Source organism: Pan troglodytes, chromosome 2, assembly GCF_028858775.2.
Source record: "Pan troglodytes isolate AG18354 chromosome 2, NHGRI_mPanTro3-v2.0_pri, whole genome shotgun sequence".
Lineage (NCBI taxonomy): Eukaryota > Metazoa > Chordata > Mammalia > Primates > Hominidae > Pan > Pan troglodytes.
In genome coordinates, this window is record NC_086015.1 from 183389675 (window position 1) to 183461763 (window position 72089).

Consider the following 72089-nt stretch of genomic DNA (forward strand, 5'->3'; position numbering starts at 1 on the left):
TTTCTTTTGTCTATAATAATCTATTGTCCTGGATACCAAAAATAGTACCGGGCAGGGATTATTTAAAGCTCTTTGGTAAAAGGCAGTAATGCAGACTGCTAAACTTATTAGAACAAAAGAGGTAAGCTTCAATCAAAGAGAACTTTGGAACTGTCTACAGTAGTGAAAACATGGACTAGTACCTCCAAAATTTTTGTTTTCATTTTTATTTTCTCAGAGCTAGAGAAGGCCCCAAGGAGTAGACAGGGTAGAAATTTGACTGGATAACAACTAATTGGTGAGCTTCTTTGGGGGAACCTACCTCAAAAACAAAACAAAACAAAAACAAACTCATAAGCAACCATTTTAGAACAGCAAGGTTTATTTAAGTTGGATTATGCTGGGGAACTGGGAAAGGCACTTCTTTTTGCTTGAATATTGCTGAGCAGGGGCCTCAATCCTTCTGGACAACACAACTTCTTTACTGCATCTTCAGAAGCTATGACACTCTTCAATCATCTTAAGGGGGTTTTAGCTTCCTGTGGCTGCTGTAAAAAATTACCACAAACTTGGTGGCTTAAAACAAAACAAATATATTCTCTTAGAATTCTGGAGGTCAGAAGTCTGGAATCAGATTTACTGGGCTAAGGTAAAGATATGGTGAGGTAGGTTCCTTCTAGAGGGTATAAAGGGAGAACATCCATTGCCTTACCTTTTCCAGCTTCTAGTGGCCACTAGCATTTCTTGGTCTGTGGCTCCTTCTTCCATCATCAAAGCGCATAAATCTCATGTCTGCTTTCATCATCATCCCATCATTTTCTTCTCTTCCATAGTAAAATCTCCCTCTGCCTCCCTTTATAAGGACATTTGTGATTACACTTAAGGCTCACTTGGATAACCCAGGATAATTTCCTCATCTCAAGGTGCTTAATCAGATGTGCAAAGTCATTTTTGCCCAGAAGGTAGCATTTATAGGTTCTGGAAATTAGGATGCAGATATCTTCAAGGGAGTAGGGCTGGTGGTTTGCATTATTCAGCCTATCGCAAATGGCTAGTGAGTAGAAGAGGAGTTAACCTTGTTTCGTGTAGAACTGAACATAACTACCCATGGCAGAGGGATTTTGGAAGTTGAAAGGAAGTGTTTTAGATTATCAACGCTTTCCAAAAGTAGAGAGGATTTTCTTGGGTCTGTGAGAAGATGTTAAACTGGAATTATAACTATGACCCCACAATACAACACTTGGGACATCTCAAAGTGAATTTCTAGGCAGAAACAAATTTTTGAAGGAAAATTACCCCACAAGGAGACTATAAGAAATCAAAATATTAAAGAAGGGGGAAGATTTATGAGAGATTTCCTTAAAGGGAACTTCTATCCTCTCTCTGCTTCAAAGGGAATATGGTAAAGCTGTTTCTCCTTCACTTCCAGCCTAGAGGGAGTGGGCTTGCAAAAGACCACTCTGAAAGTACAGAGGAGCCTTGAACTGGTGTGTGACACACAAGCAAGAGGCTGTGGCTCTCAGCCTTAGTGGAAGTGTGGAAAGAAATAGCCTGAGTCAGATGAAAATGCTCTTTCTCTAATGGTGGGTCCAAAGGTGCACAAAGCCCAGAAAACATACGTGGAATCTGCAGTAAGGTTCTGCTGAAGAGAGCTGCTGCTGGAAAGTGAGTGGAGTCTAGTAGAAGGTCTGAATAGAAAGGACTACTGGAAAATCAGAAACTGAGGTGAGAGCTAGAGCAACCAGCCAAAGTGTGGGGCTACTGACATCCTGGAAGTCATCGCAGATTGGCCTAGCAGGAGAGCCTTGGAAGAACCCACCTGCTCTGTCTACTTGGGAACCACCAGTTTTAATCATTAGCCAGAACCATGGACTGTGGAGCCAGCTTAAGGCAGCACTGTGACACATGAGTAGATCCAGATTTTTTGAGTTCTTAAGCTTGTAGAATTTGACAGGTTCTCTTTAATAAAAAGAATAAAGCATCACAGATAGAAAATTAGTGAGGAGGTCTTGGAAGGGGTTTTTGCAAGTGAAGCTGCAAAAGTTTGATTTAAATAGCTGTATGTTAAGTCCATAAACTAAGACCTTTTGGTTCCATTCCCCTCTTCTCTTCCTGTATGCCAACAGAAGGGTCTGAGAGTAAAGAAAGGAGCAGCTCACCCCAGTAAAGGGCTTTCCTGGAGTGGGGTACATTGGGATGGCATTCTTGCCTTTGTATAAAGATTGAAATGTTGATTAACATATTAAATTGTATATTTAATTACAGAACTGAAAATGTTCTTTAGTGACTTAAAAAAATACCATAGCATTGTGTATTACTTAACGAGTGCCCCCAAAGCATTGGTTCTGCCAGAGTTTCTATTTAGTGGCCAGAGAAAGCCCATCAAATACATTTTAAAGTGGCAATGGGAAGTGAAAAATGAAGTATTTTGATTACATTTAATGAGCAGTATTGTTCAACATCCTGGATACAGGTGGTGGTAAATTCTTCACCACTGGCATGTGCAAGCAGTTGGTGATAGCTTGTCGGGGTGTCATAGAAGAGATTTAAGCATCTGAATTGTAGTTCCACTAAGTGACTCTAAGATCACTCCTTGTTCTGATGGTTTCTGGCTCTATGCTACTTAACTTGCTAAGAAAGGCTTTCTGAAGAAAAGTTTTGATAGTGAGAATGAGAAGCAAGCAGAAGGGCAAGGAATTCCTGTAGTGGGTAGAGAGATGGTATTAAAACAGAGAGGAACAGATGCAGTAAATGCTCCAAACAAAGAGCATATACTCTTTTTGAGAAGAGGAAAATGTTGATCTCTTTTAACGAAAACCCTAATATAGAGTGAGAAAAATAGGCGAGATAGATTTAAAATTTTAAATATTACTGCCAACTTCCAGTTTTTGGTCTGACATGTAAGAATAATGAAAGTCACCACTCTATCTTAACTAGTAAAAAGCTAAATAAGCAGCTTTCCCTATGACCTCAGCTCTGTTAGGAATCTAAGAGCTACTGATGTTTCAGTTGGTTTAGCTTTTTACTAGAGAAGGTAAAATAATAACTTTCATTTTTATTATTTTTAATTGATCCAATAGATAATATTTTGTTCAAAATAATAATAGTAACTACATATGCTTACATATAAGTGAAATGAGTGACAGCTATAATACAAGAGACGGAAGAAAAGAATTAAGGTTATGTTGTTATAAGGTGCTCACGTTACTGGTGAAATGGCATAGTGTTATTTGAAAGCAGGCTTGAATTAGTTGTAAATGCATATGTCGAACTCAAGGGAAACCACTAAAAATGTATAAAAAATATAACTAATATGCTAAAAAAGAAGAGAAAATAAAATCATAAAAAAATACTCAATTAACCATCAAAAGGAAAAAGAGAAAAGTAGAAGACAAAAATAGGAACAAAGAATAAGGGCAATAGAATTGAATAATAATAAAGATAATAATGGCAAAAGAAAATGAAAACAACTTATCAAAATTTGTGAAATGCAGTAAAAACAGGGCATAGTGGAATATTTATAGTATTAGATGTGTATTTTAGAAAAGAAGAAATATTTAAAATCTATTTTTTCACCTTAGGAGTCTAGAAAAAGAAAAGCAAATTAGGTCCATAATAAGTAGAAAAGAAGAAATAATAAAAACAAAACAGAAATCAATAAAATTGGAAAGAGAAAATCAATAGAGAAAGCAAATAAAACCTAAAGATGGTTCTTTGAAAAGATCAATAAAATCAATAAGTATCTAGCTGGAGTTAGAAAAAGAGAGGATAGAAATTACTAATATCATAAATGAAAGAGGGGACATCACTACAGATCTTGTGGACATTAAAATGATAGTAAAGGAACACTATGAACAACTCTGTGCCCACAAATTTGATAAGCTACATGAAATGAACCAATTTATTGTAAGACACAATATGCCAAAACTCATGCAAGAATAGACAATATGAATAGGCCTATATCTATTAAAGAAATTGAATCAATAATAAATGTTATGGACTAAGTATTTATGTCCCCCAAAATGTATATGTTAAAATCCCAACCCCCAGTGTGTTGGTGTTAGGAGTTGGGGGCTTTGGGCAGTGATTAGGTCATGAGGATGGGGGCCTCAAGAATGGGATTAGTACCCTTATGAAAAAGAACCCAAAGTGCTCTCTTGCCCCTTTCTGCCATATGAGGTCACAGCAATGATGCAGCAAAATGCAATGTGAAAGGGCCTTTACTAGAACCTGACCATGCTGCAATCCTGATCTGGGACTTCCAGCCTCCAGACTGGGAGAAATACATTACTGTCAATTATAAGATACCCAGTCTATGGTAATTTGTCATTGTAACCTGAATTGACTAAGGAAATTAATAACCTTCTAAAACAGAAAGTACCAGGCTCAGATGGGTTCTGTGGTGAAACATTTTGCAAAGAAATTATACCATTCTCTTTGGTCTCTTTCAGAAGACAGAAGCAGAGGGAATACTTCCTAAGTCATTCTGTAAGGCCAGCATAATATACAAAGACATTATAAGAAAAGAAAGCTATAGACCAATATCTCTCATAAACATTGATGCAAAAGTCCTCAACAAAATATTCGCAAATAAAATCCAACAATGTATAAAAATAATTACATACCATGACCAAGTGGGATTTATCCCAGGTGCGCAATCTGGTTCAACATTTGAAAACCAAATAATGTAATCCATCACACCACCAGGCTAAAAAAGAAAACCCCACATGATCGTATAAAAAAGCATTTGACAAAAATCCAACACCCAGTTGTGATAAAAACTCACATTAAACTGGGACTAAACGGGAATTTACTCAACTTGATAAAGAACATCTGCAAAAAACCTACTTCTAACATTATACTTATTGGTGAGATATCAGAAGCTTTCCCACTAACCTAAGAAATGAGCAGGATGTCTCTTCTTACTACTGTTTTTTAACACCACACTGAAAGTCCTAACTAATACAATAAAACAAGAAAAGAAAAGAAAAATTTACACAAATTGGAAAGGAAAAAATAAAAGTACTTTTGTTTGCAGATAATAAAATTTAAAAAGTTGACCAAACAACCTCCTGGAACTAATAAACAATTATAGCAAGGTGACAGGATATAACGCTAATATAAAAAAGTAAATTTCTTTCCTATGTACCAACAATGAGCAAATGAAAATTGAAATTAAAACCAGTATCATTTACATTAGCCTTCCCAAAAATGAAATACTTAAGTATAAATATAACAAAATATACACAAAATCTATATGGGAAAAACTATAAAACTTTAATAAAAAATAAGAGAACTAAATAAATGGAGAGATATTCCATATTTATGGATAGGATGACTCAGTATTGTCAAGACGTCATTTCTTCTCACTTTGATTTATAGATTCAAAACAATCGCAGTCAAAATTCCAGCAAGTTATTTTGCGAATACCAAAAACTACTTCTAAAGTGTATACAGAGAGGCAAAAGACCCAGAATAGCTAATGCAATATTGAAGGAGAACAAAGTTGGAGGACATTATAATAGTAAGACAGTATAGTAAGTTTTGAAGTTGAACATTATCCATTATAGTAATGTCCATGTTCAAGACTTACTATAAAGTTATGGTAATTAAGACAGTGTTGTACTGGCAAAAGAGAGAGAGAGAGAGAGAGACAGACTGACTTAAATGGAACAGAAGAGAGCCCCAAAGTAGACTTACATAAATGTGGTCAACTGATTTTTGATAAAGGAATAAAGGATGTACAATGGAGAAAAGATAGTTTTTTCAACAAATGATGTTGGAACAGGTGAACATCCACAAACAAAAAATGAATTTAGGCATAGACCTTGCACTCTCCACAAAGTTTAACTCAGAATGGATCACAGACCTACATGTAAAATGCAAAAAGCATAAAAACTTAGAAAATAACATAGGAGAAATTTCTAAATGACCTTGGGCTTGGTGATGACTTTTTAGATACCATACCAAAGGCACCATTCATGAAAGAATTGATAAGCTGGACTTCGTTAAAATGAAAATTTTCTGCTCTGCAAAAGACATTCTTAAGAGAATGAGAAGACAAATCACAGAGTGGGAGAAAATATTTGTGACAACATATCTAATAAAAAACCACCATTCTAAATATAGAAGAACTTTTAAAACTCAACAAATTTATTTATGGTTTGCAATATTCTTTCCCAATGCATAGGCTGCCTTTTAATTTTGTTGATTGTTTCCATGGCTTTACAGAAGCTTTTGAGTTTAACAAAGTCCTACTTTTTTTTTTCCTTTTGTTACCTAAGTTCTTGTTGTAATATCCAAATGACATTGCCAGCTAAGGCCAATGTCAAAAAGCTTTTCCTTTGTGCTTTCTTCTATGAGTTTTATGGTTTCAGGTATTACATTTAGGTCTTCAATTTTGAGTTGAGTTTTGTGTAAGGTAAGGTTCTAATTTCCCTTTTTTTGTATGTGGATATTGAGTTTTCCAACATCACTTGTTGAGGAGGCTATCCTCTCTCCATTGTGTCTTTTTGGTACCCTTGTCAAAAATTAGTTGACTGTATATGTTTGTGTTTATTTCTGGGACTTATATTCTGTTCCATTGGCCTTTGTGTGTACTTTTATGCTAGTACCATACTGTTTTGATTACTACAGCTTTGAAATATAATTTGAAATCAAGATGTGTAATTATCTCCAACTTTATTTTTCTTTCTCTAGTGCTTTTGCTATTCAGGACCTTTCGTGGTTCTATAGAATTTTTAGAATTGTTTTTTCTATTTCTGTGAAAAATGCTATTGGAATTTTGATAGAGATTGTATTGAATCTGCATATTGCTTTGGGTAGTGTGGACATTTAAGCCATATTTATTCTTCCAATCCATAAAAATGAGTTATCTTTCCTTTTATCTGTGTCTTCCTCAATTTCCTTCATTAATGTTTTATAGTTTTCAATGTACAGATCTTTCACTTCCTTGGTTAAATTTATTCCTAAGTATTTTATTCTTTTTGATTAATGTACTTCAAGTACTATGCTTAATAGAAGTGCTGAGAGTGGACCTCTTTGCCTTTTACTGGATCTCAGAGGAAAAGCTTCCGGTTTTCACCCATTGATAATAGCTATGGGCTTTCATAAATGACCTTTATTATGTTATTGTGTCAAGGACATTTCCTTCTATACTTAAATTATTGAAAGTTTCCATCAACAATATATGTTGAGCATTTTTCTGCATCTATTGAGATGTTCATGTGGTTTTTATCTTTCACTCTGTTAACATGGCATATAGGATTGACTAATTTGCCTATATTTAAGCAACCTCGTACCCCAGGGATTAATCTAACTTGACCATGACGCATAATATTTCTTATATATTATTGAATTCGGTTTGCTAGTATTTTATATTATCAGGGAAGAGCAAATTAAAGCAACAATGAGTATCAGTAAACATGTATTAGAAGGAGAAAAATCCAGAACACTGACAATGCCAAATGCTGGTGAGGATGTGTTGTTCAAAGGACACCCTCATTCATTACTGGTGGGAATGCAAAATGGTACAGCTATTTTAGGAGACTCTTTAGCAGTGTCTTACAAAGCTAAACATACTTTTACCATATGATTCAGCAGTTGTGCTCCTTGTTATTTACCCAAAGGAACTGAAACTTGTGTCCACACAAAAACTGGCACATGGATGTTTTTAGCATCTTTATTCATGATTGCCAAAACTTGAACATAACCAAGAGGTCTTTCAGTAGTTGAATGGATAAGTATACCAAGTCCATCCAGGCAACGGAATATCATTCAATGCTAGAAAGAAATACATTATCAAGCCATGACTAGACATGGAGGAACCTTAAATGCATATTAATAAGTGAAAGAAGCCAACACGAAAAAGTGACATGCTGTACAATTCCAACTACATGACATGAAAAGGAAAACTTATGGAGATAGTAAAAAGATTAGTGATTTCCAGGGATTAGTGGGGTGGGAGGGATGAATAGGCAGAGCACCGGAGATTTTTAGGGTGGTGAAACAATTCTATTGAAAACAATCTACTATAATGATGGATCCATGTCATTATACATTTGTCCAAACCCATAGAATGTACAACATCGAGAGTGAACCGTAATGTAAACTGTGGATTTTGGGTGATAATGATGTGCCAATTTAGGTTAGTCAGTTGTAGCAAATGTACCACTCTGGTGGAGAATGTTAATAATGGGGGGCTGCACACATCTGGGGACAGAGAAAATCTCTGTACCTTCCATTCAATTTTGCTATGAATCTAAAACTGCTCTAGAGAATACCCTATTTAAACACACACACACACACACACACAAAACTGCCCACACTAAAACACTTACATGCCTTTGTAAGGGCCACTGTTCAAAATATATGCTAATGTGAAAGAATAAGTTGACAGCCAAAACTCATTTTTTAAAGCTGGTTTATCTCCAAACGCATGAGTGTTTTATTATTGTTATTACAAATGCCCTTTAATGTAGGCCTTCTCATTCATTATCTTAGAGGGTTCCAAAGTGAAATGAAAAACAACAGTTTCTTGACAAGCTTACAGACTTTAAAGCTGTTAGAGTGGGTGGAAGAAATGAGAATTGCAAAGCTTTATAGACATTGATAGGATCGCTTTATTCTGAAATGATGATATAAATAAGCCTTTTCAAAAACTTCATTGAGTTTAGCATGGAAATTACCTAGTCAATTTGGGGAACTTGATAACTTTTGGACCTTGGGCATAAATAATACATTGTCCAGCAAAACATTAGCCAAAACTTTTATTGGCAAGTTCACAAATTTCAAAAGCTTTACCATGGCAATTTCTAAAAAGGCAATCCTTAAGCTACCATGTTTGTATGTATATTATTGTCTGTTTTAAACTGAGAAAATACATTTTTTATCTTAAGTAGGAAGGGAACTCATGTTTAATGTTTACTATGTGCTAGGTACTTAACATGAACGATCTCATTTAATTCAAACAACAAATTCATGAGGTCAGTATTATTATCTTGGCTTTAGATAAAAGGAAGCAAAAGCACAGAGAAAAATAGAAGTGAATGCTTACATAATATTATGTTTCAGGCAATGTTTTAAATACTTCTTGCATACATTGACATTTAGTTCTTCATAACAGTCTTTAAAAGGCGGGTACTACTATCTCCATGTTGCAGATGAGAAAAGTGAAGCACGGAGAGATCAGAGATTTGTTCAAGGTAAGTGGCAGAAGCCGGAACTGAGATACAGGAAGTTGAGTCTGTACTCTGTAACCACTAAGCTACAGAACCTAAAGAGTGCAAAAGGCTTTACAGTAAGGACATGGCAGAGCCATTTTTTTGCTTGTCTTTCTAGCCCTTAAACTCTTTATCATCTTTTAGGTCCAAGATTCCACTAAAATGAGAGTCATTACTGTTAGGACGAATTGTTTCCCTGAACTGCCATGGCCATATTATTAGTAGCTCTACTTAGCAAGTATTTAATTCCAATGTGAGTGGTTACATGTAAGCTTTTTGAAGACAGAGGCTAATTTATTTCTTTGTATCTCTAAGCACCCAACTTTTGTACAGCTGTGGGTGCTCAGAAAAATTTTAAATGAACAGGAGGGATATTTCAGTGTTTTTTTAAACAAAAGGTTTTTGGTGGTGGTGGTGTTCTCTGCTATAGGGGCAAATATAACATGAATGAAAAGGTCTATAGCTGATGTTATTGGCATAGAAAACTAAGTAGTTTAAGCCTGAATTGATAACATTTAAAAGGAAAGAATGTCAACTGAATGATACATCATTTTAGCTAACAGAAATAATGTAATGTAAATGGATAGAAAATTTAGATTACAATAAATATTTAAAAATTACTGTCTTCTCTACATGAATATAACTTCTTCTAAGAGACTCATAAAGAATATTTCTTTGATACATGACAATGAGTGACAGAGACTGCATTATGTTCTTTGACACATGAGCCCCCCCGCTGGAACCCTGAGGCCAGTACTCACCGGATACTGAGAATATGTGGTTTCTGTTACCCATGAGATATTACTTCAGGTCTTTAAAGCTGAGAAGCAATAACCCTGTTCCCCAAGACAGACATCCTCCTTGTGTTCCAAGCAATGTGGCTCAAGTAGGTTGGCTCAGGCAGGTGTGTTGCCATGAAAGCATCACTGAACTCAGAGTTATATGATCTGAGTTTAAATCTCAGTCCTGACATTCCCTAGCTGTGTGCTCAGGTAGCTTCCTGAGTTTCAATTTCTTCATCTGTATAGTGAGTGTAATAACACTGGCATATTAGGTTGTTTGATGGTTTAAAATTCTGTTTGCAAAAGTCCCTGTTATACTGATTTTTTCAGCTAGTGTTTGAGCCATGTGAATTTCATTCCTTCGTGTGGGGATAATTCCAGTGGGTCTTGGCCACCTCTAACCTGTTTTGCCACTCTGGTTGCTGTTACCACTGTAGTTTCCTGAGGTCCTCTGTTCATTCAGGGCTGATTTCAACCCCAAAACCACTACAGGAACCTTGTACATTCCTGCACTCTGATCAGAACTCTTCTCAGCATTGCTGCTGCCACTGGCTCCCACTAAGCCCCCAACATGTGCTTTTCCTTGGGGCTTCCCTGAGGCCCCCTCCAGCTGCTCTCACCACCTCTGTGGAGACCTGCAAGCTCTGTCACCCTCTGGCAGGCTGAGACTTTACTTATCAGTCCCTGTTCAACATCAAACATTTACTGAGGGCCTACAAGTACTAGGTTAAACGATGAAGTTATAAGTCCTTGCCCTCAAGGAGCTTAGAATTCAGAAGGGAAAATAGACAGACTAACTATAACACTACAGTGAGAGATGAGTTAAGAAAGAGAAAAGCAGAGAGTAGGGACCAGGCAGAGCTCCTCTACAGACCTGCCTGCCCCCTTGTATTTCAGGTTTGCAATCCCCAAAGTCTTGAGTCCAAGACTCTGGATGCAGCAGAAAGTGACCACCAATCCCAAATGCTGACAATGAAAAGGTCTTAAGAAAGGTTTTTATACTTTTCCTGTAATGTGTCCTGCAGGCAGGGCAGGGCAGGGATACTCGTATTCTCTGATGCCATCAGTCCACTATGCTCCCTAACCCACATACTGGAGGCAACTGCCTATGTAATTTCCCTACATGGTGGCTTCTCTCCCTCTTATAGGGGCAGCCCCCCACTCCCTGCCATTCCTCTTAGACTCACCGTGACACAGACTCCAGAAAACATTGACCATGTTTGCATAAAACCTATGCAAAGCGCCTCATGGTTAAGTAAAAGTGATTCTTTTGACTGCAGAACCTTAGCTTTGGTTTACCTTTTTACCAGTACAAGTGGATGTGGGCTAATTTTCTCAACTCTTTTACCTACTTCCCTTGCAGCCAATGGAAGGCATTCATGAACATCTGACTAGATCAGAGTGTGAAGTCTTCTCAAGTCATCTGAGGATAACTGGCCCATAAGAGGATTGAACTCAGAACTTTGACTTCATTAGAGGTACATTCCAATCCCTGGCCTAAAACAAAGTGATCAGCTCAGAGGAGAGGTCTAATATGTGGATCCAGGGCCACAGCTCCTTCCACGATGTAGATTTTTTGAGCTAATTGTAAGAAATGTACTGTAAAGATGAGACTACATATTCTTGCCATAGTTTCCATCAGTTGACAAACAGAATGAAATCAATGCAGAAGTAGATAAAATGAAGACCATGAACAAGAAAAGGGATGATTAAGAGAAATAAATTCTTCTATACAAATATTTCAAAACTTGGCTCTTGAAGCATGAATTCTTGAGGGTAGGCAAGGTCCATTTACCTCTGTATTCTCAGAGAAACTAAGAGATAGTTTATTTGCACATTGTAAGAACTTAAGAAATGTGTGTTTAAAAAATCCAAAACATCTTGCTGAATATCCAGAATAATGAAGTTATGAGAAACAAATGAGTTGGAATAAGAGTTGCTTAATATTGAAAATCAAATACAGAACAAAATACAAATCCATCTTATAAAGTATATTATAAATGTACTAGATCAGGTTTAACCTATGTACAATTTAGAAACAAAATATGTGAATTAAGAGTTGGTGAAAAATAAAAATCTATAAATGCCTTCAAAGCTGTTGAAAATGTCTATTAGTTGAACTCTTACATAGTCTGTGACTATAAAGACAACACAAAAACTTAAAACAAGGGGTGGGGAAAGAGAGATTAAAACTTGCTGAAAATATTTACTATCTGTCTGTTATGAATTTATCTCTCCCAAAGAGATTTTATTTTCAGTTTTCCTATATCATCAGTATGGAATACATGAAAACTATGCTTTTAGACTAACAACTACCTTAAAAATTATTGTCATTGTTCACTAAACCATACATTTCTGGATTCTTAAAATACCTCTAGCTAATAGGACCATTCACAAAAATGTCATTTTGGTTCATTGAAATGAATTGCTTTCCTGTCCAAGAATTAAACAGTCATTTAAAAACAACACATTATTTCCTTGCAAAATAAAGCGCTAAGCTTAAGAAATAAAATACAGAAAAGTCAAATGAGAAAGTCCTTTGTAAGGGGCTACCTGCTGCTGCAACAGGGCACTTGCTTCTCTCTCCTACACTCTGCAGTGACTCTGGGGTCCCCAGAGTTTGGGCATAAATAATCCAAACTATACCCACAGTGCAGAGAGCCCAGTCAGCTTTCCTTCTCTCCCGCTGGCACTGGAAGGTAACTGACATGCCCTCTGGCTGCCTTCTAACCGTCTTAGTTAAGCCTAGGTTTCAATTAAGTTCAGTGCTCCAGCCCTATTCACTCCCTAGAACTAGCTGGAAGGAAGCTGCTACCAGTCAATGAGTAGATCCATTACTTCCCTAAGTGCTCAGCCCCAGAGAGAGAAATGCTGAATTTAGAAAAGATTGGGTGGACTTCGGACAATGTGTGGGAAGGAAGTACATTTCCTAGGCTGGACACACACCCCACAGAGCTTCTGGGGATGAAGAAAAGAGAAAATAGGGGTCTCTGAAGTATTTATTTTGGGAACTCAAGCATTAAATTTATTACTTAGTCACTTAGCAGTTGTTATTTTCCTTAACCTAGAATATTACCCTCAATGAGAGCTAAAACCAAAACCAATTTATCACAGGGATGGATTTGAAATAATGTGATACCTAACCTAATGTCACATGAAATTTCACAGTAATAACAAAAATGTAGGTACTGGTTTTCTTCAAATAAGAAACATTTTGAACATGTAAAAATAACCTCTGACCTATATATGACTTAACTTGCTTGTTCTCATTCACGCAATGCCCATATACTGATTGAACATTTATGGCAGCCCCATAGCACTGATAGATGCAGGAGGCAGATAACGGGAGGTCCTCAGATAATCTCCGACCCACCCCACAAGTGTTTACATCAAATGTTTCGTGCAGATGAGGGAACTTGCCCAGGGTCTTGTCTGTGCATGCCTGCAATGGACTGGGGATCTGCTTGCACACTGGGAGAATGGAGTTGGACCATGGTAAGTTCATGCCTTGTGCAGGGGGCAGGGAGCCTGGCTGCCTCAGCTCCTGAATTGGTGGTGGCCTGGAATTCAATCTCTGAGGTGGTAGCCTGTTAGCAAGACCCCCTCTCTCTTTGCTGAGAGTTTTCTTTTTTTCTCTCTTTTCCTTTTCACCCAATAAACTCTGTTCCCCTCACCTTTCAATGTGTCCACATGCCTAATTTTTTCTGGTTATGATACAAGAGCCCAGATTTAGCTGAACTAAGGAGCAAAAATTCTGCATCATTTTGGTGGACTGTATAGGGACATGAGGAAAGGTGAGTAAAATGCAGATCAATAGATCTTTTTCCCTCTTGTTTCTGAGGCTTTTTGTCCTCGGACTTCTTCTGAAGTCCTTCCTTCTTCTGAAGGAAGCTGTGCACCACCCCACCCCAATGGCCACAGACACACATTTGGGACAGATGGGTGAGTGATGGCTCCCTGATCCCACTTCCTTCCTGGCTGGGGTGCATGGCTGTGTCTGCTGCATGTGCATGTGGCATCTAATGGCCACGCAGGGTGGGAAGGAGCCACAGATGCTGCCTGGGCCCCAAGACAGCTGGGGGGACCCAGGCCCATGTGGCAGGATAGCCAGCATTCCCCACCACACATTCATGGAGGCTTCCCTTCCCTCAGCCAAGGGGTCCAGCTCCATCTGACAGCAATTAATTTTCTCTCCAGGTTGGAGGAACCCATTTGCATAAGAAAAAGAGGTTCTTCCCCCAGACATCTTTCTAACCCTGAACTTTCAGCTATTTTTTCCCTTTTCTCTACCCTGTCAGTAGTTAGCACAGCCCTACACTTTAAGCTTTTTTCTTTTCTCCACCAGGTCAGGCGTTAACTTTTAAGCAAGAGGTTTCTTTCCTTTTAGAAGATGTTTTACTAGGCCAGAACCCCAACTATCACTGTTTATATTCTCTGGAGAGTTTTAATTATGAAAAAGAATTTGTAAGGTTGTTCTTAAGCTGTAGCCAATCTGGTGTGCTTTGCATGTCTTTTTGTATGGTCAGCAAACTTTGCTGCAGGCCTCCATTTTGTTTTACGTCCTTGGAAGCATGATCTGTAACCACATGGCAGTGCTTTGTTTTAGCTTCTGCCATTTTACAATTGTGGATGGGTTGAATCCTGGCTTAGGGAATGAGTCCTTTCTGGTTTGATATCTGCATGACTTTTGCCATTTGTTAATTCTTTTCCCCTCCACAAACCACCTTGCATTTCTCTTTCTCTGAGTCTTTAGTAAAGTTTGAAAGCCAGAAATATTGGCCACTTGGCATGTCAAAAGTCAGGTAATAAGTGATTTAAAAGGATTTTCTTAAAGAGCACTCAGCTTAATTAAAAGTGGATATCCAAGTTGTAGGTATATTTAAAAGGCCTTTATGTTTTTCTCTTCTTGGATCTTGTTTTTCTGGAAAAGAGGTTTTTCATCACTCAACTGAATTATTTTTCTTCATTTTGCCTTGCCACTCTTAATGCAGGCATGAGAGGGGAGTGACCTCTGTTTTCCTTATGGAGCCCCAGGAATTGGAGTCTGATGAATCCCTCCCAAAATCTTTTTGTTTTCTGGCTGTACCTCTTTATTAGGCCTCCAAAACTGCATGCTTTCCTAGTCTTCCTTTTAATGGGCTCCACCCAGGGGCCAATAATCCAATTAGGAGATTGGCAAACAAAAAATCTTATAGCTACTGGATCCTTTTCTGCCTGTCTATGTAGTTATATATGTATTGTGTGTGTAATGTCTATAAAAAAAGAGCTCTAATTAATTAACTTAAAGAAGGATAAGTGCTCAAATATTTATCAAAGGAAATATAAAAGCTGTGGTGCCTTTTAGTTCATGTGACTTTAATCTTTGAGAAATAAAAACAGCCTTAAATAGTATTGGTAAAATGCAGATGTCATTAAAATAAAAATTGTTGCCTAGAGTTAAAGGATTGTTTTAAATTAGATAAGATAAAGTTCAAACAAGTTGTGGAAGGATTGTAAAAATTAATCATGCAGAAAAATTTCATATGTGAACATGTTGACTAAATTCAAAAGGGTATTATATGTTTTTTCTGCTAATTGAGCACTGAAATAAAAGCACAACAAGGTACTCTTAAGGAACTAATCTGCTCTTTAGCAAAATTTGTAAAGGGTTATAAAAGATTTTTCCTTTTTTAAAATTTCAGAGTCATCATTTTGGTAAAATAAATAACTTATGGTAATCTGGAATTCTATTTCATAACATCAAGTGTTTTAAACCTCTAATGTATTTAACAGGCATCCCCAAATCAAACTTCAGTTTCGAAATCATCTTTCCTGACACCTGGCTTTGGATGCTACAGAGGGCCCCCGAAGCATCCGGAAGAGAGGTAAATAGTATTATTTAACATGTTTAGGCAGATGGGATTGCCAAAATGATGTTTAATTGTCTTCATGTTATATTTTAGGGAATAATATTAATATATGTTTCAAAATTATATGGGATCTCTAACATTCTAATGTCTGAGTATACGCTATCAATCACAATTAAGGTTGTTATTTTAAACTATTGTAAACCATGGAGATAACCAAATTTCTTTGTCAGTCGTGTTTTTGACTGTAACTACCCTGGAGATTTTGTTATTCACAGACAATTGTTCTGATCCTCTTCAAAGGACGGTTTATAATCAGCTATAGAACTTTAACAGTGCTCTCAAATGTAGGTTTCTGATAAGTTTGGAGATTGTGACATTGGAATAATGGAAAAATGTACAGGACTCATGAAGAGCTAAAACGTTCACAAATATCAAGCAAAACAAGAATTAACTGAATGGACTGAACTAATAGAAAACTAAAGTAATCTATTTGACTTTTGCTTGGAACATTGCTGATCCTTGTTTGTTTTTCACATTCAAGGAATCTTATTTTGAGCTATTTACAGTATTTAGTAATTGAGTAAGGTATATGCCTGTGAATAAAATTTGGAGCATATTTGTCTCTCTCTCTCTCTCTGCCTGGCTTCTCCAGAATTTGGAAACTAGTTGTGAGTATTGTTAACTTATGGCACTATAGTTGTTTACATCAGTGTAATAAGAATCAATTTTCTTTTGCAACAGGATGCAATTGGAGAAAATGGTTGTTTTACCAAGGCTTTGACTGGAAGGGTATGCTTACCTTTAAGAGTCAAGCTCGACCTGCAGAGCCAATAAAAACCCCTTGGGAAAGCTAGCCTCATACCTGGTCTACACAGTCCCTGTACAGGTTTTCTAACCTGCAATGAGTAAAGAATGTCAGTTTCTAACAGGCCCAGGAACCCCATGCTCTTGGGACCTCAAGAGAGGAGTTTACCCAACTTACAGGTATTTGAGGGTAGAAACCCATGACTGGGCTTGGCTTTAGAAAGTTCTATCTGATATTTCTTGTGTAACAGAGTTCCATCAAAGCCAATCTAAAAGGTCTACATAGAAAAAAATATTCTTACTGTACTATATGTAAATAATCAGGCCAACTATAAGACTAAAGTATCCTATCTGAGATTCCTTGTGAAACAGAGTTCCATCAAAGCCAATCTAAAAGGCCTATGTAGAAATAATTATTCTTTTTCCTGTAATTTATGTAAATAATCAGGCCAAGTATAAGACTAAAGAATATTTTGCAAATGACTCAGTCCTATCATGATTTGTTTTTCACAAAAATGAGGACTGGAGAGAAATTATGTTTTAAAACTTATCATACATTTGTCATTAACTTCTAGACTTGGCCAGGCACGGTGGCTCATGCCTGTAAATAACCCCAACACTTATGGAGGCCAAGGCAGGCAGATCACCTGAGGTCAGGAGTTTGAGACCAGCCTGACAAACATGGAGAAACTCCTCCTCTACTAAAAATATAAAATTAGCCGGGTGTGGTGGCGCATGCCTGTAATCCCACCTACTTGGGAGGCTGAGGCAGGAGACTTGAACCCAGGAGGCAGTGGTTGCATTGAGCTGAGACTGTGCTATTGCACTCCAGCCTGGGCAACAAGAGCGAAACTCTTGTCTCAAAAAAAAAATTCTAGACTCATTTGTTGTTTTTAAGTTTTTGCCCACATTTTAGGCTAACTCTGCTTAATCCTGTTAACCAACCAGCAGTCTCCGACTGCAGCTCAGAATAAACAAAAGGGATGGGTAATGTAAAAATCTGGATCAATATTCTAGTTCTGAGCAATTATCCTGCAAATCCTGCCAGGTGATGGGAATAGATAGGGTTACCTGGAGGTTTCCTTTTTGGGGAAGTAAGACCAAAGGAGCTAACCAAACTCAAGCCACATATACCCAAATCTTGGCAAGCATTTCTATAGCCACCAGTTATCTGTGCATGTCACAAAACATCCTTTTCTCTCCTTTGTTGGAGGAAGACTCAATTCCATAGCTTCACCTTAGCATTTGGCTTATAATAAGAAGTCTCTGCAATCCCCCGAGACACATTTTTGATCCCAAACTCAATTCCAAGCTTTGGATCAAAGCCCTGGATCTGAGGAATCCAGAGACAGATGATAACAGAAGCCAAAAGGCACAGCACAGGTGAACATGACTAATTCCTGCCAATTAAGCCCAGCTTCCAATTTCATGGATAAAAGTCATGCTAGTATCCATGGCATAAATGAGGTCTAGGGAATTTGAAGGCTACTGACAGCAGGGAAGATAGGGTGTATGCGGGTAAGCAGATATTCCCACCCCCTGGATCCCTTGTTAACATGGGTGAAAGCTGCTTTGATGACACCCATGGGTGGCACCTTGTCATGGTCACCAGTACTTGGGGATATAAGAACAGAAGAAAGAAAGATGAATGCCTCATTTTCTCTCCCTCACATACCCCAGGTATTTCCTAGGAAGAGAAGGGAACCTAGGATGCCTTGCTCCCCTCTCTCTAGATGAGTAGCCATCCATCTTCAGCCTGTACCCCTTTCAAATGCATCCTGAATGCCTGGAACTCCTTTTGAGAAAAATGGCTTCTTTTTTTTTCTTTTTCCTCCTTTGTCCTCTCTTCACTGATTTGTAATTGTATCTCCATACTATGGGACACTCCCCTCGGATACATCTGCCAAACTGGGAAAAGTTAATTTCCCACATGTAGTAGTCTGTTTTCATGCTGCTGATAAAGACATACCTGAGACTGGAAATAAAAAGAGGTTTAACAGATTTACAGTTCCACATGGCTGGGGAAGCTTCACAGTCATGGCAGAAGGCAAGGATGAGCAAGTCACATCTTACATGGATGGCGGCAGGCAGAGAGAGCTTATGCAGGGAAACTCCCCCTTATAAAACTATCAGATCTTGTGAGACTTATTTACTATCATGAGAACAGCACAGAAAACACCTGCCTCCATGATGCAATTACCTCCCACCAGGTCCCTCCCACAACACATGGGAATTAAAGATGACATTTGGGTGGGGACCCAGCAAAACCATATCATTCTGTCCCTGGCCCCTCCCAAATCTCATGTCCTTACATTTCAAAATCAATCATGCCTTTCCAACAGTCCCCCAAAGCCTTAACTCATTTCAGCATTAACTCAAAAGTCCAAAGTCCAAAGTCTCATCTGAGACAAGGCAAGTCCTTTCTGCCTATGAGCCTGTAAAATCAAAAGCAAGTTAGTTACTTCCTGGAAACAATGGGGGTACAGGCATTGGGTAAATACAGCTGTTTCAAATGGTAGAAATTGGCTAAAACAAAGGGGCTACATGCCCCATGCAAGTCCAAAATCCAGCAGGACAGTCAAATATTAAAGCTCCAAAATGATCTCCTTTGACTCTATCTCTCACATCCAGGTCACGCTGATGCAAGAGGTGGGTTCCCATAGACTTGGGCAGCTCTGCCCCTGTCCTGTGGCTTTGCAGGGTATAGCTCCCTTCCTGGCTTCTTTCATGGGCTGGCATTGAGTGTCTGAAGCCTTTCTAGGTGCACGGTGCAAGCTGTTGGTGGATCTACCATTCTGGGGGTCTGAAAGATGGTGGCCCTCTTCTCACAGCTTCAGTAGGTAGTGCCCCAGTAAGGACTCTGTATGGGGATCTGACTTCACCTTTCTCTTCCACGCTGCCCTAGCAGAGGTTCTCCTGTAGGGCCCCACACCTGGAGCAAACTTCTGCCTGGGAATCTAGGTGTTTCCATACATCCTCTGAAATCTAGGTGGAGGTTCCCAAACCTCACTTCTTGACTTCAGTGCACCCTCAGGCTCAACACCACGTGGAAGCTTCCAAGGCTTGGGGCTTGCTTACACCCTCTGAAGCAACAGCCCAAGCTGTATGTTAGCCCCTTTTAGCCATGGCTGGAGCAGCTGGGACACAGTACACTAAGTCCCTAAATTGCACAGAGCAGGGGTGTCCTGGCCCTGGCCCAGGAAACCATTTTTTCCTCCTACACCTCTGGGCCTGTGATGGGAGGGGCTGCCACAGAGACCTCTGGCATGCTCTGGAGATATTTTCCCCATTGTCTCAGGGATTAACATTCATTTCCCCTTATTCAAATTTCTGCAGCTGGGTTGAATTTATCCTCAGAAAATGGGATTTTATTTTCTATGACATTGTCAGGCTGCAAAGTTTCTGAACTTTTATGCCCTGCTTCCCTTTTAAAACTGAATGCCTTTAACAGCACCTAAGTCACCTCTTGAATGCTTTGCTAGTTAGAAATTTCTTCTAACAGATACCCTAAATCATCTCTCTCAAGTTTAAAGTTTCACAAATCTCTAGGGAAGGGGCAAAATGCCACCAGTCTCTGTGCTAAAACATAACAAGAGTCACCTTTGCTCCAGTTCCCAACAAGTTCCGCATCTCCACTTGAGACCACCTCAGCCTGGATTTTATTGTTCATATCACTATCAGCATTTTAATCAAAGCCATTAAACAAGTCTCTAGGAAGTTCCAAACTTTCCCACATTTTCCTGTCTTCTTCTGAGACCTCCAAACTGTTCCAACCTCTGCCTGTTACCCAGTTCCAAAGTTGTTGCCACATTTTTGGATACTTTTTCAGCAATGGTACCAATTTAGTGTATTAGTCTGTTTTCACACTGCTGATAAAGACATACCCAAGACTGGGAAGAAAGAGACTTAATGGACTTATAGTTCCACATGGCTGGGAAAGCCTCACAATCATGGCAGAAGGCAAGGAGGAACAAGTCACATCTTACATGGATGGCAGCAGGCAGAGAGAGAGAGAGCTTGTGCAGGGAAACTCCCCTTATAAAAACCATCAGATCTCATGAGACTTATTTACTATCACAAGAACAGCATAGGAAAGACCTGTCCCCATGATTCAATTAACTCCCACTAGGTCCCTCCCACAACACATGGGAATTCAAGATGAGATTTGGGTGGGGACACAGCCAAACCATACCACCAAACTTTAAACTAGTTGGCTTAGGATTGGGCTTTGGGGAAGGGAACCCAGAAGCCTGACATGCCAGCAAAAGGGCAAAAGTGTTTTTTACCAGTTGGATTTTTGGTCTCCCTCTCCATGTCCAAACTAGTAAAAGACTTTGGGATTTTTGAGCTATCCTTACGCCCACCTTGTTTTGTTTTAACACATGTTTTCTAATAATCTGGTTTGTCTCTTTTGCCTTCAGGCCACCAAACTCCAAATGTTCATGCAACCAGAGCCTTAGACAACGGCCCCTTTTGCCAGGGAACCTTAGATGAACCTCAGAGGGAACCCTGACTGCTGTTTTCCCAAAACAGCACTCCCTATCAGCAGGAAGCTGTTAAGATCAGTCTTCCTCTTCATCCTTATTCTAATGGCAGTTAGATGTACTTCTTTAGAGGGGGGAATGATAGATGCAGGAGGCAGATTGGGGGGGGTCCCCAGAAGATCTCCAACCCACCCCACAAGTGCTTACATCAGATGATTTTGTGCAGATGAGGGAACTTGCCCAGGGTCTTGTCTGCACATGCCTGCAATGGACTGGGACCTGCCTGTGCACCAGGAAAATGTGGTAGAGCCATGGGAAGTTCACACCTTGTACAGTGCAGGAGGAGCCTGGCCTCTTAAGCTCCTGTGTGTTGGCTTGGAATTCAATCTGTGAGGTGGTAGCCTGTTAGCAAGACCCCCTCTCACTTTTCTGAGAGTGCTTTTTCTCTTTTTTCCTTTTTGTCCAATGAATTCCACTCTCCTCACTCTCCAGTGTTTCCATGTGCCTATTTTTTTCCTGGTTGTGGTACAAGAACCCGGATTTAACTGAACTAAGGAGCAAAAATTCTGCATTGGTACTAAGCTGAGAAAAATAATTCAGTGTAGAGAGACTTGCTACTCATAGTATCCAGACCAAAATATGGATATTACCTGGGAGCTTGTTAGAAATGCACAATCTTAGCTGCATCAGACTCACTGAATATGAACTTGTATTGAACAAAATCCACTGGTGATTTACACACACATTAGTGTTTTTGAAGCACCAGTGTAGAATGGTCTCCAAACTTTAAAAATCCCACATCTCTATCCATTAAAAGAGTAACATCCTTCACAATGTATGCATAATTTATAAATTATATATGTACTACTATAACATGGTGTATATTTTATAAAGAAAGCATTGGCTGGGTGCTTTGGCTCATGCCTATAATCCCAGCACTTTGGGAGGCTGAGGCAGGCAGATCACTTGAGGTCAGGAGTTTGAGATCAGCTTGGCCAACATGGTGAAACCCTGTCTCTACTAAAAATACAAAAATAATTAGCTGGGCCTAGTGGTGGGCACCTGCAATCTCAGCTACTCGGGAGGCTGAGGCAGGAGAACTGCTTGAACCCATGAGGCGGAGGTTACAGAGAGCTGGGATCGCGCCATTGCACTCTAGCCTGGGGGACAGGGCAAGACTCTGTCTCAAAACAAACAAACAAAAGAAAGCACTAAAATATAAAACAAGTTAAAATATAGACATTCTAGTAATTTCTTGCCATGCATCAGTGGATCATCTTAAGCACATCCATGACCACGAGGCTAGTGCACTGAGCCAAAGACATGAAACCCTGGGCTTCATTCCTGGCTCTGCCACCTCCTAGCTTTAGTTTCCACGAAGACTCTGGGTTGCAGAAAGAAGAGGTGATAGAGAAGGGGAGCTAGCAAGAAAAGAAGTCATGGCCAGGGAGAGAGAGAGGCTGATGACCATTAATTAAGTCCCAATTAAAAAAAGGCAACCACAGTTCAGTTATAGGAAGGTTAACAATTCAAGGGGAGTCGGCTTCCTCAGAAGTTGTGACTGGTAAATGGGCAATTCTCTAGGGAAGATATTGACTCAGTAATTACACAGGAAATAGAAAGTGAGTGAGAACTGGAAGCAGGTTCCTCATGGGAAGAAGGAAAAAATTGAAAGTTCGGAGATAGGGAGATCTGGGTTCAAATGATTGCTGTACTTCTTATAATCTGTGTAACTTTGGCAAGTTACTTAAATAAACTCTTAGAATCTCCATTTCCTGTCAGGGTTAATAAGAGGTGCCTTGGACTATGGAGAAGTTTCAACAACTTAAAGCCATCCCAAATGAACCCACCGTGGTTTGAGTTCAAAAGAATGGGCAAACCATTCCAAATAATAACAACCTGAGAAACCAGTTAGAATGGCGATCATTAAAAAGTCAGGAAACAACAGGTGCTGGAGAGGATGTGGAGAAATAGGAACACTTTTACACTGTTGGTGTGACTGTAAACTAGTTCAGCCATTGTGGAAGTCAGTGTGGCGATTCCTCAGGGATCTAGAAATAGAAATACCATTTGACACAGCCATCCCATTACTGGGTATATACCCAAAGGATTATAAATCATGCTGCTATAAAGACACATGCACATGTATGTTTATTGCAGCATTATTCACAATAGCAAAGACTTGGAACCAACCCAAATGTCCAACAATGATAGACTGGATTAAGAAAATGTGGCACATATACACCATAGAATACTATGCAGCCATAAAAATGATGAGTTCATGTGCTTTGTAGGGACGTGGATGAAGCTGGAAACCATCATTCTCAGCAAACTATCACAAGGACAAAAAACCAAATACCGCATGTTCTCACTCATAGGTGGGAAATGAACAATGAGAACACATGGACACAGGAAGGGGAACATCACACACTGAGGACTGTTGTGGGGTCGGGGGACGGGGGAGGGATAGCATTAGGAGATATACCTAATGCTAAATGACAAGTTAATGGGTGCAGCACACCAACATGGCACACATATACATATGTAACAAACCTGCACGTTGTGCACATGTACCCTAAAACTTAAAGTATAATAATAATAAAATTTAAAAAAAAATCTCAAGTTGTTTTTTTTTTTAAATAAATTCACAGGGTCAGTTGCCAAGAAAGCAGAATATAAAGGTAGCACCTCCCTAGCTGGGATTGGTGCTTTTGAGTTGCAAGGTGCTCAAAACCCATTCTCATGACATCTTGGTTTCCCCAGCCATCAGCTAATGAGCATGAACTCAAGTGCTGAGTGGTGGCTTCATGATCAAGAAGATGCTTTGCACTCCTGCTTCCGCATCCCCTTAGAAACGGGTATAGTGGAATAGATAAGTATGCCAGCTCTGGAGCCAGACAGATGTAGGCTTAACTGAATACATCTCAGCACCTGAGAATAAAATGCATTTTTTTCAGAGTTATAAATGAATTTGGCAGGTGGTTGGCTGACCTGAGGGCTAGTTTCTCCAGATGCTACTTTCCTGAGGTGAGAGAGCAGTTCCTGGTTGCCGAGACCTTAGGACAGGAGGAGAACGGGGCAGATTGCTTAGGGGGAGGGAGGAAGTGAAGGGTTGGGCTTAGATTTGAGAAATTTCAAACCCACAAGACCACCAAAATGCTTGAGGCATCAAGTGGCCCCTTGTGTTCTTTAGTCCCCTGTCAGGAGACCATTTTCCAAATCCCCCAGTTAACAGGGTAAAAGTGAATGCCCTACTGCCCAGCAGCTCTCCATTACCTGTGACAGAAGCCTTCAACCTACTGGGTGCTTATCACATTCTCTTGGGTAGAGGCTGACAATGACAGCATGTCACTTTAATTTTCCATGAAGCAAGATAGATTAGTGGTTTTCACTAGATTCTGGTTTCAGAAAGACATACATTTCAGTTGTGAATGCACAACTAAACTGGCTGTGTAATGTTGGTCAAAATAACCTGTCTGATCCTCAGTTTTTATTCTGCATAATGGAGAGCAATATAATAATAGTTAACCTTCATGGATGGGTTTCTATGTGCCAGACACAGTGTTATTTGCTGTATGTGAATTGTCTCCTTTTATGCTTCTGGCAAGTCTGGGTTCTGTACTATTATATCCTCATTTTTTACAGATTGGGAGACTACCTTAGATAAATTTTAAAACTTACTCAAGTTTACATCTACAAAGTGATGGAGTTGAGGTTCTGTCTCAGACACTAAAGCCTCATAAATAAGATGATAGCCCAAAGGACTTAGCACCTGCCTGGTGGAGAGTTAGTGCTACTGTAATGGTAGCCTCAATTTCCTCTTTAGTTATGAGGAGGAGAATGGTGAAGGCAAAGGACTTTGTAAACAATAAAGCACTAAGCCCAGGGGAAGGATTCCTTAATGCATACTGCACCTGTCCCTTGATCCTTAAGAACAGGGAGGGAGAAGTCAGTCGAGGGAAGCCAGCCAGCAAAAAGGTGGATGCTAATCTAGGCCTTGAAAGAGAAACAGAATTGGGTTTGTCAGAGCCATGTTTATTAAGTATACATGCACATAAGCTTCAGGGTTTATGCAAATTGTTGAATAATTTCATTATTTGCATAGAAGCTCTATGTTTCTTTACCATACTAAAGGTAAATTGCCAACAAGGTTCTGTTAGCATGAAGAGAATATTTTTCTATTAATGCCTAGTTTGAGTAAATCAGAGAATTGGAGTTGTTGATGTTCCTTGAATATGACAGAAAGTCTCTGTGTAGACAGCAAATATCAATGCCTTTTGAGGGAAGCATGATTATTAAGCTTTACTATAATTCAATTTCCACTTCAAAACAGAGGAAAGAAAAAATATTTTGTTTTATAGAAGTGAAAAAATATTTAAGACTAATTTGCTGTATTAATTAATCATTAATTCTTTTATTTATTCGAAAGGCATTTACTGATTAATTCTTTTATCTATTCAAAAGGCATTACCTGAAATGTGTCAGGCCCTGCGATAGCCTAGTAATAAATGGGTTTCTATTTTTTTAAAATTCTGCAGAAATTCCAACAAGAAGCATTATAAGAAACAAAGATATCAGGACTGTTAAAGCCTTAATCTGCCACAAAATAGGCTTAATGAGCTATTTCCAAGTTTGGTGTGAAGATTACAAATCAAATGCAATGCATTAGTTTGCTGGGTGAAATGCCTCCTCTGTGAAAACTTTAGGAGGTCACACTTCTCCACACTCCTCACAGTCAATGTGTGTGTGAGTGTCATGTGTGTTTGCTGCTGTTGCGTCTTATCAAGCACCACTCGCACATAGGATTCTAATATTTAAACAGCTGCTTTGAAGCAGCAAAGTTTTCTGACTTAAACTTCTAGAGTAGAAGACCTTTCCCCCTGGAGGACTTTCTCCATTTCCAACTTGATTTCCATTCATGCAGGGCAAATTCACTTTCCTCTGTCAGCTAACAGCTTAAGATACTTTTAGCAAATCTAGGATGTCGAAGTAACATAACTACTTTTCTCAAGTTACTTTACCAGTAGAGGCCATGGTTCTCCAGACATTTGCTTGTAAGGTTATTATTATTATTATTATTATTATTATTATTATTATTTTAGCAATCCTATGTCTTCTTCTGTTATGTGAAGCTAGTTGTCCCTGAAAGAACGTTCTGAGTTGAATTCAGACGCATGTGCTATTTTTACATCTGAAAGCATATACTTCAGAATATATTAAAACCAAGATTAAGTAAGTTGTTAGTAGCTGAACAATATGTACAATACATAAACTATAATGACATTTTGGTGGGGAAAAAAGAGAACAAAATAATAAAACATAAAGCCTCAGAAAGCAATACTATATATTTTCTTCTATGGGTGCCCATATCCACAGGACAAGTATGCAAGGTTACACACCAAACTGATTATAGTTTTATCTTGAGGGTGAGAAAGTTCAAAGAGGGCATTTAAATTGAGATGAGAGTCTATCAGGGTTAGTTTGAGAAGTCTATGACATAAAGTTAAATTCACAGTGACTTTTTTTCTTCTAAAAGGGAAGTCCAGAGGTACATGGTACAAGTATGAAGATTCCATGAAGATAGGAAGACAGGCTCTTTCCAGCATTGTTTTCTGTCATTTCTAACATATGACCCTCATTCTCACGGCCCAATATGAGTGCTAGAGTGCCAGTCAGCACTTATGAGTTCTAAGGAGTAGGGTGGAGAAATAAAAAATAAAAATAGAAAAGGAACAGAGCACATGTGCCAGCTATCCTTTAAGGCAATTTCCGAGATGCTGTCAAATAACATTCTTATCTACATTTTATTGTTCTAATTTATTCAGATGGTGAATTCTACCTGCAAAGAAGTCGGAGAAACATTGTCATTATTTTACCTGGCCATGTCTCTAGTTTATTACTAAGTCAGAAAGGGAAGATGAATACTGGGATAGGCATCTGAGGTCTCTTGCCATAGTCATCAAAGGACTTTTGCCTCACCAGTAGTGTTTTGCTGTTTTACAAGGAGAATAAATTTATATATTATTTGTGTAACTGAAAAATCATTTTAAAATAAAAAAGGAAGTAATTACCTTGTTTTTAACATTCACTAATCTGAAAGTGTTTATAATACTTTCTTTTATTTTCCATAAGTTATTGGGGTATAGATGGTATGTGGTTACATGAGTAAGTTCTTTATTGGTTATTTGTGAGATTTTGGTGCACCCATCACCCAAACAGTATACACTGCACCCTATTTGTAGTTGTTTATCCATTAGACCCTTCCACTCTTCCCCAAAGTGCCCAAAGTCCATGGTATCATTCTTATGCATTTGCGTCCACATAGTTTAGCTCCCACATATCAGTGAGAAAATACAATGTCTGCTTTTCTACTCCTGAGTTACTTCACTTAGAATAACAGTCTCCAAACTCATCCGGGTCACTGCAAATGCTGTTAATTCATTCCTTTTTATGGCTGCATAGTATTATTTCATTCATATATATATGTCTCTCTCTCTATATATATCTCATATATATATCTCATATATATGTCTCATATATATACATATATATACACATATATACACATATATATATACACATATATACATATATATACACACACACATACATACATATATATATATCTCAGTTTCTTTATCCACTCGTTGATTGATGGGCATTTGGGTTGGTTCCACGATTTTGCTATTGTGAATTGTGCTGCTATAAACATGCATGTGCGAGTACATTTTTTGAATAATGACTTCTTTTCTTCTGGGCAGATAGCCTAAAGTGGGATTGCTGGATCAAATGGTAGTTCTCTTTTTAGTTCTTTAAGGAATCTCCACACTGTTTTCCATAGTGGCTGTACTAGTTTACATTCCTACCAGCAGTGTAGAAGTGTTCCCTTATCACCACACCCACGCCGACATCTACCGTTTTGTTTTTATTTTTTGATTATGGCCATACTTGCAGGAGTAAAGTGGTATTGCATTGTGGTTTTGATTTGCATTTCCCTGATCATTAGTGATATTGCATGTTTTTCATATGTTTGTTGGCCATTTGTATCTCTTCTTTTGAGAACTGTCTATTCATGTCCTCAGCCCACTTTTTTGATGGGATTCTTTTTTTCTTACTGATTTGTTTGAGTTCTTATTAGATTCTGGATATTAGTCCTTTGTCAGATGTACAGATTGTGAAGACTCTCTCCCACTCTGTGGGTTGTCTGTTTACTCTGCTGACTGTTCCTTTTGCCATGCAACAACTCCTTAGTTTAATTAGGTCCCAGCTATTCATCTTTGTTTTTATTGCATTTGCTTTTTGGTCATGAAATCCTTGCCTAAGCCAATTTCTAGAAGGATTTTTCCAATGTTATCTTCTAGAATTTTTATTGTTTCAGGTTTTAGGTTTAAGTTCTTAATCCATCTTGAGGTGATTTTTGTATAAGGTGAGAGATAAGCATCCAGTTTCATTCTCCCACGTGTCTAGCCAATTATCCCAACACCGTTTGTTGAAAATGGTGTCCTTTCTCCGCTTTATGTTTTTGTTTGCTTTGTCGAAGATGAGTTGGCTGTAAGTATTTAGGTTTATTTCTGGGTTCTCTATTCTATTTCATTGGTCTGTGTGCCTATTTTTATAACAGTACCACGCTGTTTTGGTGACTATGGCCTTATAGCACAGTTTAAAATCAGGTAGTGTGATGGCTCCAAATTTGTTCTTTTTGCTTTGTCTTGCTTTAGCTATGTAGGCTCTTTTTTGGTTCCATATGAATTTTAGAATTGTTTTTTCTAATTCTGTGAAGAATTATGGTGGTATTTTAATGGGGATTGCATTGTATTTGTAGATTGCTTTTGACAGTATGGTCATTTTCAATATTGATTCTACCCATCCATGTGCATGGGATGTGTTTCCATTTGTTTGTGTCATCTATGATTTCTTTCAGCAGAGTTTTGTAGTTTTCCTTATAGATGTCTTTCACCTCCTTGGTTAGGTATATTCCTAAGTATTTTATTTTAATTTTTTGCAGCTATTGTAAAAGGGGTTGAGTTATTGATTTGATTCTTTGCTTGGTTGCTGTTGGTGTATAGAAGAGCTACTGATTTGTGTACATTAATCTTGTATCTGGAAACTTTGCTGAATTCTTTTATCAGTTCTAGGAGCTGAAAGTGTTTATAATACTTTCAAATTGCATCTAATTGATATCCAGACTGTAAGTTTTGTGCAAGAAGAGAACCCAGAGTATACCTCCTGAGCCCATTGTGGTTAGGTGAGGTGACAGCCACAGAGACTTAAGTGGGGATTTACTCTGAGACTCAGAGTTATAAACCCCTAAACTGTACCCTGCTGTGACAATCTGAGCAAATTCTACTCTTCTCTGCCTTGTACTTTTAAAGTTTGTAGCCAGATACACATAACTTAATGTATCATCTTAACGATTTTTGAAAATACAGTTCAGTAATGTTAAGTACATTTACATTATTGTGCAACTCCAATTTCCAAAACTCTTTATCTTGCAAAACTAAAACTCTATGCCCATTAAACATCAACTGTCCATTCTCTCTTCCCTTCAGGTCTTGACAGCTGTCTTTCTACCATCTGTCTCTGAATTTGACTACTCTATGTGCCTCACATAAGTGGAATCATACAGCATTTGTTCTTTCTGTGACTAGTTTATGTCACTTACCATAATGTTTTCAAAGTTTATCCATGTTATAGCATGTGTCACAATTTCCTTTCTAAGGGTAATATTCCATTTTATGTATAGGCCATATTTTCTTATCCTTTCATCTGCTGATGGCCATCTGGGTTGTTTTCACCTTTTAGCCAATGTGACTAATGCTGCTATGAATGTGGGTGTACAAAGTTCTCTTTAAGACCCTACTTTCAATTATTTGGGGTAGATACCCAGAAGTGGAATTTCTGGATCATATGGTAAGTCTACTTTCAATTTTTTGCAGAACTGCCATCCTATTTTCTATAATGACTGCACCTGCAATGCAGGAGAGGAACTCTTGAGTGAAGGAACCTAAATCTTTTTCCACCAACAGTTCACAAAGGCTCCAAATTTTCCACATCATCACTAACACTTGTCATTTTATTTTATTTTAAGCATAGCCATTCTAATGGGTGAGAAGATGGCAGATATTTCCTTGTAGTTTGGTTTGCGTATCCCTCATGATTCATGATATTGAGCATCTTTTTTTTGTGCTTTTTGGCCATTGTGTGCTTTTTGACCATCTTCTTTGGAGAAATGTCAATTCAAGTCCTTTGCCCATTTTAAAAATCAGGTTGTTTTTGTCATTGTTGAGTTTTATGATTTATTTGTATATTATGGATATTAACCACTCCTTTTTTTTTTTTTTTTTTTTTTTTTTTTTTTTTTTTTTGAGATGGAGTTTCACTTTTGTTGCCCAGGCTGGAGTGCAATGGTGTGATCTTGGCTGACTGCAACCGCTACCTCCTGGGTTCAAGTGATTCTCCTGCCTCAGCCTCCCGAGTAGCTAGGATTACAGGCATGTGCCACCACACCAGGCTAATTATTTTTGCATTTTTAGTAAAGACGGGGTTTCTCCATGTTGGTCAGGTGGGTCTCGAACTCCTGACCTCAGGTGATCTTCCTGTCTCAGCCTCCCAAAGTACTGGAATTACAGGCATAAGCCACCATGCGATCAAAAATATGATTTGCAAACACTTTCTCCCATTCTGTGGGTTTCCTTTTGTATGTGTGAGTGTGTCCTTTGATGCACTGGTTTGTTTTTTTGCTACCATGACTAACCCCACTCAAAATGCATGGTTTCTAGTATTGACCCTAGACCTCACTTCCATGACTATGAGCCACCTTCTTTGCTTCATATTGATTCTCGCTCCAGTTTTTCCAACAATGACCTAGTTCCATACTAACTCCCTAACTGGCTTCCTGCCTGATTCCACTCTTGGATCCTCTTAATCATCTTCTAATAAAGGCCTCAAAGTTTGTGTTTTGCTACCATGGTTTGTGTTTTGCTACCACAACTAACCCCATTTGAAATGCATGGTTTCTAGTATTGACCCTAGACCTCACTCCTGTGACTATGAGCCATCTTCTTTGCTTCATATTGATTCTCGCTCCAGTTTTTGCAACAATGACCTAGTTCCACAGTAACTCCCTAAGTGGCTTCCTGCCTGATTTCACTCTTGGATGCTCTTAACCGTCTCCTAATAAAGGCCTCAAGGTTTACTTCAGAACTTGTTTTATCCCTTAAAATCTGTAAAAACTTGCAGCCATAAGATTTATGATCATTTGTTAATTCTTAGATCATGTGAAAGATTTGTCTTCCACTTTCTAAAAGACAGAAAGTGAGGCAAATAAAATAACAATACAGAGCTATATAATCTAAGAGGAGAGTGAATCACACCAAAACTCTATGGGTTTTTGCTACAAATAAGTATCTAAAACTATGAAGGATCTGAGATTTAGCCTACTTGCAAGTTAACAATTTGCCTGCCACATTTTCGTGAGTGCTGAAAGAATTCATGACACTCTTAGGTCAGAGAAAAAAGGACTTCATAACTCACAGCAATTGCATCAGCCAAAGCATCTGTATTTTCTCACACTGATTCCCTGAGCCCCAGATGCAATAGGGCAGTATGAAGAAGGTCAGGTGATATCTGCACAGATATATGAAGAGTTCCTCTCCTGTATTGCATAAGGAGGTAAGGAACCCAAATCTTTGTAGCAGGCAATAGGCATGCCTGTACTTTGCTCTGGAAGGAGACACTATTTCTATCTTCCAAGGCTATTTGCTATAAAACAAATCCTTGAAAAGATAATCCAGAACAAAAAGTAGTTACTGTCTCACTTGATGACATGCAGAAACATGAGAGAGCCATGGAATTGTCCCCCACGAATGAGAAATTCCTTTTATTTTGTTTCTCAGAACTTCCTGGCTATGAAGACCAAAAATCTATAGCTTTTCTTTGGGACATAAAAATTAATTGAGATAAACTTTTTTTCCAGCTCTAAACTATAAGATAAAATAGGCATTTGGAATCACACCTAGAACACAAATCAAACAATATAATAGTAATGTGCTCAGAGTTTTATACATACAGAGACATTATTTTCATATAGCCCTTTCTTCTATAGATGTGGAAGAAATCAAAGAAAAAATTAAATCAAATATCTGTAAAGATATTATTGTGAAAACATTCTATGTATCTTAACAGTAATAAAGTTTAAAATGTGTGATTTTCAATATATTAATATTTCCAGGGTATATACACTAGCCAAAGTATAGTCTAATGCAAACCATGAACTACAGTAGAGCATAGTCAACTGTGTGCTTATTTTTTTGTATATTTATAGAATTCAGATGCCTGGATTTGTTTCTTATTTTGATAAACAAGCACCTTATTCAACATATTAAAAAATAAACATTACTTGATCACCTATTCTGTTCTAGTACTTCTCTATTTACCGCCTGTACAGAGAAGTAACACACAGTCCTCATCTTCAAGAAGGAATCCTAAGCATCTCAAATAGCCAGTGTTTATCTTCTACCTGTTTTCTTCCCTGCCATAAATCCATGCGGATGGCTTAACTCTATAGAAAGGAAGAGAAGCTCAGCTTATTCATATGCAAGCAGTTGGTAAGAATAGGAAGTTTCTTCACTTTGATTGCATTTCATCAGTGTCATTTCATAAGTTTCCTTATTTTAGAGCTGAACTGCCCAATATGGTAGTGAACAGACAAACCTGGCTATTTAAATTTTAATTTAAATTAACTAAAATTAAATAAAATTTAAAATCAGTTCCTCAGTCCCAGTAATCACGTTTCACATGCTCGATGGCCACGTGTAGCTAGTGGCTAGTCTGCTGGATAATGCAGGCATAGGACGTTTCCATTATCCATTATTGCAGTATGGCATATTACACAGAACTGTTTTAGAGTATGGCTTTGCTTGTTAAGGTGTTATCTTTGGTTATAATCTGGATATGTCCCAGAGTTGGTACTCAGTATGTCAGTCTGAAGCCCATATACAGATATACATATATAGAAACACATAAAAATAGATATATAATACATAGATACAGATATAAATATGGATATTTATTCTACACAGGTACCCTACTTTTTACATTCATTCTCAAGGATGAAAGGGATCAGTCAGTCAGAATAGCAGAATAAACCTGGTGAACTTTATGTCTGAGTAGGTCACAGTTTCAGTAATTCTTTGTGGCTTTTCCCCTTTGATTGAAATATTCCTGGCTGCTATATTCTCTATGGTGATTCTGTTGAAACATATAAATCTGTAATTACTGCATTAGCTAACAGAAGAATTAGACAAGGTATGTGCTTTGTAAATGTCATTTGATATTTGCATGTGGCATTTAAATTCCTGCTAGTGTTAATGCACCACAGAGGTCTTTGTATTGTTGTTCAGTTGTTTCTTTTGTTAATTTTGATTCTATTTGCAGCAGGGGTTTTAGAAGTTAGTAGAAAAGTTAGACTTGTATTTTTTAATGCCATTGGCAGTCAGTAAGCTTACCAGAGAAATAAGGATCCAAGAACTATGTAAGGAGATTTTAATCTTCAATCTATTGTTTCCTTGAATTAATTACTGGAGAAAATAGAACAGATTCCCAATATCTGATCTTTAGAGTTCAAGGAGGGGGAAAAATAAGACAAGTACAGACAGATACGGTGAATTGCATCATAAACTGACTAAATGTCGTAATAAACACATGTTCCTATGCAACTTCTTTTTTCGGTTTTTTTTTTTTTTTTTTTTTGAGACGGAATTTTGCTCTTGTTGCCCAAGCTTGAGTGCAATGGCGCCATCTCAGCTCACTGCAACCTCTGCCTCCCAGGTTCAAGCGATTCTCCTGCCTCAGCCTCCCGATTAGTTGGGATTACGGGTGTGTGCCACCACGCCTGGCTAATTTTTTGTATTTTTAGTAGAGACTGGGTTTCACCATGTTGGCCAGACTGGTCTCAAACTCCTGACCTCAGTTGATCCGCCCACCTCGGCCTCTCAAAGTGCTGGGATTACAGGCGTGAGCCACTGTGCCCAGCTAGCACTTTTTTTTTTTTTAATTTACAGTTAGTTTTTATGGTTTCTATTAACAGTGTGCCTAGGATAGAAAATTTTCCCAGACTTAGAAGTAGAAACATGTAGGGCACATGTAATTTCACTTACATATACAATCTTTCCCACATTTGTATATTATCTGTTTTGGCATTTGGTACCATTTCTTGCTTGTATCTTCAGTGGTCCTGTGTTCCTGAATTTTCATCCTTGTAACAGGTGTTTATTTCTATGAATGTAAAAGTTTGTCTACCTTGCAAATCTTATTTGACTTTAAATATTTTTTAAATTATGTGGATGCTTTGGGTTTGTTTGATTGCTCTTGTCATATAATCAGGATCTTGCAAATAGTGATCCTTCAGCCAACTTTGGCACTTCTCTTAGCAGAACCCTCACTGGGGCTCTTAGTCAAACACTCAATATTTCCCTCACATTCTCTTATAATTAATAATCCATGTAATATGACAGAATGCACTATAATTTTATAACTTTCCTAGACTTCCTTTGAAGTTTATAATAATTTTAAAATTGTAGTTTAAAACAAAATTAAAGGACATAGATAAGCATAAAGTTCTTTACTTCCTTATAATATTTGTAGTTTTTCCACCCCAGACTCCTACAAAAATAAGCACTGCTAACAGTGTGGTTAGATCTTTTTTTCTATGTATACATGTGTATGTACATATATTTTTCCCAAAAATCTAGGATCATATATATTATTTATAATCTGATTTTTTTGCTTCATATATCATGCATATCTTTCCTAATCTATAACATCTTCAGAAATTATATACTGTTCTAGATCATTATTTATAATAGTTGTATAAAAGTTCAGTGCTTACAAATAATAAAATAATTTATTTTATTAAACTATCCCTATTATTGGATATTTTGGTTATCTCTGACATAGTGGCTTTATCATCAATAACCTTTTGATTTGTTCATTCCAGTACATAATTAATTTTTGTTAGTACATAAATTTTTGAAAATTATTAGAAATAGCCAGATTTTAATATTTTCTATTCTTACATAAAAATTTACCTTAATTTTGCTCATCCACACAATATACCACAATATTTGACCTAAGCCTTGTGGAATCATTCATTTTCCTAGTATTTCATTCTTTAATTTTTTACCTACTTGCTAATGCCTCTTTTCTACACTCCTTCTTGCTCTTATCCTTTGTCTTCCTGAAAATCTACTCCTAGGCATTTCTTTAACAGGGAGGTAAAATTAGCTAGCAACAACTTAATGTTTTCCTTTCCAAGGTTATTGCATTTTAACAGGGTTCAAAATCTTATACTAACCAGCTGAAACTGTAATGGAGGAATTGTAAACATCCACCAGGAGTTTAAAAAGACCCCTATAAACAAACCATACAATGGCTTATTGCTTATTCTTCATATTTTAAGATTTTTAGGGTACAGATTATCAGCTCTCTACTTCTCAGTTAAGTTGCAAATATGCTGGATATGCTTCAGGTCCTTTATATGAGTCAAGGTGGAAAACTAGAGAGTGAATAACTTTAGGCAGAGATTACCTGGTGTTTTAATACTGAGATGCCAAGCATAAAACAGACACATAATAAATACATGTGGTACAATTGATCAACTACCAGAAACTCAGGCTGTGTCAATCTGTAGACTGCTGACTTAACTTGCTTTTGTGGCCAGTCCCTGCAATTCTGTTACAGATAATATGCAGGGGAGGATGCTCTTAAGCAAGGTTCCTGATTCCTTCATATATGAAAGAAATAATGATCCCACAAAATCAGGAAAATTTGTACTGAGTCAAAAAGGCAGATAATGACAGGTGGTGGTAGACAGAAAAACTCCACCCCCATCATGCAAAAAATATGAGCAAGACATTGCTCTGCCAAGTTCACTAAGGGAGATAATTAAGTGAGTCACTATTGTAAACACAATAATAGAATAGTGTACATGGTAAAGTGGAATCAGAGGAATGAGCCATAAACTCTGTTTAAAGAGGTCAGGGAAATCTTCACCTAAGAGTCACTACTTGAGCAGGGTTTTGAAGGATGACTAGGAGTTCATTAGATATATGAAAAGAGAGAAGGAATACAATGTGAAAAGGAGTGGAAAATGTATTAGGTTCAATAACCTCCTACTATTATGATCCTGGAGTGCAAAGTGTCGGGTTGCCAAGCAGCAGAGGGTAAGATTGGAGAGCTGGACCTGGAGCTATCACAGAGGCTTTGTGTGCTATATGAAGGAGCTAGGATTCTATTCTGTAGGCCAGTGTTTCACAATGTTATCTGCACACTAGTACCACCTGGAGAGATTTTTTATTTTATTGTTTTATTTTTTATTTTTAAATTTTGTGGGTACATAGTAGGTGTCTATATTTATACATTCACCTAAGAATAGAGTTGCGCTTGAGTCCCAACCTAACAACATATCAGCTCTGTGGCCTTGGGTGAATTACTTCTCTTTGAGCCTCAGTTCCCACTTTGGAAATGAAGGTGTTATGGATGCCAAGTGATATCATTAGTGACACTGTGTTTTGTAAAATATTATGTGGCTATGTAGTTATTATTCTTATCATTAATGACTCACATGTATATAATGTATATGTTTTCTGTGCATGCATATGGTATAGAAGAAAATATCAGACTATGATCAAATAATCTGTCTTCAAGTCCCTTAGGCACTTTACATTACTCCTTATATTTCAACATTCATTAAGTGAAAGTTGGACAAGTGTGTGGTTTTGAAACACTGCTTAATGAATCCTTAGCATTTTTCAATGAGATAGCTCAGGAGCTTTCAAGGCATGAAGGAGTGGGCTATAGGGAGATTACAACTGTTCTACTTTTATCTTCCTACTGTCTTAGTTTGAGCTGCTATGATAAAGTACCATGGTCTTGGTGGCTTATTAACAACCAAAGTTTATTTCTCACAGTTCTGGAGTCTGGAAGTCCAAGATCAGTGTGCCAGTATGGTTGGTTCTGGGGAGGGCCCCCTTCCAGACTGCAGACTGCTGACTTCTTATTGTATCTTCACGTGGCAGAAAGAGACTGAGAGCTTTCTGGGGGCCCTTTTATAAAGGCATCAATCTCATTCACTAGGGCTCTACCTTCATGAACTAATTACTTCCCAAAGTCTCCACCTTCTAATATTATCACTGTGGTTGTGAGGATTGCAGCCTATGAATTTAGCAGAGACACAAACATTGCACTTATATATTGAAATTTTTTGGTAATATTTTTTAAAAGAAAATATTCCGAAGCTAAGAAAATTTAAAGTCTGAAAACTCCCGAGTTAGATGATTTCAAAGGAGACTTTCTTCTGGACCATCCAATGGTTCTACAGGGTTGTAAATGATCCAGTTTCCCCAAATCCCCACTCTCTCCACAAGGTTATTTGGAGGAATAGTTATGAAAAGTCCCTTAAAGCTGTAAGATGATTCTCTACAGCTGCTTCCTGACCATATCCAGATACCAAATGATATTATACCTACATCTGTATCTCTCACAAAATTGAATATTTTTTTCTAGTTGTTTCATATGGAAATATTGCAGTTCAGAGACAGAAAATATTCCTCACAGATGCCAACTGTAGAGGCTGCCTGGACCCTGTGATGACCTGGTTTCTGTGTCTGCATTTAGGTTCCCTGGAAAAGAATGCCGTGATCAACTATTAATTTCTGCCATAAGTAGGAGAATACAGGCACATATGCCAGTATTTGTCATTCCCCTTAGAAGAAAAAATTTGATTTCAGTATGGCCGGTAGAGCTTGACTCCAAAACTCCATCTTCTACTTTCGTACATAAGGGTTCTATGTACATAAGTAGAAGTGGGGAAAGGTAAATATCACAGATGAGCTGCTTCCTATGGTACCAAAGGAATTATGTCCTAGTAAAAAGAAGTCCTGCACAAAATAAATATAAGAGAATTTCTACAACCTACTAAATGACATCACGTTGGTGGTGAAAGATATACTCCTAAGGTCAGCAACAAGGTAAGAATGTCTGGTCTCACCACTTCTATTGAGCAGTGTACTAGATATCCTTGCCAGTGTGATAAAGCAAGAAAGGTTTCTGACAAATAACTTCTATTCAGAATATATAAAGAATTCTTACAAGTCAGTAATAAAAATATAAATAACACAACAATAAATGGGCAAAAGATTTTAACAGACACTTCATCAAAGATGTATATAAATGGCCAACAAACACACTAAATATGCTCAATATCATTTCTCACTAGTAAGACATAAATTAAAACTGTAATGCAAATGTGAAGCAACTGGAACTTTCATAAACTGCTGGTAGAAATATAAAATGGTATAACTACTTTGGATATTGGTAGTTTCTTAAAAATTCAACACATATTACCGTACAACTCAACCATTTCACCCACTCCTAGGTATTTACCCAAGGAAAACAAAAGCAACTGTACACTGAAATACTTTACACCATGCTCATAACCGCTTTATTTTTAATAGCCCCAAGTTGGAAAGAATCCAAATGTCCACTAACACCACCTGTCTACCAGGTAAATGAATAAACAAGTTGTGGTGTAGCCATAGAATGAAATACTTCTTAGCAATAAAAAGGCAAAAATCTTGATACATGTAAAAACAAGGCTATGTCTCAAAATATGTTTTTTAAAGTGAAAGAAGCCATACGAAATAGAGATACTATGTACTTTTAGTCATAAAAAATTTAGAAAATGCAAATTAAACAATAGTAATAGAAGGCAGGTAAGTGGTTGCCTTGGAATGACAGGGATTGGGGTGACAGGGAGCAAGGAGAGGAAAGGAAGATTACAAATGTAAATGAAAAACGTTTAGGGGTGATAAATATGTTAATAATTTTGATTGTGGTAATGTTTTCATGAGTATACACATATGTAAAAACTTATCATAATATAACCTGTAGATATATGCCATTTATTGTATGCCAGTTATACCTCAATAAAGTTGTAACAAAATTATCTGTCATTTAGAGTGACCTTATTAGTCTTCTACTCTTACTTCATTACATAGAAGCTCATGACTCAGTGTAGAGATTAAGAAAGTCAGTAATATCCCTGGAATTCAATTTTCTCAATTGTAGGAAGCAGTTGCCTTCAACCATGATGAAAGATCCCTTTCATCATCTCTAATCTATGGTAAATAAGCCACATTCAAGAAAACAGGGTAAGTCCTAAACCCCGACACTTAAATCTTGATAATAAAAAAAACGTCAGAATTTTTTTGAATAAAGTGGGGTGGCAGCATAATTTAATATTTAGGTTCTGTGACTTCGCCTCTTGTACCATGAGCTGCTATGGATTCTTTTATTGATTTCTCAGTTTGTGAGGTGTCTATGGGAGATTATGTCCAAGCCCAGGCCAAATAAGTCCCAGAATGATAAGGAGAATTGGAGAGACCAATGGCCCCTGGGTCACTTGAGATTTTTCCTTAGATCTTATACAATTAGTGTAAATTTGTAATTTCCATGAGATTAAAACTGCTGTGGGCTGAAAAGCCAGAATGCTTTAAAACTCTGTTGCAGAAATCCTTCTCAAATATAAATGGACAATGCTTTGGAATGATAAAAATGGAAAGGAATGTGAAAATGTTTTACTAATATTAATCTTTATTCCCCAAACAATAATTTAAAGAACAAGTAAATAAATAATTCTAGTATTAATGGAGTGTTTACTGGGTTCTAGGCACTGAGCTTGAAACTTTGCATATATTATATCATTTAACCCACCCAAATTGTTATTCACTTTTTCACAGAAAAAAAAAACTGTGGCGTGACAATAGTGAGATACAGGCTCATTGTTACACAACTAGTGAAGAGCGAGGTATTAACGATTCTCACTACAGTGTTTCCAGATCATTAACTGAACTTGAGTCATGGGTTCTGGATCCTGCTCCATCCCACTTCTAAGTTACAGATTGACTTTCAGAAGGTCATTAACCTTCATGTCTCATTTTCTGAATCTTGAAAATGAATACAATTACATTCTTCTAACTGACACAGATGGAGGAGATAGGAAATGTGACATAATCAGATAACAAATAAAATATATTTGCATTGATAGTCCATCTTCTATAAAAATTTCAAATGATAATTGTATAGGTTTAGTATTTATCATATATAAGTATACCCCAAATCTCAGCCAAATTAACAGTTTTAAAAATTAACATAAAAGAACTCAACCCTCTTGTCTTTTCAGCAAGTAAAAAATCTACTCCCTATCAACACCATCCTACCTTCTGAGAGATAACTATTAAATTGATGTTTTCACGGACACCAATAGTTCTAATTTTTTACTATCACTGAACTTTCAGTCTTACTTTTATTTCATTTCGAATGACTTCTATTTTTGTTCTGTCTCACACAAACCAGGGGCAAAGACTTTTCCTTGATTTCTCCAAAACAATGTCAATCATTTGCGTAGATGATTCCTTTGCAATTTTAAGCATTTGAAGAGGACACTTACAGCACAAATTACATAGAAAATGTCTTAAAAGTTAATGTTAGATGATCTCTTTTAAAAAAATTTCTTCAATAGCCTTGCTACCAGGAAATTATTCACTGATTCCTTCTTTTCAGTCTTCAGCCTTCTGTCATATTATTTGGGCACTTCTTCCTGACTAATCCTTCTCTCATTTTCTCCTCCTCATTGAAAACCACCAGTTAGTGAAAACTTTCTCTACTTAAACAATTTAGCTGATATTTCTATATATTTCCTTCCAAAGTATTATCACTTGTCCTCATCTACATCATAAACATTTCTTCGTTTCTTACCAAAAACATTTGGCCCTCTAAGAGGAAATCAGGTGCCACTCACTAACATACACCCTTTAAAACCCTCATTTTATATCTGATTTAATAATATTTTGCTAGTTTGGGGTTACTGATTTCGTGACCTTAACACAAAACAAGAATTAGGCATAAATGGTCCCTGGGAAGCCAAAGTCAGGTGACTTATTTACCAAAATAAAATTGTATGAAAGTGGCAGTAATCATCAAAATGGTATTAAAAACATTCAAAGAGTTTTTCTTAACCTTTAAAAAATCCCTCAAAAGCCAAAGTTCGTTTAGTAAAAATCCTTTATTCCATTGTTAAAAGAATGAGCTGTAATAAAGGAATTTTCTGTGGCTATAACAGAATATTTAATACCTGAGACTGGACAATTTACAAAGAGAAGAAATTTACAAAGAAAAGAAATTTATTTCTTATAGTTTTCGGGGCTAGGAAGTCCATAGGTATGGCACTGGCATCTACCCAGCTTCTGGTGAGCGACTTATGCTGTGTCATTATGTTATTACATAGTGGGAGGCATCACATGGCGAGACACAGGCCAAGTGTGCTAGTTCAGATCTCTATTCTCCTTATAAAGCTACCAGTCCCATCATGGGAGCTCCAATTTGATGACTTTAGCTTCTTTACCTCCCAAAGGCCCCCACCTCTTAATACTGTTACCATGGGGATTAGGTTTCAACATGAATTTTGGAGGATCAAACTATAGCACTAGATGTAAAACACAGGCTTATAATACATCAATGAATTAATTTATCATAGGCTGAATGCTTAGAAAACAACAACCATGACAAAATAAGGCACACACAAAGATAAGACAACTCTGATGGCTGCACAAAGACAGTGTAGGGCACAAGGACTGCAACTTTTAGGACAGTTCTAGTCCTAAATTTGGCCCAGAACCAGCAGACTGAATGGGGGTGGGGCACATGACCTATTGAGACACCAGCTGGGGTGGCTAAAGGAGTGCTGGCATCACTACTTCCCTAACCCCAGCCTGTGGCTCCAAAAGAGACCCTTCCACTTGAGGTGAGGAGAGGGAAGAGGGAGGAGAACTTTGTCTTGCATCTTAGATAGCAGCTTTGTCTTGCATCTTGGATACCAACTCAGCTGCAGCAGGATAGAACACTGGTTACAATTACAAGGCTCTCTCTCCAGCCCCTAGCTCCTGGATGATATCTCTAGACATGCCCTGGGCCAGAAGGGAAACCACTGCCTTGAAGGAAATGACCCAGTCCTGGCAGGAGATATGGACTGCATTTATTTGAGAGAAAGTAAGGTAAGAGAAAATTAGTCTCTGCCTGGCTAATTCAGAGAATTTTCCTGGATTTTTTCCAGTACCATCAAGGTGGTACCTTTATGAGTCTGCAAGAATCACAGCATTACTGGACTTAGGGAGGCCTCTAAAACAGATACAGCTTAGATCACAACACTCAAGTCTTTTTGATTATCTGGAAAGCCTTCCTAAGAAGGACAAGTACAAACAAGCCTAGACTGTGAAGACTACAATAAATATGCAACTCTTCAATGCCCAGACACAGATGAACTTCTACAAGTATCAAGGCAATGCAGGAAAACATGACCTCACTCAATGAACTAAATAAGACACCAAGGACCAATCCTTGAGAAACAGAGAAATGTGACCTTTTAGACAGATAATTCAAAACAGCTGTTTTAAGGACACTCAAAGAAATTCAAGATAACATGGAGAAGGAATTCAGAATTCCATCAGATAAATTTAACAAAGAGACTGAAATAATTACAATGAATCAAGCAGAAATTCTGGAGCTGAAAAATGCAATTGGCATACCGAAGCATGCATCAGAGTCATTCAAAAGTAGAACTGATCAAGCAGAAGAGAGAATTAGTGAACCTGAAGACAGGCTATTTGAAGATACACAGCTAGAGGAGACAAAAAAGAATAAAAAACAATGAAGCATGCCTACAGGATCTAGCAAACAGCCTCAAAAGGGTGGATCTAAGAGTTATTGGCCTTAAAGAGGAGGTAGAGAAACAGATAGGGGTAGAAAGTTTATTCAAAGAGATAATAACAGAGAACTTGCCAAATCTAGGAAAAGATATCATCAAAGTACAAGAAGATTATGGAACCACAAGCAGATTTAACCTAAATAATACTACCTCAAGGCATTTAATAATCAAATTCCCAAAAGTAAAGGCTAAAGAAAGGATCCTAAAAGTAGCAAGAGAAAAGAAACAACATATAATGGAGCTCCAGTACAGCTAGCAACAGATTTTTCTGGGGAACCCTTACTGGCTAAAAGAAAGTGGCATAAATGCTAAAGGAAAAAAACTTTTATGCTAGCATAGTATATATAGCAGAAATATATATCAAACATGAAGGAGAAGTAATGACTTTCCCAGACAAACAAAAGCCGAGGCATTTCATTGACACTATACCTGTCCTACAATGTATACATATGTAACTAACCTGCACATTGTGCACATGTACCCTAAAATTTAAAGTATAATAATCATCAATAAATTTTTAAAAAATGTTAAAAAGGGGAACTTCGATCAGAAAGAAAGTGACATTAATGAGCAATAAGAAATAACCTGAAGGTATAAAACTCACTGGTAATGGCAAGTACACAAAACAACACAGACTGATATAATACTGTAACTGTGGTATATAAACTACTTTTATCCTGAGTAGAAAGACTAAATGATGAACCAATCTAAAATAATAACTACAATAACTTTTCAAGACATAGACATTACAATAAGCTATACATGGAAACAACAAAAAGTTAAAAAGTAGGGGGATAAAGTTAAAGAATAAAATTTGTATAGTTTTCTTTTTGCTTGTTTGTTTATGCAAACAGAATTAAGTTGTCACAGCTTAAAATAATGGATTATAAGATAATACTTGCAAGACTTGTGGTAAATGCAAACCAGAAAACATACAGCGGACACACAAAAAATAGAAAGCAAGAAACTAAATCATATCACCAGAGAAAATCACCTTCATTAAAGGAAGACAGGAAGGAAAGAAAGAAGAAAGATAAGATCACAAAGCAACCAGAAAATAACACAATGGCAGGAGTAAGTCCTTATTTACTAACAGTAGTAATGTTGAATGTAAATGGCCTAAACTCTCCAATCAAATGATGCAGAGTGGCTGAATGAATTTAAAAAATCAAGACCCATTCATCTGTTGCCTACAAGAAACACACTTTACCTGTAAAGATACACATAGACTTAAAGGGATGGAAAAAGGTATTGCACGCCAATGGAAATCAAAAAAGGGCACGAGTCACTATGCTTCTATCAGACAAAATGAATTTCAAGACAAAAACTACAAATAGAGATGAAGGTTATTATATAATGATAAAGGAGTTAATTCAGCAAGAGGATATAACAGTTTTAAATATATATGTATCCAACACTGGAACACTCAGATACACAAAGCAAATTTTATTTGAGCTACATAGAGAGATAGACCCCAATACAATAATAGCTGGAGACTCTGACACCTCACTTTCAGAAGTGGACAGATAATCGCGACAGAAAATCATAAAGAAACATCAGACTTACCTGCACTATTGACTGAATGAACCTGATAGATATTTACAGAACATTCCATCCAATGACTGAAGAATTCACATTCTTCTGCTCAGCACATGGGTCATTCTCAATGATAGACCATATATTAGGTCATTAAACAAGTCTTAAAAATTCAAAAACATTGAAATAATATTAAGCATCTTCTGTGACCACAATGGAATAAAACTAGAAATTAATAAGAGGAATTTTGGAAACTATACAAATACGTGATGTATTAGTCCATTTTCACACTGCTGTAAAGACATAACCAAGACAGGGCAATTTATAAAGAAAAGAGGATTAATTGACTCACAGTTCTGCATGGCTGGGGAGGCCTTAGGAAACTTACAATCATGGCAGAAGGGGAAGAGGCACATCCTACATGGCGTCAGGCGACAGAGTGAGTGTGTGAAGGAGGAACTGTCAGACACTTACAAAACCATCAGATCTCATGAGAACTTACTATCACAAGCACAGCAGGGGGAAAACTGCCCCCCATGAACTAATCACCTTCCAGCAGGTCTCTCCTTCAACATCTGGGGATTACAATTCAAGATGAGATTTGGGTAGGGACACAAAGCCTAACTATATCACGTGGAAATTAGAAAATATGCCCTTGAATGACTAGTGGGTCAATAAAGAAATTAAGAAGGAAATTAGAAAAAATTTTGAAACAAAATGATAATGGAAGCACAACATATTAAAACCTATGGTGTACAGCAAAAGCAGGAATAAAAGGGAAGTTTATAGCTGTAAGTGCCTACATCAAAAAAGAGGAAACACTTTATATAAACAATCTAATGACAAAGCTTAACTAGAAAAGCAACAGCAAAGCAAGCCAAAAATTAGCAGAATAAAAGAAATAATAAAGATCTGAGCAGAAATAAATTAAAATAAAATCAATGAAATGAAAAGCTGGTTTTTTGAAAAGTTAAACAAAAATGACAAACTTTTAACCACACTAAGAAAAAAAAAGAGAAAAGATATAAATAAGTAAAATCAGGAATAAAAAAGGAGGCATTACAACTGATACTGCAGAAATTTAAAGGATTATTAGTGGCTACAGTGAGCAATGATATGCCAATAAATTGGAAAATCTCAAAGAAATGGACAAATTCCAAGACACATACAATCCATTAGATTGAACCAGGAAGAAATCCAAAACCTGAACAGAGCAATAACAAGTAACAAGATTGAAGACATAATTATAAGTCTTCCGGTAAAGAAAAGCCCAGGACCCACTGGCTTCACTGCCAAATTCTACCAAACACTTAAAGAACTAATACAAATCCTACTTAAACTATTCCAAAAAAGTAGAGGAAGAAAGAATACTTCCACACTTATTCTATGAGGCCAGTACTACCCTGATACCAAAACCAAAGACACATAAAAAAAAGTAGTGGTCAATATCTCTGACGAATATTGATGCAAAAATCCTGAACAAAATACTAGCAAACCAAATTCAAGAACACATTAGAAAAATCATTCATCATGACTAACAGAAATTTATCACTGGGATGCAAGGATGGTTCAACATACACAAATCAATCAGTGTGATACAGCATATCAACAGAATGAAGGATAAAAACCATATGATCATTTTGATTGATACTGAAAAAGCATTTGATAAAACTCAACAGTTCCTCATAACAAAAATCCTGAAAAAACTGGGGATAAAAGGAACATACCTCAACATAATAAAAACCACATACCACAGACCCACAGCTAGTATCTTACTGAATGAACAAAAACTGTAAGTCTTTTTACTAAGATGTGGAACATGACATGGATGCCTAGTTTTACCACTGTTATTCAACATAGTACTAGAACTCCTAGTTAGAGCAATCAGAAATGAGAAAGAAAAGAAAAGAAAAGAAAAGAAAAGAAAAGGGCATCCTGGCTGGGTGTGGTGGCTCATGCCTGTAATCCCAGCACTGTGGGAGGCCACGGCAGGCAGATCACGAGGTCAGGAGTGCAAGACCAGCCTGGCCAATATGGCAAAACCTCGTCTCTACTAAAAATACAAAAATTAGTGGGGCATGGTGGTGCATGCCTGTAATTCCAACTACTCTGGAGGCTGAGGCATGAGAATTGCTTGAATCCAGGAGGCAGAGGTTGCAGTGAGCAAAGATCACGTCACTGCACTCCAGCTTGGGAGACAGAGTGAGACTGCACCTCAGAAAGAAAGAAAAGAAAAGGCATCCAAAGTCCAAATTGGAAATGAAGAAGTCAAATTATCCTTATTTGCAGATATGATCTTATATTTGGAAACCCTAAAGACTCCACATAAAAACTAATAGAACTGATAAACAAACTCATTAAAGTTGCAAGATACAAAATTAAGCTACAAAAATCAGTACCATTTCTATATGCCAAGAGTAAACAATGTGAAAAACAAATCAAGAAAGTAATCCCATTTACAATAGCCACACATAAAATTAAAGAACTAAAAATTAACCAAAGAAGTGAAAAATCTCTATGAGAACTGTAAAACATTAATGAAAGTAATTGAAGAGGACAAAAAATGGAAAAATATTACATGTTCATGAATTGGAAGAACGAATATTGTTAAAATGTCCATACTATGCCAAGCAATCTACAGATTCAATGCTACCCCTAACAAAGAACCAACTGCATTCTTCGCAGAAATAGAAAAAACAATCCTAAAATTTATATAAAATCCCCAAAGACCCAGAATAGCCAAAGCTACCCAAAGCAAAAAGAACAAAACTGGAGGAATCACATTACCTGACTTCAAATTACACTCCTGAGCTATAGTAACCAAAACAGCATGGTAGACTGGCATTAAAAACAGCCACATAGACCAATGGAACAGAACAATGAACCCAGAAACAAATCCATACACCTACTATGAATTCATTATCAACAAAGGTGCCAAGAATATACAATGGAGAAAAGACAGTATCTTCAATAAATGGTGCTTGGAAAACCAGATAACCATATGCAGAAGAATGAAACTAGACCCCTATCTCTCACCCTATATAAAAATCAAATCAAATCAAAATGGATTAAATACTTAAATCTAAGACCTCAACCTATGAAACTCTTCCAATAAAACATTGGGGAAAATCTCCAGGACATTGGTCTGGGGAAAAATTTCTTGAGGAATAGCCCGCAAGCACAGGCAATCAAAGCAAAAATGAACAAATGGGATAACATTAAGTTAAAAAGTTTCTGCATAGCAAAGGAAACAATCAACGAAGTGAAGAGACAACCTAGAGAATGGGTGAAAATATTTGCACACTGCCAGTGTGACAAAGTATTAATAACCAGAATACATAAGGAGCTCAAATGACGCTACAGAAAAAAAATCTAATAATCAAATAAAAAAATAGGCAAAAGATTTGAATATGCATTTCTCAAAAGAAGACATACAAATGGCAACAGACATATGAAAAGGTGCTGGGAGACGTCATCCCGCCCTATTAAAATGGATTTTATACAAAAGACAGGCAATAATAAATGCTGGTGAGGATGCGGAGAAAAGGGAACCCTTGTAAACTTTTGGTGGGAATGTATAATAAATTAGTATTAATGCAACCACTATGGAGAACAGTTTTGAGGTTCCTCAAAAAACTAAAAATAGAGCACTATATGATCCAGCAATTCCTCTGCTGGGTATACACCCAATAGAAAGGATATCAGTATATCAAAGAGATATCTGCACTTGCATGTTTGTTGTACACTGTTCATGACAGTCAAAATTTGAAGGCAACCTAAGTGTCCATCAACAGATGAGTAGATAAAGAAAATGTGGTACCTATACACAATGGAGTGGTATTCAGCCATGAAAAAGAATGTGATCCAGTCATTTGCAGCCACCTGGATGGAACTGGAGATCATTATGTTAAGTGAAATAAGCCAGGCTCATAAAGACAAACTTCACATATTCTCACTAATTTGTGGGTTCTAAAAATCAAAACAATTGAACTTATGGAGAAATATGGCTGATAGGGCCAGATGGAAGGGTAGAAGGAGTGTGGGGGGATGGTGGGCATGATTAATGGTTACAAAAAAAAATAAAGAATAAAACCTACTATTTGATATCATGACACGGTGACTATAGTCAATAATAACTTATTGTATACTTAAAATAACTAAAAGAGTATAACTGGATTGTTTGTAGCACAAAGGATGAATGCTTGAGGGGATGGATACCTCATTTTTTTTTTTTTTTTTTTTTTGAGACAGAGTCTCGCTCTGTCGCCCAGGCTGGAGTGCAGTGGCGCAATCTCAGCTCACTGCAAGCTCCACCTCCCGGGTTCACGCCATTCTCCTGCCTCAGCCTCTCGAGTAGCTGGGACTACAGGCGCCCGCCAACACACCCGGCTAATTTTTTGTATTTTTAGTAGAGACAGGGTTTCACCGTGTTAGCCAGGATGGTCTCGATCTCCTGATCTCGTGATCCGCCCATCTCGGCCTCCCAAAGTGCTGGGATTACAGGCGTGAGCCACCGTGCCCAGCCCTCATTCTTCATGATGTGATTTTTATGCATTACCTGCCTGTATCAAAACATTTCATGTACCCCATAAATATATACACCTACTATGTACCCACAAAATTTGTTTTTAAATGTGGAGGATATGCATTCACCATATCCTCCAAATCCCCAATTATTTTTCCATTTTCCTTTCATTCAAAAATCTAGACATAGACTTTGTATCTAGAACCAAGCCAGGAGTTTTGTCCCTAGTAACTCTCCTTGGCCATTAGTGCTCTGTCCATCCCTCATATTTTTATGTAATATGCTAATATTTGAATACTGAAGTCTTACAAAGTAAAGTTTTCTATGAATGACCTATCCACAAGTACATGCTATTTTAGGAATTAATTATGTTCTCCCTGGACCCCATGAATGCCTTATGTCAAGTCCTAAAAAGATAGAAACAATATACAGACAGTCAGTCCCTGACTTAAAATGGTTTGACATATGAATTTTTGGCTTTATGATGGTATAAAAGCTATATGTATTCAGTAGAAACCAAATTTCAAGTAACCCAACCATTCCATTTTGTATTTTTCATACCGTATTCAACACATCACATGAGATATTTAACACTTTATTATTAAATGGTCTTTGTGTTAGATGATTTTTCCACCTGTGGGTAATGTAAGTTTTCTGAGCATGTTCAAGGTAGGCTAGGCTAAGCATAATGTTCAGTAGGTTAGATGTATTAAATGCATTTTTGGCTTATGATATTTTCAACTTGTGATGGGTTTATCAGGACATAACCCCATCATAAGTTGAGGAGCATCTGTATTTTGAAAATATTGCTATGTATCTTTTGATATTTTAAAAGTGCATTTCTTTCTCTCATGAATTCAAATGTACTTTCTGGGCTTAACCTCCATCTCAAGCTATCAAGATTATAAGCATCTGTTTGTTGGATAATTGTTCTTTTTATTATGTTTGACACATTTTTAATTGTTTCTATTGATTTATTCTTCTTAGCAATTGCATGTGATGATCAGAATATTTGCTATATGACCTTCCTGCTTTGTCTTCAAGTGGATGGTGTAAGTCGTGTTTCAAAGTATATTTTCAGAAATCCTTAGAATGTTGTAAAATTTGTATATGAAAAAGGATAAAGTACTCAGCAAATTAGCTCTTGTTCCCACAAAGAAACTTCAAAAATTAAAGTACATAGTGAAATAATCTTTAAAAAAATTGAGCTAAGGATAGAAAAAATAGCAATTTGATGACCAGCAAGTGTTTATATAATGAGTTCAAAAAAAGTTAGGACCAATTTGCTGAATTAACAAAACCTGTAAGGCAAATAAATGTTTTCCAGATGGACTGTCTCATCCATTACTGCCCACGACATTCTCTTTCTTGGCCTGGAAAGAAACAGTAGTGGAAATTCTATGTAATTCTTAAACATTGTGAAAATTGCCCAGTCAGCTTTTTAAGAAGCTACAGAGCTCTAACCACCAACAGACATTTATAGGACTTAGAATCGGGTTTATCCAAATTTTATGTAGTTGCCAACTCTAGCAAAATGAACTGAACAATGTTCTATCTTTCAGAACTATGCAATTAAGTTTTTTGTACTAGAAAAATGCATCCTATTCAAGGTTCTTTTCTGGCAAAGAAAAAGTATTCACTCTTCTTTTTCATTTTTCTGAAACCCTATGACATTCTTCCCACTTCCACCATAACACCCAACCCCTGTGCGGTTGAAAGGGCAATCTCCTTTAAACTCCTAGCATAGCCATGCCATCAGGATTTTTCATGGAAGAAGTTCATGGGTTATTCCTGAACAATCAGCTGTCTTGCAGACTAACTTCATATTTTGCTCCCAGATGCCCAGAGAATCCTCCTGGGCAGACATATCCTATGTGTTCAGATGAGAGAGATAAATGACCTCCTTAGATGGCAATATAAATTTGAAGATTGAAATTGAGAAGGAAAATCAACCCCTTCAATCTTTTTTACCAGAGACTAGAAAAAAATTGTGTGTGCTTACCTGATAACAGTGAGCAACTCTTGCTATCTGTGCCACTGAATTAATCTTGAAACTGATGTGAAATGTGTCTAACTTCACAACACCAGCTCCTTCTGATACTGTCTGACAGCACCACCCCATCAGAGATTCTTCTAGTTGTGTGCTATGGATATTCGTTTCCTGTAAAGATGGTTGCTTGGATATTTTGATTTCGTGAATGCTGGGTCAACCTAATCATATTTTCCCATATAAATTGCATCCATGTGAAATTAAAATTGAACATAATTAAGAGGAATCATTTCTGCCTGTATGTCCTATGCATCATTTATCAGGTACAGATATCTCAGGATTAAGGAATCTAAATTTAATTTCATTTTGGATGCCTAAGTAAGTCCTGGGTGAACAAGAAGGCTGGATGAGTCAACAAGAATTGCTGAATTGGCCAGGCTTACTTTGGAGAAAGAAACTTGCATCTGGCAACTGGGCAGTGATTCAGGAGATGGCTGATGCTAAAAGAAAAAAATGAAAGTATGAGGCTTACATGCTTATAATCAGCTCCTAACCTCTTTAAAAACACCCTTAATTTCCCTTGTAGTGGTTTCTTTTTCCATTCAAAGGGTTCTGGATCTTAATTGTAATTCAATTTCATCAGGAAACTAATGTAGAAAGAGTAAAAAGAAAGGCAGATGAATAGCAGAAGGAGGTTATCTCAACCTCAATCACTCATGGATGCTTCTAGCTGAAAACACTAGAAAAATCTAAGTGATGTAAACTATTAAGAGCAAATGTAAGAAAAGCTAGAATGCTAAAGTCTAAAGACTGTTAGTGGGAAGAAGATACTTATAAATTATAAGATAATCTGAGAAGGAAAACTTGATGGAAGGAGAAAGAGAGGAAAGTGGAGGGGACATGGGGGAAGAACAAGAAGCGGAGGGAAACAGAAGGTAAAAATGTATGGACTCCATTACCTGATTAGAACTAGGTCCTCAGCTTAAGCTCAGTTACGCTATCAAAGGATGACCTCAACATCTCAGTAGCTTACAAAAACATTTATTTCTCTTTCATGCTGCATATATACTCCAGGTCAACTGCCACTCAGCAGTTAATTGTCTACATTCTAGGATCTGGGTTGACTGTCTGAGAGTTCTTAATGAGGTTTTAGAGGAAAAATAGAGCATGAAAGCCACAAGATAGGAGCTCAGAAGGGACATGCTTCATTTCTGCTCACATTTTATTTGTCAAAGCAAGTCACATGGCCAAGCCTGATGTTAATGGGGTGGGAATGTATATTTTGAATGATATGTAATTATCCAATAATAATGTAATAATTAAAACATATGTTTTAATCTTCACATCAAGCAAAGATGGGTATGATTTTCCCATGCTTAGGAGTATTGGTTAGGGTGTTTTGCAGAATGTCCTTCAGTTTGTTTTCTTCTGATACTTTTCTCATAAGACTGGGATTATGGAGTTTTTTGGGGAGAAGGGAGAAAAATGCCATTCTCATCACATGATATCAAGAATATATGCTATTAACATGACGCATCATTGTTAATCTTAAACTTGGGGTCAGGCTTGTCAGTTTTCTCCACTGTAGTTACTTATTTTTCCTTCTTTCTATACTATACTCTTTGGAAGGAAGTCACTATGCACAATTCACACTTCAGAAGTGAGGAGTTATGCTTCACTTCTTTAAAAGTATTTCCCCAATTTTATAGGTGAGGAATTGGAATTTTAGGGAGCTTAAGCCCAAGACAGCATACTTACTTAGCAGCATCAAGACTGATACCCAAGTCTGTCTGACATATAAAACTATTCTTTCTTCAATACTCCACAAAAAGTACTCCTACTCCTCTAAGAACAGGAAAGTGCTAAGAAAAACAGAAGGATGTATTTATTGGTTATTTTACTGAAGCATGTTGAGAAACATGCCCTTGATATTTCAGACATTCAGATAATGGTTCCTTAACTTGCTCCTCACTAGCATGGTGACTGGAGAGCTATAAAGCTCCTTCACGTTTGTAACACTATCCAGTCATTGTCCTGACATGGCCTAACTACATACTAGACTGTCTTTCTATAATCATGTCCTGACTCCATTCTAATCAGTAAGCCATCTTTCAAAAGAGTAACTTCTTAGAGCACTGTGAGGGGAGAGCAGAAAATGAAAGTGATATTATCTGCACATCTTGTGGCCAGGAGATAGCTTCTAAGCAGTGTTTTCATGAAGAGAATTGTAAATCCAGATATGCCTAATAAAGAAAGACATGTTCTTGACACAGAAAAAGCTCTAGACAAATAGGAGAACTGTCACCAAGACTGAGAAGTAGAGCAACAGGATGGTCTATGTCTGTTGGTCGAAAATTCTGAGGGTTTTCCTTGTCATGGAGATTCAATGTTGACATTTAAAGTATGTGCCAAGTCCTGTGTCCAGTTTTCTTTTGAAGTGTCATTGACAGTGCAGTTCAAAGACAGAAATGAACATCAGATAGCACTGAGTCGTGTTTTCTGAACTAGAATCTAATCTCTCTTCTGAAAAAAACCTAAGTTATAGAATGTATAAAGATAAAACAGAGTTTATGAATATTCTACATATTTCATATGAAGAAAAGTCTTTTCTCTGTCCATTTTTATACAGAGAATAGAGACTAGTTGGTTTCTCAGTCACATGTACATACTATATATTTAATTGTAATAGTATGATACACAAACATTATTAGTTTAAATATCCTGATGTACAATTATTTTTAAGTAGATTGAGCTCTTGGCTGGCAGTCAGAAAGTTGAATTTTTCACTTCTATTTCTCATAATGTGCAGATATATTTTCAGAAATTTTCTCCAATTGCTGAGATTATCTGGACTATTTGAATCTGCTACTGTAAATCACTTACAAGGATTAAGCTTTTAGGACAGGAACTGTTTTCTTTCCCACTGTGCCTCAACACTTAGTTTATCATAGAATACTATATATACTTAATAAATGTATGTTTAATAATACATACCAAAACACTGTATACACGCAGTAAATGTTTCTTAAATAAATATCGAATGAATGCTCTCAAGAAAGAAGCACTGAGTGAATTTAAGACAGTCATAAAATGCACAGCTACGTCTAAAATAAAAGACCACGTCTAAAGTCAATGCCCATTATTATCCTTCAGTTCAGAATAAAGCTTTTTAAAAAATGAGAACAAGTTTAATAAAGTCTGTATCACATAACATGGGTGATAGCACATTTCTTCCAAATATATTGATCGAAGGCAAGATTTCCAATGGTGAATACTGATAATTGACTTCTAGGCTGTCTCTGCAGGGGCTCACAAAATTTGCTGACCAGCAGGCTGCTATTCATATGAACAGAAAGTAATTTTCCTTTTGATAAGTCAAAAAGATTACATGTTCTTTACATTAAATAACAAAATTGATTGAAAATTAATATTTAATGCTGGTGACAGTATGTTGAGAGAGTTACTCTTCTCTAACACTGGTGTAAGACTATTTTGGTACAACTTTTCTGGAAATTAATTTGGGACTATACACAAAGAGGCTCAAAGAATTTATAGCTTTTTACAAAAGAAAACAAAGAATTCTACTTCTAGGTATTCATCTAAAATTAATAATCAGAGATTTTTTTCAGAGATTACTGGATATAAAGATGTTTGCTATGTGATAATACTTAAACCTTTGAAACAACTTCAGTGGTTATTAGAGGACTGCCTAAGTAAACTAAGAAATATTCACTCAACAAAGTATTATTCATCCCCTTAAAATAAAGTGTCTATAGAGGAAGAGCCTTATCCAATTCTCCTTTGATGGGTACCTAGGTTAATTCCATGTTTTTGCTATTGTGAATAGTGTTGCCATGAACATATGAGTGTTCTTTTGGATGGATACACAGTAACGGGATTTCTAGGTTGAATGGCAGTTCTGTCTTAAGTCCCTTGAGAAATCGCCAAATTGCTTTCCACAGTGGCTGAACTAATTTAAATTCCCACCAACAGTGAATAAGTGTTTCCTTTTATCCATGTCTATTGTTTTTTGATTTTTAATAACAGCCATTCTGACTGGTTGTTAGAATGATTTCTCATTGTGGTTTTGATTTATTACTCTGATGATTAGTGAGGTGGAGCATTTTTTTCATATGTTTTTTTGGCCACTTGTGTATCTCCTATTGAGAAGTGTCTGTTCATGTCTTGCCTATTTTTAATGGAGTTATTTATTTTTGCTTGTTGAATTCTTTTAGTATAGATTCTGGATATTAGACTTTTGTCAGATGCATAATTTGTGAATATTTTCTCCCATTTTTAGGCTATTTATTCTGTTGATAGTTTCTTTTGCTGTGCAGAAGTACTTTAGTTTACTTAGGTCTCACTTTTCTATTTTTGTTTTTGTTGAAAATTGCTTTTGAGAACTAAGTCATAAATTCTTTACCAAGACCAATGTCCAAAATGATGTCTCCTAGATTTTCTTCTAGGATTCTTAGAGTTTGAAGTCTTACATTTACTCTTTAATTCATTTTGAGTTAATTTTTGTATATGGTGAAAGGTAGGAGTCCAGCTGCATTCTTCTTCATATGGCTAGCTATCCCAGTACTGTTTATTGAACACAAAATCCTTTCCCCATTGTTTATTTTTTTAGCTTTGTCAAAGATAAGATGGCTGTAGGTGTGGAGCTCTATTTCTGGGTTTATATTCTGTCCCATTGGGTTATGAGTCTGTTTTTGTATTAGTACCATGCTGTTTTGGTTACTGTTGTCTTACAGTATAGTTTGAGAATGGGTAATATGTAGCTTTATTCTTTTTGCCTACAATTGCTTCAGCTATTCAGCTTTGTTTTGGTTCTATATAAACATTAGAATTTTTTTGAGGTCTGTGTTAAATTACGTTGGTAGCTTGATAGGAATAGCATGGAATCTGTAAACTGCTTTGGGCAGTATGGTCATTTTATTTTTATTTATTTATTTTTATTTTATTTTATTATTATCATACTTTAAGTTTTAGGGTACATGTGCATAATGCGCAGGTTAGTTACATATGTATACATGTGCCATGTTGGTGTGCTGTACCCATTAACTCGTCATTTAGCATTAGGTATATCTCCTAATATACCTCCTCCCTCCCCCCACCCCACAACAGTCCCCTGAGTGTGATGTTCCCCTTCCTGTGTCCATGTGTTCTCATTGTTCAATTCCCACCTATGAGTGAGAATATGCGGTGTTTGGTTTTTTGTTCTTGCGATAGTTTACTGATAATGATGATTTCCAATTTCATCCATGTCCCTACAAAGGACATGAACTCATCCTTTTTTATGGCTGCATAGTATTCCATGATGTATATGTGCCACATTTTCTTAATCCAGTCTATCATTGTTGGACATTTGGGTTGGTTCCAAGTCTTTGCTATTGTGAATAGTGCCGCAATAAACATACGTGTGCATGTGTCTTTATAGCAGCATGATTTATAGTCCTTTGGGTATATACCAAGTAATGGGATGGCTGTGTCAAATGGTATTTCTAGTTCTAGATCCCTGAGGAATCGCCACACTGACTTCCACAAGGGCTGAACTAGTTTACAGTCCCACCAACAGTGTAAAAGTGTTCCTATTTCTCCACATCCTCTCCAGCACCTGTTGTTTCCTGACTTTTTAATGATCGCCATTCTAACTGGTGTGAGATGGTATCTCATTGTGGTTTTCATTTGCATTTCTCTGATGGCCAGTGATGGTGAGCATTTTTTCATGTGTTTTTTGGCTGCATAAATGTCTTCTTTTGAGAAGTGTCTGTTCATGTCCTTCGCCCACTTTTTGATGGGGTTGTTTGTTTTTTCTTGTAAATTTGTTGGAGTTCATTGTAGATTCTGGATATTAGCCCTTTGTCAGATGAGTAGGTTGTGAAAATTTTCTCCCATTTTGTAGGTTGCCTGTTCACTCTGATGGTAGTTTCTTTTGCGGTGCAGAAGCTCTTTAGTTTAATTAGATCCCATTTGTCAATTTTGGCTTTTGTTGCCATTGCTTTTGGTGTTTTAGACATGAAGTCCTTGCCCATTCCTATGTCCTGAATGGTAATGCCTAGGTTTTCTTCTAGGGTTTTTATGGTTTTAGGTATAACGTTTAAGTCTTTAATCCATCTTGAATTGATTTTTGTATAAGGTGTAAGGAAGGGATCCAGTTTCAGCTTTCTACATATGGCTAGCCAGCTTTCCCAGCACCATTTATTAAATAGGGAATCCTTTCCCCATTGCTTGTTTTTCTCAGGTTTGTCAAAGACCAGATAGTTGTAGATATGCGGCGTTATTTCTGAGGGCTCTGTTCTGTTCCATTGATCTATATCTCTGTTTTGGTACCAGTACCATGCTGTTTTGGTTACTGCAGCCTTGTAGTATAGTTTGAAGTTGGGTAGTGTGATGTCTCCAGCTTTGTTCTTTTGGCTTAGGATTGACTTGGAGATGCGGGCTCTTTTTTGGTTCCATATGAACTTTCAAGTAGTTTTTTCCAATTCTGTGAAGAAAGTCATTGGTAGCTTGATGGGGATGGCATTGAATCTATAAATTACCTTGGGCAGTATGGCCATTTTCACAATATTGATTCTTCCTACCCATGAGCATGGAATGTTCTTCCATTTGTTTGTATCCTCTTTTATTTCATTGAGCAGTGGTTTGTAGTTCTCCTTGAAGAGGTCCTTCACATCCCTTGTAAGTTGGATTCCTAGGTATTTTATTCTCTTTGAAGCAATTGTGAATGGGAGTTCTAATGATATTGATGTTTTCAAACCAAAAGCAAGGAAGGATTTTCTCATTTGTTTGTGTCATTTGTGATTTCTTTCAGCAGTGTTTTGTAGTTCTCCTTGTAGAGATCTTTCACCTCTTTGGTTAGATGTATTCCTAGGGGTGTGTGTGTGTGTGTGTGTGTGTGTGTGTGTCTATTATAAATGGCATTATATTCTTGATTTGGCCCTTGGCTTGAACATTATTGGTATGTAGAAATGCTACTGATTTCTGGACATTGATTTTGTATCCTGAAACTTTACTGAAGTTGTTTATCAGTTCCAGGAGTTTTCTTGTGGAGTGTTTAGGGTTTGCTAGATATAGAATCACATTGTCAGTGAAGACAGATAGTTGGCATCCTTTTTTACATTTGGATGCCTTTTATTTCTTTCTCTTACCCGATTGTCCTGGCTAGGACTTCCTTAATTTTTTAATGATAATATTAATTTTTGAATTCAGTGTATTTTATATCAAATTACACATGGTCATAATGTAGAGTGTCAAATTGTTGCACAAGGCTTAGAGAAAAATAGAATTCCGAATACCTCTTTCCAATTTTTGTTCCTTAGAGGCAGCTACTTTCAGCTCTTTGAACTAATTTTATGATATTTGCCCCCCATATTTCCACCAATCTAAAAACAAAAAGCAAACAAATTTGCTTTTTTATTTTTAGGCCTCATGTATTGACTTCCTACCGTAGAAAATTATACTTTAGCTTTCATTTTTACTGCCTATATCCCAAACATAAACACACACACCCTTATTCTTTCTCCTTTCTTCCCAACAGAGCTTTATTATAATTTTAGTTATATCACTATAGTGTTTATAGTGTTATGACCATATAAACACTAGACAGAGTTGAGTCAGGTTGGGTACAATTATTATTTTTCCTTTTCTGAACAGATTTTGGTTTCCTTAATTGTCAATTTTTTTTTCATTTTAAGGTATTATTATTATTGCTGTTTATTCTTAGTTTCCTATATAGTTGTCATTCTTTTATTGACAAACACTTCCTCAGTTGTGAAAATCTTCTTTCAATGCACTGATACACATTCAATGTCAACTTCATCATAAGGAAAGTGTCCCAGCACTATTTCCAGTGTCTGGAAATAGAATACTAGACTAGAAATCATGTGCCCTCACAATTTTGAAGGCTTTGACCTATTGCCTTCTACCCTCCAGAGCTACTGATTAAAGTCTCAATGACAATGCCTAACATTTTCTCAGCACTGTATGTCAGTCACACTTCTATATGTATTTATGTTTTTCACCTCACTTAATCCTAACAACAACCCTGTCAGGTAAGCACTACTTTTTATCCCCATTTTACGGATGAGAAAGCTGTGACACAGGGTTGCAGTAACTTCCTCAGGGTTATAGGTCTAGTAATTACAGAATTAGAATCCAGGTGAGCTGGGTTGAGAGCTCATGCTGTTAACCTTCATGCTTTACTGCCATATTGATTATCGATCCTTTCAATAAAACATGAACTTTTTATCTGGGTATTTTTATTACTTTTTATATTTTGCATTCAGTATTCTGAAATTTCACAATACTATGTCTTGTGACGAGTCTTTTATCACTCATTTTTATGAACACAGTGGGCTATTTCAATTTGGAAACACTGTGCTCCAGTTCTGGAAACAGTTTTTAAATTATTTCTGTGTTATTTTCCTTCTTTCCATTTTCTCTGTTCCCTGCTGCTAGATTTTATGGACTGTTCCCACTAATTTTCCTATGGTTTTCTTGCTCTGTTTTCTATAGCTCTGCCTTCTTGCTTCACTTTCTGTAAGCTTTCCTCAAATTTGTCTCCCAAATTTTCTAATAAATTTTTTGCTTCTGCTATCTTATTTTAATATCTAAGATGTATAACATGTATAACAGCTCTTCTTTTTCTCCTCTGAAAGTACTTCTTTAAATCATTGTTTTCCCCCCCAAAGGTTTATTATCTTCTCATAGCACATGCATATACCTTATATATTCATATTCACATTAATCAGAAAATTTTGATTGTTTAAAAAAGTTTCATCCAACTTCTTTTTTTTTTGAGGCTGAGTTTCACTCTTGTTGCCCAGGCTGGAGTGCGTTGGTGTGATTTCGGCTCACTGCAACCTCCACGTCCTGGGTTCAAGAGATTCTCCCGCCTAAGCCTCCCAAGTAGCTGGGATTACAAGTGTGTGCCACCATACCTGGCTAATTTTTGTATTTTCAGTAGAGATGGGGTTTCACCACATTGGCCAGGTTGGTCTTGAACTCCTAACTTCAGGTGATCCACCCGCCTCGGCCTCCAAATGTGCTGGGATTACAGGCGTGAGCCACCGTGGCTGGCCCAACTTACTGTTTCATGTTCACTTGTATTTTACCTGTGTACTGTCTGGTGGCCACAGGCTATTTGCATTAGAATGTTAACTGGAAGCTTTGAGCAAGTAGGTGGAGCTTATTGACTGGGTGTCTGTGTAGTGAAATGGCTGGGCTTCTTCACTGAGGAATCTGTGATGTCAGCATCTCTTGATTTTTTTTCTCTTTGGCTAGGCTGATTTGTGAGATATAAGTGTTCCTGCCCCCTGCCTGAAGGAGAAGATTCTGGCTACCACCATTTTGGAAGCAGGGAAAGGAGTCAGCACACAGTATAAACATGGAACTGAATTTCCCTGCTTTTGACATGTACTCATGCCCTTATATGCATTGTTGTCTCCCATTTGCAGGAGCCTCTGTTTCTCCCTACCCCCCAAATCTCCAGTATCCTACTGGGTCAGGGCAGGCAGGGAGGCCTGGGCGAAGGGAGTGGGGAGCAAGTCCCTTCACATGTGAAGCAGAATTCCAGATCTGGCACTTGATCTGCTGCTTTAACAACAGAAACCATTTCTCCAGTTTTTTGTTCTTTTCCTCTAGTACTTGCCCTCATTCTAAATGTTATTTTCCTTTTCCAAGACAACCTGCCTTGTTTATCTGATCCAAAGTATAACTGCAAACTCAGATTCTCACAGCTAGAAAGACAAATTAAAAGGTCATCTATTTCCAAATCAGAATTTTTCAGATGAAAGAAGTGCAGGCTAAGACAGTTTCCTTGTCCTGGGGTAATAAAATTAGTCATATGCAATGATGTAAGATATAAAAAAACAGTTTCAGATTTTAACTTGATACCTTTTCCATTGTAAGACTCTTCTGTTTCTCTGTGTTTTGTTCATCATAAATTTCTAGGTCATTACCTACTTTGCCAAATTAGATTGCTTTCAGAAATACCTCTTAAGTCATAGGTGATTTCTGTGGCACCAGTGGATTACATAGGTTAATTTGACCTGTGAAATCCTATAAATCTCCATTTGATAACCCATTATCAAGCAAGTAACTCAATATTTTAAGTGAGAAAAGGAAAGGTCAGCTGAGACCATTCAAATTATATCTTCTTACACAAATTGTTTCTTTTGGGGGAAAACACAACAAAAGAAATTCCTACATTGCAGTGAATGATTTGGTTTTGTAAAATTGACAATATGCCTCATAACTCATGTTGCCTTTTGTGCTGGGCCTTCTAGGAAGCTCAGAACCAAACAGCAATCCCTAGCAAGGAACTTTCAGCTGTGTTTTTTGTAATAACATTACTTTCCAACTTCATGTTTTTTTCCTACCTTCATTCTCCTTTTCAATCCATTTCTTTAATCCATTGTATATCATTTTTATTGACATTGTTTCACAAACCATTTCAAAATTTTATTTGAATAAAGCATTGTATTAATCCATATTGCACTGCTATAAAGAAATTCCTGAGGCTGGGTAATTTATAAAGAAAGGAGGTTTATTTGGCTCACACTTCTGCAGTCTGTACCAGGGCATAATGCAAGCTTCTGCTTCTGGTGAGGGCCTCAGAAAGCTTACAATCATGGCAGAAGGGGAAAGGGGAGCAGGCATATCACATGATGACAGAAGTAGAGAGAGAGATTCAGGCTCTTTTAAACAACCAGCTCTCAGGTGAACGAATAGATCAATGACTCACTCATTTCCATGCAAGGGGGCACTCATGAGGGATCTGTCCCCATGACCCAAATACCTTCTACAAGTCCCAACCTCCAACACTGGGAACACATTTCAACCTGAGATTTGGAGGGGACAAACATCCTATCAGGCATTATGTAAACAAAAAAGTAAAACAGTGTCATATGCTTTGTTCAATCACCTGTTGGTATAAATATATACCTTTTTTTAAAAAAAAAAAAAACTTGCTCCATTGCTGGGCACAGTGGCTCACGCCTGTAATCCTAGCACTTTGGAGGCCAGGGCAGGCAGATCACTTGAGCTCAGGAGTTCGAGGCCAGCCTGGCCAACATGGCGAAACTCTGTGTCTACTAAAAATACAAAAACTAGCCGGAAATCACTTGAACCCAGGAGGTGAAGGTTGCAGTGAGCCAAGATCGCACCTCTGCACTCCAGCCTGGGTGACAGAGTGAAACCCTGTTTGAAAAAAAAAAAAAAAGAAATCTTGCTCCACTTTATTAATAAAAGTGACCAGCTTATTCTCATGCCTTACTCAGTGTCCATTGTAAAAAGCTCTCTATTATCCACTCTGAGGTTATGACACAACATGAATAATTTTAAGACCTAGAAATGTCCTTGGCTGTATAGATCTGCATTGCTCTTAAATCTCTTTCTAGTTCGATTTTATCTATAAAGTTTACTTTCTGTAGTTTTTGACAGATACTGATAATTCAAAATAGAATATATATGTGTATTGTTTCATTGCCCTCAAATATTTCCATACATTTTTAAAGAATTCTCACAACAGTCTTGCCAGCTGTATAATATTAGCTCTACTTCCTATGTGTGGAAACTGAATTCCATAGAGGTCATGTGACTTGAAGGCCACACAGTAATAAAATGACAATGCCAGGACTAGACAGCATGTCCCTTCATTCTCGGTCCAGGATGTTGCTATTGCAAACCACTGCAGCTTCTAACCCTCTAAAAATCAATACCACATTCTCTTCAGAATGACACAGAGCCTCTTATAAAGCTGACTTCATCCTGTTCTGCCCCTTATTAACATTAAACATCAGTGGCTGAGAGAATGGAGAGAGACTCACATATTCAGCTATTACTAACAATGATTCTGCATTGTGTTAATAGTCACACTGGGAGAAGACCAACCACTTTGTCAAATTGTAAGGCCTGGACTTTTTTGGGAACTTCTCAGCCTTGCATATTTAAAACTTCCATAGGTACTTTCAGATTATAGAGACAGAAGCTTTTCAAAAAAATTCCTTTTACACATCCAAACATTAACTATTACAATGTAGTTTTGCACATGAATTCAAAGGACACAGTTCTTTTGAAATAAGGTAGGTTTAAAGTTAAATAAAAAATACAGAGTTGCAGGCTGAAAGGAGAAAACATAATATTAATAGTGTCTTTCCTTTGAATTAGAGCACTAAACTGAGATTTTGAAAATATCCTTTTATTCTTTTGAATGTTCTAAGTCCAGCATCTCAAACATACATCTAATCGGAGCTCTCGCAGTTCTGCCCTACCTACCATATAAACCAGATATGTGCACTCCCCAGGTTTCCAGAAATGGTTAATGGCTTCTTTATTCTTCTTTGGCTCAGGCCCAAAAACCTAGCAGTCATTCTTGACTGCCCTTTCCCTCGCATATTACAGCAAAATAAATCTTGAACTTCAGCCCTTCTGATAAACCCTACTGCTCCCCTCCAAATCCTACCCGTATCTTCCTCCAGTTGTCACCTAATTGGCTTCCCGACATTTCCAATCTTTCTCCGTGGCCCCAGGTCAATTCTGTATGCAACAAGCAGAAGAGTCATATTAGCACATCATGCAGACCATGCCATTCTGCTCTTCTTCAATGGCTTGGCTGCATGGGCTCTGGCCCTGACCTACCTCGCCAGCTTTCTAGCATTCCCCTCTTGCACCGTTCCCCAGGCCATGGTGGTCTTCTTGTTCATCTTTGAAAAGTCTGTGCTTATTTCCACCTTAAGGACTTTATATTTGTTAGTCCCTCTGCCAGGCACACACTTCCCCGAGGTCTTTGCAGAGTTGATTCCTTCAATTCATTCCTTCTCACTGTCACGTCTTCACAGACATGCTCCTGACTCTACCAGAAATATTCCTCCTTCACCTCTCCTCATCTTCTCTGTTTCCTCCTGCTTATTTTTCTTTATTGCACCTTCACTACCTCACTTCTATTGAATGTTCATTTACTTGTAATCTGTCTCCCCTAGTGAACTCCACTGAAGGCAGGGACTTCATTCACTGCTCCATCCCTAATGCTTACAGGAGTTCCTGAACAATATTTTCAAGTTATAAAGTAATACTTTGTAATTAGAAGTAAAATACATGCTTTTGATTAAGCATGAACCAAAACCCCAATTACAGACTAAGAACACTCTGCAAAGTGCAGCTTTAACAAGAGGAAAGAACAAGCTGTCAGGAGAACTGAGAAGTTAAATGAAGGAAGTGAAAGTTGAGCCGAGCTTGACCTGAAACAAGGCATTACAGAAGCTAAGGAGAGGAGGAGAAATAATGAGAGAAGGAAAGTAAGACTGAAATTAAAAATACAAAGTTCACTGAGGCCAGCTTCAGTGTCACATAGTACCAGAGAAGAACAAATTCTGTAACTAGCCTTGGAGAGAGGTTTGGCCCTGGGAACAGCGCTGCCAAGGTTATTACTCTGTAACAGAGCTTTGGGGACTATTTAATGATGATGGCAGGCACTATGCTGAAAGGTTGGCTGCAGGAGCACCTGAGATAGAAAGTGAACAGCAAAGTGCATGAGATAATGTAGCTTATATCTAGTAATTGTACAAATGAAAGATTGAAATATTTATTGTTTAGACATTTTAAACAGAACAGGCACATGAGTCAGGGACCCAAACTGTTTTTAAAGATCAGGTTTACCAGAATCTACAATGAGGTTAATTCTAGAATATTCACAAAAATAATTCAAAGACAGATGAACTGGCAAAGGGAGGAGGACAAGACAGGGGGTTCTCATGCATATGCCTACCGACTTGACCATCACTGTGCAAATGGTGTTGTGAGGGGAAAATAAGAAATCTGAAAATAGAATCAGAAATATTGCTTACTCATCCCCCCAACACACACAAACACACAGACTCAAACAAACTGCATGACACAGATGAATATGTCTATATGGAACCAATCAAAGGTCTCTTGATATTCATTTGCTAGCCCAGTGAATTCAAAGCCAGAATCCCTGGGTTCTAGAACAGGTCAGATCACCAATTAATTGAGTGGCCTTATGTGTCATTTCACTCCTCTAACCCACTTTCACATGGGTAAAATGAAAGGGTTTAATTAGATCATTCCTAAAGTCCATTCCAATTCTAATAATCCTTGTTTCATAACAAGTGGCATTGATTTGGGATAGGTAAAGTAAATTATAACTGTAACACAGCTCCTAAAGATTGACCCATTCAGGGCCGGGTGCAGTGGCTCACACCTGTAATCCCAGCACTTTGGGAGGCTAAGGTGGGCAGATTACTTGAGCCCAGGAGTTCAAGACCAGCCTGGGCAAAATGGTGAAACCCCATCTCTACAAAAAAAATACAAAAAATTTAGTCAGGCATGGTCATGTAGGCCTGTAGTTCTAGCTACTCACAAGGCTGAGGCAGGAGGATAGCTTGAGCCTGGGAAGTTGAGGTGGCAGTGAGCCAAGTTTGGGCCACTGCACTCAACCTGAGTGACAGTGCAAGACCTTGTCTCCAAAAAACAAAACAAACAAACAAAAAAGATCGACTGTTTATTCTACTTGTAGTTAATCAAATATCATTTATTCTTCACTCAACAAACATTTATTGAGTAACTACTTATGCTGAGTACCACTCTAGGAGTTTCAACAAGGATTAGAGAAAAGTCCCTGTCCTTAAAGAATTCAGTAATAATCTTGTGTCAAAGTTCAAGACCAGCTTGTGCAATATAGTAAGATCTCATCTCTACAGAAAAATTGTTTTAAAAATTAGCTGGGTGTGGTGGTGTGTGCCTCTGGTGCCAGCTACTTGGGAGGCTGAAGTGGGAGGATCACATGAGCTTGGGAGGCTAAGGTTGCAGTGAGCAGTGATCGCACCACAATGCTCTGCCTGGGCAATGGAGCGAGGTACTGTCTCAAAACAAACAAAACAAACAAACAAACAAAACTCTATCAGAGTTTTGACACTGTTGTTTTTAGAGGTTAATTTGTTTTCAGGGATTTGATAAGACTCATTTGGTCAACAGAAATAGGTTCATTCATTTGCTAAGGTTTATGTGTATGTATTTGTATCTGTGTTCTCATGGAGATCAGGCTGGAATTTTTTCTGCAAAGTTTGTAGACGTATGTACATAAAGTATGTATACATAAATATACATCTCCATGTTTTTGCAAGTCACTGTAGTCTGTCAACTGTGCTAATAATGATAAACATAGTTCATAGCTTAGTCCCACTAGTTGACTCACAGGTCTTTAGCCTCTATTAGGTTCCACACTTGGCCTTGGACCAAGGGAGGCTATTGCTTGTGCATACAACTTCAAGAAGCCTCTGCGTCCACATTGAGGTGAGCCTGCTGGGTGGCTCACACTGACCACAGCCTTTTCCCAGCCTTAAACAGTGCATTAGCCCCTCTTAGGGGTCTTTAGTTCTGATTCTGATGCCCATTTATTGGAGAACGAGGTCATTTCTCATTCCTTTCTCCCTTTGAGGATGGTCTCCATCACTTAGAGCTTCTTTTAACAGTCCTCTCTAGAAATTTATCTTCTCATTCTACTGATTTGCCACCTATTCTTAGCATTCACTCACTCAATTTTGCCAAGACTTTATGATTCACTTTGAAGCTTTTATTATCAGAAAGATATCCAAACAAGACTACTTTGGTTATGGAATTTATGCCTCTTTTTTAAGGAATGGAGAAAGACACCAAAAAGGGCCTGTATTCTTTTTTTTTTTTTTTTTGAGATGGAGTCTCTCTCTGTTGCCCAGGGTGGAGTACAATGGTACAATCTCAGTTCACTGCAACCTCTGCCTCCTGGGTTCAAGCGATTCCCCTGCCTCAGCCTCCCAAGTAGCTGAGATTACAGGTGTGTGCCACCACACTCAGCTGATTTTTGTATTTTTAGTAAAGACAGGGTTTTACCATGTTGGCCAGGCTGGTCTTGAACTCCTGACCTCAGGCGATTCACCTGCCTTCAGCCTCCCAAAGTCCCAAAGTGCTGGGATTACAGGTGTGAGCTACCGGCCTAGCAGGCCTGTATTCATTAACAACAACCTGCTAAAGCAAAAACTCACACTCATTTAGGATCTAGATGGTCATTTCTTCCTCCTGTGTGCTACCTAGTAACCCAGAAATGTATGTTTTATAGAGAAATCCAAAATCTAATTTTTAAAAATAATTATAATCTGTTTCACTTAAAAATACACAAAAACTAGATAACAGGTGAATTATCATTCCAGTATAAATTATATTTTTCTTATTATTTTGCGAGAGATGCTTAAAATAGCATTCTTTACTGGCAGACATGAAAATGTGCTGCTCAGATCTGCCTTCAAGAGAGGACTTGCTGTCCAGTTTCAGGGAATGTGGCCAACAGACAGCCTCTATCCATTGCCCGTTCAAGATCTGCATCAGCCACAGAGAGCTGAGGTGATATTATTCCTAGGGCTACCCATATTCAGTGACTGGATAAGGTAGAGGTATAAGAGGACGACCTTTTTAGCCCAAGGTGGAACACTCCGATGGGCTCAGAAATGAGGATTCAGGTCATGCTACCAGGTAAGCTGGGGAGAACAGCAGAAGTAGTAGCTGAGGGGACTCTGGAAAGTTGAGTAGAGGAAGGAGATGAGTTACCAGTCATTGCCCTGAGACCAACTTTAGCTATGGCAGCTACAGCTTATACTACTACATTTGCTTTTCTAAGTGTCTCTAAATAAAAGAGGTCCACTAGAGTCCCAGAGGACCTAATACCCCAATATATGTAGAGAAGAAGATCCAGGGAGTTTAAGGGGTAGACTGTAATAGAAAATGTGCTACCCAGATCTTCCTTCAAGGAATAAGGATCTGCCCAGCTGCAGGAAGCAGCTGATATCAATCAGCCTTCAATCACTGGCTTCTTCAGAGTTTTCCTTAACAGCAGAGAACCAGGGTCTCATTCTTCCTGGGTGGCTGGTATCCAATGACTGAGCAAGGTAGAGCAATATGGGGCTGGCCCTCTCAGCCAAGTGCTGGTCAGTGTTTGCCCTGGAGCTCCCATAGAGTGGACAGAAGCCTTGCCAACCTTGAATCATGGTCTGAACTCTCCTCTTGCCCAATCCTATTCTTTCCCATTCTCTTCCTGTCATAGACATTTTGCTTGCCTATCTCCATCTCAGCATCTGCTTCCAGGGAACACAATTTGTGACACTCTTCTCTCTCACACATGACAATGCCTCTTACTTTGCCACTTCAACTCTTATCCTAGAGGACTAGGGAATGGGCAGAACACCTGGGCCAGCAGCCCAGGTGTCTGATAGTCAGTGTGAGGAGCTGGAAAAGGCAGGAATAAAATTATTTCAATGCTTTTTCACTTTTCATCTCAGTTCCCAGTCAGAGGTACCATCATTGATGGCATGGAAGATTTTGATGGTCTGATGTACGCCTTACTGCTTAAGGTAATAGGCAAATCTTTAATAACAAATCCAATTTTAGATGTTGTGAGGGTACTGGTTGGCTAATTAAATTTTACCATAAATCCTTTAGTGAAGAAAATAATGGCCTTTTAATCTGTTTTACAAATATAGATTTTCATATCTCAGAATTAAATAAATTATATTTTAAAAAACTAAAATAAAGTAGCTATTTTGATTAATGCTACCTAGAGACTTAGAAAGGGGACAGTAAGAAAGCTACTCTTACCATTATCCAAAAATATATATATACTTGAATATTTGCACTTCCACTTAACATTCTCTCCACATTGAAGACAACCATTCCTTCCCCTTTTCCAACCTTTAAACCATCCCCCACTCCCATCTCTATCTCTGGCTTCTACTCCTTTTAATCAAGCTTAGTCTTGTCCTCCTTAGACTGACACACAGAATTCTGGAGACTGACTTAGAGCGCTGGCTTTGCCCCAGGATCAGGGCAAGGAGGAGGGCAGCCAAGCTAGCTGGTTCAGCACTTCTGCAGCATAGCTGAGAACCACACAGATGGAGCAGAGCTTCTATCCCTCAGGCCTTTCCACTTGTTCACAAAACATTCCAAGTGAGGGCTGAGAAGTCTTATCTCCTCTCTTCGTGTTTACTCCTTCATCCGTATATTGAGGACATTCATAGGCACAAGCTTCCTGTGAAGCTTAAATGAGACGGCAAATATGAGAGTCCAGCACATCAACCTGCTAAAAACAATGGCTATGTGTGTCCATATATATTTGTTCACTCATTTCTGCCCCTCTATCAGGAATGTATATAGGTATAATGAATGCTTTTATTTAAGCCCACATACCTGCTGCAACTAGCAGAGTAAAAGAGAGGGCATCCTTTCAGAGGCAGGATTTCCTAATGGACTAAAGCTGTTTTACCCTCACTGCTCTGCAGTAAAACTGTCCCCCACCCCTGGAGATTCCAAGCTCTCCATTATAATACTCCAAGGTGCCCCCAGTTCTACAGGGAGGGTAAAAAGTACTCAAGTAGCCCACACTAACTCTCTTTAAATAAAAACCACCACAAAAACAAAAACCTTCATAGCCTTTGAGAATTTCGATGGCACCTACTGTAATCAAATACACAAAATAAGAGGTTACCAGTTTGTAAAATCTCGTAATTACATATTTTTATTTGCCATTGATTATTTACTATATGCCAGGAACAGTGCACTTTACATGCATTCTTTCAATTCATCTGCCTTATAACTCTGTGAGGTAAAGGAGTGGATACTTAGAGAAGTTATGTAACTAGCATGAATGTAACTGGTCAGCAGTAGACTTACTGTAAAGTTAATGGAGCTTAGGCTCTAGTTCCTTCACTTGCAGGAGTCCCTTCTAAGGCCCTGCAAGAAGCCCTAGCATCATGTTCACATGGTAGTATGTTTGAACTAAATTTGCAAAAGCTAGGTATTTTAACAGAAATCAGTGAAGGCTGTTTTCTCTTTTCATTCCAACTTCCTCACCATCACACTCCCCCTCATGGCATTGGAGTGGTTGGTCATGGATATTTTGGGGAGATGACTAAGGGCTAGTTGAATTGAGGATACATTTAGTTGGGGTTTAGTGGCGTACTTATATTTGGTTAAGTCATCACTAGCCACTCCAGTGTAGGAATTCACTGTGTCAGCTCATCTGGCAGGTCCAGAAGTTGGATCACAAAATGGATCTGACCTGCACAGCCGGCCCTGGGAGTATCCAAGTAATAGAGGAAAGACAAGGTTTAAAGTGTGTGGAGTCAAAAGCTAGTCTATGGAAAATGCTCCTTCCAAATCTTACTGCTCACATATGGAGGGAGTTTAACACATGTTTTTCCAAATTCTGCAACAATTCTAAAAATCATCACCAATGATGATCTATGGAACCAAAAGACACTTTTCTAAACAGTCATTTTAAAAGATTATACCAACTATGCTAGAGAAGGGACTGAATCATCTTTCTATTCTTACAATAGAAAATGATATTGCAAAACCATTGTCATATGAAGAGGTGACTTAAGGATTTGCTGGCAAAAAATGTAGAAAAGAATGCATTATACAAGTTATACAGTATATAAAACTGTCAAGCAATTAGTCAATAAAAATAGTTATTTTTCTGAATATTGGGATATTCTGGGTGTTTGTTAGCTTTTATATTTCTTTTACATTTCATTTTACTTTTTTTAAATACAAATTTATATTTGCTCCTAATTTTAGTTTTATATTTTGCATTATTTTTCTTAAAAGAAAGCTTCTAAAATTGGATCAATGCCTGCAGCTAAGTAGCAGAGTCAGAATTCAAACCCAGGGCTGTCTGATTTCAAACTACTCCTTGCTATGGTATTTTCTTCTCATTTGTTTGTAGCTTCTTTCTAGTGCTCCCCTATCATCTCTTCCGTGATCCTCTGCTCTCCCTTTTCATTGAAATCCCTTCCCAATTGCCAGATAACATTATTCAATTGATTCTTTCTATCTTCTTCACTAAACAAAGTGGTGACCAAGAGGTCACCAATAACAATTCCATTTCCCTGACAATTTTCTCCTCCGGAGGCCATTCCTTATGCCATTTTTCAAAATTCCTAAAACCAGGATAGTAAGTACCTTGCTTTCAACACCATTCCCATGCACAGCTAACCTCCAGAACAATGTCCTACCTTCTTCAAATATGTTAGCATTTGTCTCATGGGGTCCTTTACAGCTATGTTCCTTAGGAATTTTACCATCTTCCATTCCTGGCCTCACAGGACCTTGACGTTCTCAGTACATATAGTCTTCACCTATACTCCATTTGAGCTCCTCATAGGCATGACTACATCCTGCAACTTGACATCCCCCAAAATAGCTGTGCATCCACGAGCTGTAACACTAAAATTTCCCTTCTCCAAGCCTAGGATCTTTTTCATTCTTCAATTATCTTAAAGTTAGTGATTACTTACTTAGAAAAGAGTAGTAATCTGGTTCCTCTTGTTCCAGGGTGGGCTCTTGCTACCTCAGATCTATTAAATCCTAAATTTACTTGGCATTTTAAAGTCATATACATTTGTCTACCTATTATATTCTCCAAAGAACTTTTTCTGCATTTTTTCTCCTTCTTAAAAATTGTCCTACTAGTATTCACTTTCTGAAAAAAATCTTAGCTTCTACTTTACAGGAAACATAGAGGGTGACATTCAGCTGGTCTTATCTCTCCTTCAGAACAGTTTGACTTCACCAGCTTTCATTTATCATGTTCATCTCAAAGAAAGATATTCCTTTCCAGGGCATCCCCTTTAAGTGTGACCTCATCCCTTCCTGTGCCACTCCACACTTTCTAACACCTTATGCCATCATTATTTTTGCATTTTCTATCATTCTTTCTCCCTGGGTCCTTTCCCTAATCTAGACTGTGCTTTCTATCAGTTGCTTGAAATAATTAACCAACTTTCAGTGACATCCTCTAGCATTAAAGGTCTAACTTGGGCCCCACGAATGTCAATTTTTCCAATCTGAATTAAAGATCAAGAGGGATGCAAAGATGTTGAGGGAGACTTCAATGAAGTTCCAGAGTGCAGAGGAATACAGAAACCTATTTCAATTTCAAGGTAACCTGTACTGGGGGAAGTAGTAGAGATTTCTCCAAGGTAGGGATGGTTGTCTCTACCAATTTTTAGGTTTCAGGGACATGTAGCTGGGTCATCAGGAAAGAGGGCA